Genomic DNA, 54873 nt, shown 5'->3' on the forward strand with positions numbered 1-54873 from the left:
GATTATTATATTCTCTTGCAAAGAAATAATGACTTGCCACATTAGGAAGTATTAGATGAAATTCTATGGTGAGAACAAAGCAGGATGTCGGATTAGACCACTTTGACAGTGGCTGAAACACTTTGAAAATACCTGAAGCAAGATTTTTAATTGAATAAATAAGTTTAAATAAGTAAGGAAAAATGTAAATATAGAATAAGAATAAGAAATAAGAATAAGAATTAAGAAATAAGAATAAAAAATAAGAATTCGGGGTAATGATTAAAATACAACACTTCTCATTATTTAAATGGCAAAAGCTCTACAATTTTTATTTTCTAGGCATTATTTATCTAGATATTGATGAAGGACTAAGCAGTGATTACAAAATAAAAGTGATAGAATGTCACATTTTTGCAATTCTCTCACTTTACAGCACTGGCGTCATTTACTCTTCACTTTCTGCCCTCTTGCCAATTTCCCGGCTCTTCACTCTGAGCTTGTTGACCTGGGACTCTGCAATGTCAGCCCGTTCCTCGGCTTCCTCCAGCTCGTGCTGGATCTTGCGGAACTTGGAGAGGTTGACATTGGAGAGCTCCTCCTGGAGATATGAAGAAACATAAAATAGGCTTTAAAACATTTAATGAAAGTCCTACTGTAACACTGCCCTTAACATGCTGTGGCATTTTCCTTTTTAATAATGAAAAATACCCCTAGGACTATGAGTTAGTATGTAATTCTCTCTAATACTTCTAGAGGAATCCAAGGAAATAGCTTAAATGCTAAATGTTTAGATGGTTAGTAAGACATACCAAGAACCTAGCTCTAAATACGAAGTGTTAGTGCACTATGGAATTTTTGAATTATTATATATAATTGCAGTTATTTCCATTAAATCATTTTCCAGTTATTTACTGCTATAAAATTATATATTACAATTTTTGAAGGTGATTTGTTTTCTGCTAGGCAGAAATATGAAATAAAGAAAATGAAAGGAAGCAGAGCCCTACTCCCACAATGTTGAACATGGTTTGAACAGAAGGGAAAACAACAACACACAATTCCACATCCACCTAGAAAAAAACTGACTTCACACATCAATACTCACAGCCTCTTCAGCTTGTCTCTTGTAGGCTTTCACCTTCATTTGCAGCTTGTCCACCAGATCCTGCAGCCTGAGAACATTCTTCCGGTCTTCCTCAGACTACAGAGAACGGCAAGTAACAGAAAACCTTGTTTACATCATTCTCTAAATTTCATAAATGTGAAACAGAGGGAATAATATAGTTTATGGAACACTGCAGTCCAGAAGGACAGGTGTCAAAATCCAGTTAACTCTGTCATTGTCTGAGGTATAGAAAGAAATCCCTCTGGAAGGCAATGTTCCAACGTTTTGAGACGCTGTTCTACCAGGAAGGCAATGCAAAGAAGCCTCCAGCCTTACCTGGTAGGTGAGTTCCTTCACCCTCCTCTCGTACTTGCGCACACCCTTCACGGCTTCAGCGCTGCGCTTCTGCTCAGCATCAACCTCCCCTTCCAGCTCCCGCACCTGCAATGAGAAGCCCGTCCCTGCAGCTTCCCTGGGGGTGTCTCTCCAAGGGACGGGGTCACTCATGCACCAACACAGCCCTACTCACCCTGGCCTCCAGCTTTTGGATTTGCTTCTTGCCTCCCTTCAGGGCCAACTGCTCGGCCTCATCCAGACGGTGCTGCAGGTCCTTCACCGTCTGGTCCAGGTTCTTCTTCATCCTCTCCAGGTGGGCACTGGTGTCCTGCTCCTTCTTCAGCTCTTCTGCCATCATGGCCGCCTGAGCAGAGCAAAAGGTCAAAGCCCTTGTGGGGCTGGAGACATTTTGGGGAGAATACATCCCCATCAGCAATGAAAGGAGCCCCGACTCACATCTGTGATGGCCTTCTTGGCCTTCTCTTCAGCATTGCGGGCCTCCTGGATCGTATCCTCCATTTCGCTCTGAATCTGAGAAATGTCTGTCTCCAGCTTCTTCTTGGTGTTGATCAAGCTGGTGTTCTGTTGAGCAGCATCAGAGATTTATTTTGTTAGCTCATATTTGAAATCAAGAACATTACAGGATTTTGAATACTTTCAGACATAATTATGTGAAAAATTGATATCAGAGATTTTTCTAGTAAAATTTCTTATCACTAGGGAACAAGGATTTTTTTGTTTTGTTTTTTTTTCCTCCAAGAATTAATTTTATTAATTTGAAAAAGTGTTTAGAAATACAATATATGCCACATCTCAGCTATTGAGGCTAGCTCAGGAAAGTAACAAAAATAGATTGAGACAAGTCAGTGAAATGCCTTCTCTTCAGTGTTAGGGAAGCATAATCTACCCTTAACAACTGAAAAGAGAAAAATTTGGAATGAAGATAGGATGGATCCCTTCCAGAATTTTCTCAGCAGTTGAAACCAGACACTTTCCATAGAGTTCAGCACTTGACCACTCGATGACTGTTATGACATGTAGCTCATGTCAAAGCCTGCTCAATATGGGCTACATTAGAGACAGGAGTTCATCCCCGCTCTCTTGATAGTGAAAAAATACATTTTGGATGTAATATGAGGATTCCTCAGTGCTACATTTCAACTGAAAAGGAATGAATGTTGCTGTGGTCTCAGAATTTCCTGACTGTTTGGAGCATTTGGAATGTCCCTGTGACTAAAGTGTCTCCCCTGAGACTATCTGAGCACACAAGTAAGGCAGAAGCATGGGAGCCATCGTATGCAGCTTGGGAAAAAAATCAGTGCACACACTTTTCCAACAAAGATCTCTTTTAGTAACTTAATGAATACTTCAGAAAACAGGACTCTCTTTCTCGAAGTTGAGCCTCCAGTGGTGACTGAAATAAAGCACACAAGTGTTCTCCCACTTACCAAGAATGCCATTTTTCACCAAAGGACCTCACCTGGGTATGGAGGAGCTGCACGCGTTCACTGGCATCCATCAGTTCCTGCTCAGCCACTTTCCTCGACCGCTCCGTCTGCTCCAGGGCTGCCCGTAGCTCCTCAACTTCAGCCTGCAGCAGGTTTGCTCTGCGCTCCACCATGGCCACCTGCTCCTTCAGGTCATCCTGGGTCCTGAGAGCATCGTCCAAATGGATCTGCGTGTCCTGTAGAGCCATTGAGAGAAATTATAAGCAGATTTAGAGGTGTTGGGGACTGAAATGATCAACCACAATGTTTCTCCCTAAGCAATTTCTGTTTAACATACCTTGAGCACAGCCTGTGTGTTTCTCAGGTTCTTTTGTGCCTCGGCAGCCTGGCGGTTGGCATGGCTGAGCTGGATCTCTATTTCATTCAGGTCTCCCTCCATCTTCTTCTTTAACCTCAGGGCTTCATTCCTGCTCCTGATCTCAGCGTCCAGGGTGCTTTGCATGGACTCCACGACTCGGAGGTGGTTCCTCTTCAGCTGGTCGATCTCCTCATCTTTCTCTGCTATCTTCCTGTCAATCTCAGACTTCACCTGGTTGAGCTCCAGCTGCAGGCGCAGGATCTTCCCCTCTTCATGTTCCAGGGAGGCCTGGACAAAAATAAATCAGAATACTTTTCTTGTGACACATGCTGAACATGAAGCTTTGAGTAAAAAAGAATGCCGTGATTAGATAATATCTCTACTTTTATACAACCTCTTTTCCACTTTTGTCTGGAAAGAGATAAACGAGATAGAAATCCAAGACACGTAAGAGAGCAATAAATAATGCTGTGTACCTCAGCTTCCTCCAGGGAGGCTTGCAGTTCAGATTTCTCCTGCTCAACTTGCTTCTTGACTTTCTCCAGCTCATGAATTGCCTTTCCTCCCTCCGCAATCTGCTCCGTGAGGTCGGAAATCTCCTCTGTGGGAACAAAGACCAATGGCTTGCTCAGGCCCAGAGCAGAATGGGAAGGGCCCTGTGCCACCAGGGTGACAGGCATCTTTGCAGAGCTGCAGGCACGGACCCCGCAGCAATGCTCAGCTGGTGAGAAAGCCCATCCCGGAGCAGAGGGCCAGGGACTTACGCTGCAAGTTCTTGTTCTCCCGCTTCATTGTTTCCAGGTGGTCCAAGGACTCCTCATAGGCATTCTTCATCTTAAACAGCTCCGTGCTGAGGGAGCGAGACTCCTTCTGGGAGGCCTCCAGCTCAGCCTGCGTTTCCTCATACTTCTGCTTCCATTCTGCCAGGATCTGAAGAGAAACGGGGCGTGAGTAGGGATGTGGCCATCCCGGGGGGAGGCTCTGCCCAGGAGTCCCAGGGCTGGAGCCCAAAAGACCTTGTCAAAGTTCTTCTGCTTCTTGTCCAGAGCAGCGCAGGCAGCATTGGATCGCTCCACATCAATCATCAGGTCCTCCACTTCATTCTGCAGCCTCTGCTTTGTCTTTTCCAGGGAGGCACATTTGGCATTGACAGCTTCGACGTGTTCCTCTGCATCCTGCAGGCGCTGTGCCAGCTTCTTCCTGGGAGGAGATGAGCACAGTGGCAGCTTAGAGCTTAGAAGGGAGTCAGTTCTGCACTGCCATGAGAGGGCAGTTGGCCACTTTGGGGGGTTTGAGCTGAGCACTTTTCACAGATCCTATGTCCTTTCTGGGTGCATTAGGCCTGTCTTTGCACTTCTAGCCCTAAAGCCTATGCTTTCCCTTCCAATATACACTTTTTTCCTCCTACCCTCTATCTGCTTTGCACACAAAGACAGTATATCCCTGCCTTCATCCCAGCCCTGTCTCAGCCCACTCAGAGACTCCCATTTCCCTTGACCGCTCTCAGTCTTCTGCAGTCATTTCTCATCCCACTCCCCACGTACTTGGCCTCCTCGAGCTCCTCCGTGCGCTGAATCGCGTCCGTCTCGTATTTGGTTCTCCACTGGGCCACTTCGCTGTTGGCCTTGGACAGGGCGCGCTGCAGCTCCCCCTTGGCTTCCTGCTCCTCCTCATATTGTTCCCGGAGCAAGTCACAGTCGTGGCGAGCGGACTGCAGGGCGTGGGCCAGGGCGTTCTTGGCCTTGGGGAAAAACAGCAGTGTGAGAGTGAATGGAAATATCCTGCAAAATTTCCTCACTGAAATGTTGATGGACATTGATTCTGTTGTGAGTGATGATGAACTACTGAATGAAAATGGAAAATCTGGGAATCTGTGAAAGAATTAATGGATAGACTACAGGGAAGGGGAGCAAAACTACTATGGGAGGACTTGGACTGAATTAGGCAAGTGTTTTTTTCCTTCCTCTCATCTTGTTGATTCTACAATTTCATATGTATCTGAAGCTCCTCCTAGACAGAAGTAGTCCAATGGATAACTCAAATTTGTAAAGCCTTCTCACCTTTATCTCTTCCTCTAGATGCCTTTTGAGTTCCTCAGTCTGTTGGGTGAAAGCCTGTTTGCCTCTTGACAGCTGAGAAATCAGAGCATCTTTCTCCTCCACCTGGCGTAAATATTCACCTGAGAGAGTTCAGATGAGTAAAACAACCTTGTTATGACTTATGTAGAAGTGTTAACCTTGATAATTAAATGCACATATAAAATATTTTGAATAAAACAAAATTTTATTTCTTTCATGTATTCCTAATCACTGATATCTACCCACATCTCTTACTATGCCATAGTATTTCCTTAAAGGCAAGAAATGACCCTGTGTGTAAAATCCGGCTAGTCTTACTCTTTGTTTGCTCTAAGCCCTGTGTTCAAGCGTTGAGCTTACAGATTGAGTACTACAGTGCCATCCAGAGGGCTTATGGCCCATAGTAGTCTCATGAGGTTTAACAAGGCCAAGTGCAAGGTGCTGCACCTGGATTGTGATAACCTCTGGTATCAATCCAGGCTGGGGGATGAACAGATCAAGAGCAGCCCTGTCCTGGCCATGTGTGCTGGGAGCTCAGAAACCAAACATGCCCTGGCCTCATCCCACAGGGTATGCAGCTACTCCGCTCTTTGAAACTCCACCAGGACTACTGCATCCAGCTCTGGGGTAGCCAACACAGGAAGGACATTGACCTCTTGGAGTGAGTCCAGATGAGGCCATGAAGCTTTTTAGTGGGATGGAGCACCTCTGCTATGAGGAAAGGCTGAGAAAATTAGGATTGTTCAGCCTGGAGAAAAGAAGGCTCTGAGGAGACCTTATTGCAACTGTTCAATACTTGAGAAGGCCTATAAGAAAGATGGGGACAAACTTTTTATCAGGGCCTGTTGCGGTAAGACAAGCTGAAGGAGGTTCAATTTAGATTAGATACAAGAAATAAGATTTTTCAAATGAGAGGGGTGGCACGGGTTGCTTAGGGAGGTGGCGGATGCCCCATCATTGAAACATTCAAGGTCAGGTTAGATGGGACGCTGAGCAACCTGATACAGTTGACGTTGTCCCTGCTCACTGCAAGGAGGTTGGACTAGATGACCTCTCTACCTAAACTATTTGATGATTCTACAACGTGGTGTACATGCTCAGGTATATCACTATCCTCTTCTGAATGTCTCCTGGGAAGCAGAAGGTTATGAGATAGATGAATTCTTTGAAACACCAGTCATATAATCATAAAACAGTCCAGGTTGAAAGGGACCCTGAAAGGTCATCTGGTGCAACCTTTGACGGGAAAGGGAGTCTAGATGAGATTATCTAGCATCCTGTCTGGTCGTGTCTTGAAACCCCCTAGTGATCACTTAACCAGCCCCTGGGGAGTTATTCCAGGGACTAGTTGTTCCAGTCCCTTAAACATATTATTGTTCCTGCTCCAGGATGACTGTATCTCTCTGGTTCTGGGGAGCCTAATATTCAGCACAGCAATCCAGGCATGGCCTCACCTGTGCTGAGTAGAGGGAAGGATCACCCTCTGTTAATCTGCTGGCAATACTCCTAATGCAGCTCAGGATTCTCTCAGGGTTCTGTTGGCTGTCTGCATCACAAGAACGCTTTTCTGGCTCGTGTTCAACTTAGTATCTTTCAAGAGCCCAGGTGATTTGGACTCTTTTTTTAAAGGAACCAGGTCATATAACACAAATATTCTCTTAAAAACACAAATATATTACCAGATTCAGTTTGTAACCGAGCTCTCTGAGCACTAATGTCATTAATTGTGCGCTGCTGTTCCTCCTCCTTTGTCTTAATTTCACTGAGTTGGTCTTCTAGGGAGCGACACATCTTCTCCAGGTTTGTCTATTTGCATGAAGAACAGAAGGAAAGATGATTCAACTCAGTCAGAATCTCAAATTGAAGCCAGACAAGGCCCAGAAAGTAAGTAGAATCAAAATATAGGTACAAAATATAAGTATAGGTCAAAATATAGGAATAAACGAAAGCACAAAGAACCTTGCCAAAACTTAGCTAGGATGCACTGCCAGCACTTAGAGATAGAGGAAAGATGGTACTGTACACTAGAAAAATGCTAGAAAAATGCACACACCCCCAACCTAAGTAAGATAAGGGGGCAAAGTGGGGCCTGAGTCCAAGAATCTTGCAAAATACACCATTAAGTCTGCCAAAATCAAGAAAGTTGAAAAGTTCAGCCGAGGATGAGGAGTAAAAATGACCACCAGAGGATGAAGAAACAGGAACGACCCTCCTGAATTCTCCCCAAATTGAAGACCACGCCCCCGACTCCGCCTAGACTCCGCCTATTATGAATATTATAATCAGATGTTACAATTATATGAATATGTATGTAAACATGTTGCAATCACCTGTAAAAATAGTATAAAAACCTGTAAATTCACTGGAGAGTCAGAGCAGTTTTTGTCCAACGCGAGCTGGCTGCTCTCCAATGTTGCTCAATAAATATACCTCGCTGCTTAAAGACTAAAAATTGTCTCTGAGCAGTTCTCTGCGCCTTTTTGGGGGCAAAATTGGCATCAAAATCTTACAAATGAAAAAAGAAATCAATGATTTAGAAGTCAAAATATCTCAGTTAAATTACAGACATTTCTATGAAATTTATGTCCTTGATTCCAACATTTGTATATGCCCTGCCCATTGCGGGGGGATGAAATAAGATGATCACTAAGGTCCTTTCCAACCCAAACCATTCTGTGATTCTGTGATTCTATATTTAATACATATGCAAATTTTTATTAATAATTACTACTGTACTAGTATTATACAATAATCTATTTTCAACAGATAAAAAGGATGACGGGACACTGTAAAATGAGGAAGGAATTTAAAATTCTATATGCTGTTTAAAAATTATGTCACTGAAGTATTTAAGGGAGGAAAAGAAACATAGGAATAAAAAGGAGAGGGTAATTTCCACTCTAGGAGCAATTTCTGTTTTAGGGGAAATTAAAAAGCAATAAGGTCAATGTCTTTCATTTCTGTCATAATATTCTGAACCAAGAAATGAGAACCCACAGATCCTTAGATTAGGTGTTACAGTTTTTTAGATCTCACCCAGAGGATTGAAAAATTATTATAAAAATACAGAAAAATATAAACACAAAGTCAAGCTGCAAAGTGCAATTATTTATTCTAAAGTATGACTTCAATTTCTATGTTAAAATATAAGTACTTCATTATGTTTGAATTAATGAGAAGAAATATTTGTGTACCTTGGCTTTGGAGACAGACTCCATGTTACTGGCCAAGTCATCAATCTCCATCTTGAGCTCGCTCTTCTCCTTCTCCAGCTTCTGCTTGACGCGCTGCAGGTTGTCGATCTGCTCCCCCAGCTCAGCTGTGCTGTCCGCGTGCTTCTTGCGCAGGGCGGCAGCCGTGGCTTCGTGCTGCAGCGTGGCCTCTTCGAGGTCCCGGCGCATCTTCTGGAATTCTGCCTCCCGCTTCTTGTTCATCTCCACCTGAGCTGCCGTCGCCCCTCCTGCTTCTTCCAGGCGCTCGCTGATCTCCTCCAGCTCCCTGGACAGGTCAGCCCGATGCTTCTCTGCTTTAGCGCGAGAGGTTCGCTCGGCCTCGATTTCCTCCTCCAGTTCCTCAATACGGGCCTGGAGAACACGAGGGACCCTTCACACCCGTGCCCTCCTCCTCCCTGAGCCGAGCCTGGGGCAGGCAGGGGAAGGGCAGACGCTTGCCTGCAGCTCCTTGATCTTCTTCTGTAGTTGCATGCCCAGGGCTTGTTCATCCTCGGTTTTGCTCTGGATCTGGCTGATTTCAAAGTCTTTCCTTTGGGCAAAGCAAAGTGGGTTACAGCTCAAAGGAAGAAGACAAGAGCTGCAGCCCAGCACTGAGGTGCCCCAGGGCCACACTCACTTCTTCAGTTTCTCATCCAGCTGCTGCTTATCATTCTCCAGATCCATGATGCTGTCCTGGGCCAGCTTCAGGTCTCCTTCCAGTTTCCTCTTGGCTCTCTCCAGGTCCATGCGCAGTTTCTTCTCTTGCTCCAGGGACCCTTCCAGCTACACAGAACAAGGCTGTCAGTGCTCCACCAGCCAGCTCAAACTCCATACCTGTCTGTTCCTGCTGTGTGTCCGTGGGCTTACATCGTCCACTTGCTGCTCCAGCTTGGTCTTGGCTTTGGTCAATGTATTGACTTTGTCCTCCTCAGCCTGCAGGTCATCCAGGGTCTGCTGATGGGCCTCTTGGAGGGCTTTCTTCTCTTTTGTCAGCTTGGCGATGGTCTCGTCCAGGGCTGCCATCTCCTCTGTGAGGTTTTTCACCTTTAGGAAGAAAGGAGCAAGTGTAAATCGAGGAAGTAGATACAGAAGTCCTGGAAGAGCACGGGGCTCTTTTCTGGAGCGTGGGTGAGATTTTCTGCCTCATACCTTGTTTTCAGTGGCGTGCTTTTCCTTCTCCACCTTGGCCAGTGTTAGCTCAAGGTCATCAATGTCTTTCTTCAGCTCTGAACATTCATCCTCCAGTTTTCTCTTCTTGGCTGTCAGCTCAGCATTGATTTCCTCCTCATCCTCAGCCCTTTCAGTCACCTCTTTAATTTTGGCTTCCAGCTGGATTTTGGTTTTGATGAGCTGGTCACACCTTTCCTCAGCATCAGCCAAACCATCAGCTTCCTACATGATTCATTTAAATGGAACAGTTTTCAAATAATTTATTTTTTTCACTTATTCTCAAAGCAGCTTTACAATCTACTTTGTAGGTAAAACTCAAAACTCTGAGAGTACCTATTTGTTTTACACTACCTCCATCCCCTGAAATGAAGGAAGATATTATCAAACATTTTTGAAGTCTTTAACTGCTCATTCAATGCCAACATTCATTTGAAGATAGAGCCAAAAATCAGGTCTGGGAGTGTGTCCATTGTATCCTTGCATCATTACACTTCTGTTGCGTTTTAGTGGACTGGAAACTGGCAAAGAGCTCCACTGAAGAGAGCCATGTAGGCACATTTTTTAAGTTATGGTGTATAAAAACTGAATGTTAAACCCTCAAACATTGAGAAAATCTTATCGAACTCTTCCCAAAAGATTCTCTGAGCATGAATTAAATTTTTGGTTTTGGCAAAATTTTGTGATAAGATCACTGTTTCACAGGCATGTTTCTAGTACTTGTGGTCAAGAAGAAAAGTTTGGAAGGGCAAAAGATATTTACTTAGGGCAGTTCCAATCACCTGCATTTAGAGGCATTCTAAGATGTAAGTTACTTAGAAGCAGTCTCTGTTTTCTACATACCACCTGTTCTTTTTGTCTTTGCTCTAGTAAAGAGCAGTGATGCCACCCGAGCAGAAGAACTTTTAAAGCTCAGCAAAATAGCTAGGTTGAGTTTTGTGTCCTGCAGATTTAGGTATTTGCCATGATATCAAGTTGCAGTCCATTTAAGTAAAAATTTTTAATTTTTGGATTAATTGTACCATACTCTAAAAGAATGAGTTTCTTGGTGCTGAAGATGAAGAGCACCTGAAGGTACTGGTGAAGATGTTCTTTTAGGCTATAGACATCAAAATGTCATCACATGAATCCAAATCCTAGCTTGTAAATACAGTTTTAAGGGCATTATTGTTGCTACCTTTTTATTTCCAGAAAAAAAAGGAAAAAGTCCACTTTCATCACTGTTTTTCCTGAGGAGGTAAGGACCATAAATGCCAGAGAAATTTCTGACATTTTCAGCCCCTCCTATTCCACCTGAATCCACTTGTGATTCTCCAAATAGAAGGTGTTAACAGGACCTCCAGACTACCTTTATTGGTCAGGTGATAACATACCACAATTGAGTAATATATAAAGTGATAATTTATATATATATGTATATATAGGTATATACATATCTATATATATGTATAGATGTATATATATACATATATATATACAGATGTGATAATATATAAAGATGTGATAATTGCTTCTGTAAGTCACCAAGTACCATTTAAAATGACATCCTGTAAACTGTGCTATTTGCTCATTGGAAATTGATTATTTCTCTCAATTTAAAAGTGTAAGGAAGCAGTTGCAAGAGTTAATTGTAAATTTATTATTATTCTGCAGATTTTCTATGTGGTTTTCCTTCCTATTTTATAAAATACATGTATGTTTCTACAATAAATACTGGTTTTGGATAATGTGTCTGTTACTGAGACAATTGGGATGATTTTGCATAGGTTGCTACAAGACAAAAACATGAGCAATGCTCACAGCCTGCACTTGGAGCTGCAGATCGTTTTTCTCCTGCATTAGAGAAGCCATTTTCTCCTCCAGTTCCTTCCTTTTTGCCTCAGACTTTGCAAGCTCTTCCTTGGTTTTCTCAAACTCCTCCTTCATGTTGGCCATCTCCTTCTCAGACTCTGCACTCTTCAGCAAGGGCTTGATCTTGAAGAACAGCTTCATCCAGGGCCAGTGTTTGACGTTCATGAATGAACGAACGTTGTACTGGATGCAGAAGATGGACTCTCTGAAAGGGAATAACAAAATATATTATGGTACATATTTTAAAATCTATAAAACATATTTAATTGTATATATTAATATGGATAATGTGAAGTTCTACATATAATACTTTATAGTTATCATCCCGTATATATCTCTGCATAAAATATTTATGAAGAATTATTAAATATATATTTCCTTATAATATTTAGTGCACATTTTATATATAATATATATATTTCCACAGAAAACTTTCTAGTGTTATGTAGAGTATCAACTTATATGGACATTTTTGGAGTCCAAGTGTTTGGTTCACTTTCATGGCCAATGAAAAGGAACACCTACAGAATTTTACTCAGGCCCTTCCATGAAAGTTATCAAAGGGAATAGAATACTTTTCTTGTGATAGAAATATATGTTTCTCTTCTTTGATTAAAGCAGTGACCTAAAATAGTTAGCTTACACTAGATATTGAATTTCTGGACATACATACAGTGTAACCACTTACTGAATTCATCAAAAATTAGTACAAAGTGTTAAAAAAAATATTTATTTCCCTAAATTGGGATTTTACACTGTTTCATCTATTTTCAGGATATACATCTGTATTGGTAAACTGAATTAAAGGGAAATAAATAAGATTTGATGTGAAGAAGCTTATTTTCAATTTTATACATGCCATTAGTATCTGATAAGAATCGTCCCAGAAGGCTAAGTATCTACCTCCTCTCCATCATTTTCTTGAACTCCACCCTCATCAGGTAACCCCTGCACATGGCCTGTGTGCGGGTGATGAGCTGTGCCAGCTTCTCATCCCTCATCTCCTCCAGGAGCCCCAGCAGCCCAGCTTTGAAGAACACCTTAGAGAGGGAATGTTGCAGCACATCACTGTTGGGCTGGGCAAAGCACAGGCACAGAGTGAGTGAGGGAATGGGGAGTTTGTACCTTGGTGTGTCCAAATTTGTACTGGGTGTGGTCCACATCGATTGAGCCAAGGAGCTTCTCGGAAGCCTTCTTGCTGTCGATGAACTGTCCCTCTGGGATGGCACTGGCATTAAGCACCTTATACCTATTGCAGGAAATTGAATATGGAGGTCAGATTCCTGAAAGCTCAATTAAACCTGTACCAACAAATGTCATCGTTAAAATTCTCTGAAGGGGGTTCAAGAGTGGGAGAGAGATGAATAAATCCGAACACTTCCATTCTCTAGAAATCACACTTTCATAGCTAAATTTGTTTTTAGGAAAAACTCTGCATTTCCCTTAGTCCAGAGATTTTTTGACACAGAACGGATAATGATTTCTGTGGGTAAATGCTGACATATTTCTCATGTTATCTAATATCTAAATGAGAACTTTTTGCGCAAGAACAAAATACGTGGAGAGGTGAAGAAAAATCTCAATCCTAAATAGTGGCAGCACATGTTATCTGAGTATTTTCCAGCTGGTATAGAACAAGAAGCACGATACTTTCATTTTATTTGGTTTTCCAACAAGTTAGTCTAGAATGACTCGTAGTGTCTTTATTCATATTTCTGTGCTGATGGCTGAAAGTCACCTTACTTTGCTCTCCGGGTGCTTAAGTCTAAAATAGTCAACTTCATTTCTGGATAGTTAGTTAAAAAAAACTTTATCTCATACCAGAATATGAATAAAGGACAGGAATAAATAATTGTCCTTTGAAAATATCTGCTTTTATCATTAGCTATAGAAAGAAACTGAATGACTAACTTGGACAATTAACTTTTGTATACCTAAAGGTAGGTATAAATGAACCCCTCCCATAATCCTCACAGTACTTAGAACAATTAGGAAATGCACATTACTCAGCATTTGGGGATATGGTGGAAGGTGGATGATATTTAGTCTGACCTCTGTTTGAAGTCAGCATAGAGTATTCTGCTGGGGAATCCTTTCCTGCAAATCCTGATCCCTTCCAACACGCCGTTACAGCGCAGCTGATGCAGCACCAGCTCATGTTCCATGGCACCTAATAAATCACAGGATGAATCTGTATTTCATTTTACTGCACAGAGAAGAACAGGTATATCACAACTTTGAATTTTAAAAACTTACCAGGTGTTTTTGTTTCATTAGGAATAAGGCATCGCACAAAATGGGGATGTGTGCTTCGCAAATTGCTCATCAGCTTGTTTAAATTTTCCTTTGGAGCAAGAACAAAGCCACGGGTTTAAAAATGTCACTTACACACTCTCAATATTAGATGGAGTAAAAACACTGCAATAAAACCATGATAAGCATATTTTTTATAGAGCTTTTTGGCAGTTCTGAAAGAATACTTCTAAGGATTCAGTAAGAATCCTTTATTAGAAGCACATGTGTTTATCCTTCTGAACATAAAGATTTTGTATATTAGATCAATCTAAAGCTTTTTTGTATTAAATTTTCTGTATTTTTTTCACAATGTGGTAAATTTAGAATGATTATTCTACAGTACCCGGAAAAGAGCTGAGACGGTCTGGAAAGAAGAACCCTTCTTCTTGCCACCCTTCTTGCCACCACCACCACCACTCTCTAAAAAATAAAATATTTTTTAGAAAGAAATGAACAACAAAAGCACAAAGAATCTGAAAAACCTGGTGTGTTCATCTTAAAAAATCTAGTAAAAGTAATAATATGATCAAAATTAGCAAATGTATACAGTGGTTAAAGTTACAATGGGAGACAATTTTTTTCAGATAGCAGAAGAATGAAAATCAGTGACTTAAAGCCGAAGTTCAGAAAATGCAATCAGGAAACAACATGTAACATTTTGTATAGAACAATATTTAAGAAATCAAATTAATAGCTAGTGAATACACCAAATGCCGTATTCATGTATCTTTACAGCTAAGGGTATGCATATATTCAGCAGCATGCTGATATATTTGATTGTATTCCCTGAAGTATTTGGGAATGGCCCATACTGCATAAATCTGGTTTCTCAGTTAGTCTGGGTAATGTGGTAGTAGAGTTGTCTGGTTTTAAAACCTACAGACCTATTAAGGTCTCTAGGGAATTGTAATATCCTTTGTTATACTGAGTTCCAAAAAGTAGATGAGGTTTTGGGTTTTCAATTTTAGAAATGTAAGTATTATTGTAAAATACTATTACTTTTTCTTTTTCCTATACATTATGGGAAAACTGATTTTAAAGAAATCACCTGCTTCTGCCCCACCAACAGAGGCAAAGAGTAAGGCCAGGGTCTTCAGGGATGATTTCTGATACAGCCCCACCACCGTTTCGTTCAGGGGGTCCTTGTTCTTCTCCAGCCACCCAGTGATGTTGTAGTCCACTGTGCCAGCGTAGTGCACCAGGGAGAAGTGGGCCTCAGCCTTGCCTTTGGCAGGCTTGGGCTTCTGGAAGTTGTTGGACTTGCCCAGGTGCTGGTCATAGAGCTTGTTCTTGAAAGAGGTGTCAGTTGCCTTGGGGAACATGCACTCCTCTTCCAGGATGGAGAAGATGCCCATGGGCTGGGGGAAATAGCAAGATGTGAAGAAAGTGTGTAAGGAAGAAATAGAGGCAACGTATGTAAGAGAGAGGAATGGAAGATAAACATTATACAAAAAAACCCTCCTCAAAATGTGTAATCTTATGTTTCTACAGAAAGGGCATTTTGTTAGTGCATATGCCATCAGTTATACAAAAAAAACCAAGCTCCCCCATAAGGATTGGGGTTGTGATGTGAAATTCGTTATGTACATGTTAGGTGAAAATGGAAAACAAAATAAATGAAAGTAGTAGCATTCAGATGTAGGGAAGAGCTTACACTTCCTAAATGCTCTTTCTTTGAAACAAGACAGAAAACAGAGGTTGCTCAGGGTATTTACTCACTCAGCACTCATTCAAAAAATACACATCTTTGCGTATGAACTTCGGAGTAGTGACTAGGACTGGAATTTTTGTCCCATGTAAATCATATATACAACATGACAGAATCCCATAGGCAGTGAAGTAAGAGACAAATGAAAATGTATATGAAACACTTGGAGTTCAGAAAAAATACTGGTTTGTGCTGCATTAAGTGTGTGTGGTCTAATTGGAGCATAGAAGATTCTTGTTACATTTTATATCTGGAAAACTATTAAGTATGTGAGGGCCAATAACCTTCTCAATGAGCTCAATGCAGGCAGCCAGGTCCATCCCAAAGTCAATGAACTCCCACTCAATTCCCTCCTTCTTGTACTCCTCCTGCTCCAGCACAAACATGTGGTGGTTGAAGAACTGCTGCAGTTTCTCATTGGTGAAGTTGATGCACAGCTGCTCCAGGCTGTTGAACTGCAGAATGCAAAGATTTACTTACTTGTGAATTTCCAGGAACATTTTCCATCTTCCAATAAGTTTTATTTTTAACTCATTAAGGTCTCCATGATTGGGATCTTTAAGTTCCAGTGCTGCTCTAATATGTCTACCCTTTCAGGCCCTTGTACCATCTGAACATATTTATGAGCTCTGAAAAGATTTGCAGAGCTTAATCCAAGTCCAGCTTTTCTTTTGTTTGAACTTTTGTACACCACCAGTCTATTCCCAAGCATTTAGAGGGGATCTGGCTTCACCATTAACAAAATCTTTCTTCAAGAAAGATTTAACTTCCTCAAAATCTCTGCTATTAATTAGCAGTTGTTCAATATCTTCATATCAATTTTCAATGCAATTTTCACTTCTGCGTGCAACAACAGACATCTACAAAAATCTGCAGCCCTGTGGGATACTATATACTATGGAAAACCAGAAGGATGCCATTCCTACAGGAATAGCAGGATTAACTAGTAAATAAAAATAACCCATAATTAAAAAAAAGCACAACCCCAAACCCCAAAATATTCCAATTTCCTAATGCCCGTTCCAGGAAACTTGTAGGAAGATCCTCCTCTTACATCAAAGATCTCGAAGCCAGCAATGTCCAGCACACCAATGAAGTACTGCCTGGGCTGCTTCGTGTCCAGCTGTTGGTTGATGCGAACAACCATCCACAGGAACATCTTCTCAAACACAGACTTTGCCAGGGCACCCACTGAATTGTACACCTAAGAAATTGTGGAAGGAAAGTTACCATCCACAGCAAAAGAAAAAGTTCAAAGTTTTTAATTCAAGTAATTTGTTTTCTATCATCACTTGTGTCTTACCTGCTGGACAGTTTGGCCCTTGGTCACATATTCATTCCCCACCTTGACTCGGGGGTAGCAGAGGGCTTTGAGCAGGTCTGCTGAGTTCAGACCCATCAGGTAGGCAGCCTTGTCAGCAACTAGGGAAACAAGTGTAGAGCAGGATCAGATATTAGCTCTCCAGTGGATGTGTTTTTGAGTAATTAAGAATCATTTCTGCAGAAGCTATATATACATTGTCGTGTTTGCTTATTCTTCTCATTTAATCTATATTATTCATAAAAGTAAAGATTATTCCAATACCTTTATGCTGAAAATGCAGATTTTGAAACAAGTGACTAGACAGACAAAAGGGCTGAGGACCAAGAAAATGGCAGATCAAATAGTCACAATTTCTGAATAAAGAGAATAGGAAAGTGGTTGGTATTGAAATACACTGTACTGAAAATTGTAGTTAGTGAAATTCTACTATCATTGGAGGGAGAGAGACAGATTAGTGAGGTATTATGCCAAAAGTATGAATCTTGTACTACTTTCATAGTGGGACCATATTCGCCCTAAAGATAAATATCACACATGTAAGTGTTTGCCAGTTCTCATTATATCTGCAGTTGGACTAGTAAATACAAGCATCACAGCACTGCATATATTCTGTCACCACTTTCCAATTTGTTGCCTGTCCCATCTCACAGTGAAGCTGATAGTGAGCACCAGTACGATTTACAGAGTTCTTCAACGTGAGGTCAAACCTCATTATATAAGGTATATACACAGATGATAATTTTGATCTCCTTTTATTTCATTTTATGTGTTATTTGCAACTAAGTCTTTAAAGTACATTTTTCAATAGAAAAATTAACGTATGAAAAAAGAACAAAACTGGAAATAATGTTTCGCTTCACTTTTGTAGACCAATTCTTTTATGTGTGTGCATATACATATATATACATATAACTCTTTACTGAGGTTATATTCAAGTAATAATTTGTAGCTTATTCTGTCACAATAGAATAGAGTTGCTCCTGGTTCTGTGTCATGTTTGGGAAGCTGCCATTCAAGACAGCAGCAGAACTTGCTTTATTTCTGCCTAATCTGTCACTCAGTGGAACCGTAGTCACTGGACATAATATTTTGCAATGGTCAAAATAATCTGCAGCTTCCACTGAGTTGTGTTCCTCCAGAGAACAGTGTGTCTGGTTAGGACACACTTCTATTCTACAATACTGGTACTGGGGAAATGCACAGGCTGAATCAAGGATTCTGACCCTGAATTGCTGCCTGTATTTTTGTGAGTGTTTGGTGTCTACAGTGCTTTGGTATATGTTGCGCTGGTACCTTCAGTGCCATCAGGCTCTGCCTGCTCCTCACGCTGCTTCTGCTTGAACTTCAGGTTCCCGTAGTGCATGACGGCCCCTGTCAGCTTGTAGATGGCTGTTTTCTCGTCAGGAGTGAAGCCCAGGATGTCAATGGCACTCTGAAAAAAGTGTCACTAGAGTAAGTACGCCAGCTGTTAAAGGTCAGAGAAATAAAAGTTCACCTAGAAAACTTCTGAACTTACATCCGTGGCCATCAGCTCTTCCTGGTCGTTAATGCTGGGAACAGTGATCTCACCTTGACTCACGTACTGATAGTCATATGGGTTGGTGGTGATCAGTAACATCTCTGAAAATAGGGACAGAACAGACACGGGTCAAATGCAATTGGCACATAAAGGAGTTAAATGCAGTGACCTTTGCCTGGAAGAGTTAGTGATCTTTCCTACCAATCAGCTCTGGCTTCTTGTTGGACATGATCTGATAAAAGATGTGGTAGCTTCTTTCTGCCTTGAGCTGGAAAGTGACTCTGGACTTCTCCAGCAGATCTGGCAAGGATGGCAGGACAGAGTTAAGCACAAGAACTGAGGAAGGCTGGAAGGAAGGGGATCAGGCCAGGAGGGGCTCTTACATGTTTCAATGTCAGCAGAAGCCAGTTTGCCTGTGGCACCAAAGTGGATTCTGATGAATTTACCCTGAAAGCAGCAGAAAAGTCAATCGAGATCTATTTTACCAATCCCGACTGCAAGAATATTTGAGTCGATCTCAACTGTTGTCCCAGGTAACAACTCACAAAGCGCGAGGAGTTGTCGTTCCTCACGGTCTTGGCGTTTCCAAAGGCCTCCAGCAGTGGGTTGGCACTGATGATTTGATCCTCAAGTGTCCCCTAAAATGGAAATCTTCTTGTCATGATTTAGCTCCTAAATAAATTTGATAGTTTCAGGTTCCTACTCCTGCAGGGACCTCACCTGCATTTTGCCTGATGTCTGCTCCTCCTTCTTCTTGTCCCCGCTGGCTGCAATTGTTGCAAAGTACTGGATGACACGCTTTGTGTTCACAGTCTTCCCGGCACCGGATTCTCCGCTGTCAGAGCAAGGAGAGAAGCAGAGAGCGTGTGGTCAGGCAGGAGGGGCCCTGGCCCTGGGCAACCCCTCAGGGACCCGAGCAGGGGGTGTACGTACGTGATCAGGATGGACTGGTTCTCCCGATCTGGGGAAGAGGCAAAATGAGAGCTGTGTTAGCAACTGACCTTCTCAGGGAAACTCTGTGAACACTTTTAAAATGTCTTTTTGATGAAATCACCCTGAGAGCCACTCACCAGTCAGCATGAACTGATAGGCGTTGTCAGAGATGGAGAAGATGTGTGGAGGGGCCTCCTGGCGCTTCTTGCCTCGGTAGGCCAACACCACCTCCGGGTTGTACACGGGCAGCCACTTGTAGGGGTTGACAGTGACGCAGAAGAGACCCGAGTAGGTCTGCGAGGAAGGGACACAGCACGTTGGCTTCCCCTGGGCCTGGCAGAGCAGTTCCTCCCGCTGCCCAAAGGAAGCTGCTGCTGCCACTTACGTAGATCATCCAGGCTGCGTAACGCTCTTTGAGGTTGTACAGCACAGCGGGTTCGTGGAGGTGGGTCATCATGGCCATGTCCTCAATTTTGTCATACTTGGGAGGGTTCATGGAGAAGATTTGATCTTCCTTCACGGTCAGGGTCTGTTAGAGCGCAGCAAGGGACAAGCATGTCAGCTCAGAGCCAGAGTGGGAATAAAAGGCTGTTTACAAATCTTACATGTTACCCACCTCTCCCTTTTCAGTCTTGACGGTGATCTTCCCTGTTTCCCTGCTCTGGATTGTGCTTTTCACATAGGATTCTTTTGCATGTACCACAAAGACGGATGACTTGGCATCGAAAGGCTTGTTCTGGGCCTCAATTCTCTCCTTCTCTGACTTCCGGAGGTAAGGAGCCGCCTCCCCAAAGATGGCCATCTCGGCGTCTGTTGACATGGCTGCTGTTTACTCACTGTCTGTGAGGGTAGAGAACACATTACAATAGTGCCTTATGGAAGAAACACTCCTAGAGCACAGTGGATTGCTCTGCTTTAGGTATTGACTGAATTGCCACTCTTTTTTTTCTGCTGCTTCAGAATTCTGTTAGGAAATTTTATTTCTTTTCTTTTTTTTGTGTAGTCAGATCTTTAAGCCTACTGGGCAATTGTATTTACAGAGGAATGGTTTCTGTGTTTTGTATTTGATTTTGGTTTGGAATTTTTTTTAATTTGTTGTCATCATCATCATGGCTAGGCTTCGCGAATGAAGATTTGGTAAGGGCTTTACCCACGTTTGTTACAAGTGCGCTGGTGGTTAAAAAGGCCAATACGAGACAGGCACGTTCGGTTGCAAAAGGCACAGCAGAAAGACTCCTTAGGTGGTATATCCAGCAAGACACGATTCTTTCTGCGTTGTCTTTTCTCCTCAAGGGTGATCCTGCGTGTGTTCTCAAAGGAAGCAGCAGCGTTATAGATGGTGTGTCTCCAGACCTCCCGGTTGGAGGCCAGAGTAGACCAGTTATGTTGATCAATATGGCCAAGGCTGAGATGTTGTTTCAGGGAGTTCTTGTATCTTCTCTTCGGGGCTCCTCTCATGTGGCAGCCAGTGGCAAGTTCACCATACAGCAAGGTCTTAGGGAGGCGGTGATCTTTCATCCTGGACATGTGCCCTGCCCAGCGCAGCTGTGTTCTCAGCAACATGGCCTCAATGCTTGTGACTGCTGCTTGTTCTAGAACAGAAGTATTAGTCACATAATCTGACCAGTGGATGTTTAGGATTGTACGAAGGCAGTGTTGATGGAAGCCTTCTAGGAGTCACAGGTGGTGGAGGCAGATGACCCATGATTCAGATCCATATAAAAGAGCCGACAGCACAATGGCTTTGTAAACACTGATCTTGGTACTTTTCTTCAAGTGTTTATTTTGCCAAACTCTTTTATGAAGCTTTCTGAAGGCACTGTATGCCTTTGCTAACCTGTTGTCTATCTCTTCGTCAATCTTACCATCCAAGGAGATGAGACTGCCTAGGTAATTAAACTGCTGGACTGATTTGAGCTCTGATTTACCAATGGTGATATGGGGATGATGGAAGACTTCCTGAGGTGCCGGTTGATAGAGAACTTCTGTCTTCTTTAAGCTGACTTCCAGCCCAAAGAGCTCAGCAGCCTCAGCAAAGCAGGATGTTAAACGCTGCAGAGCTGCTTCTGTGTGGGCAACAAGGGCGGTGTCATCAGCATAAAGCAGCTCCCGGACAAGATTTTTTAGGGTCTTGGTGTGGGCCTTCATTCACCTTAGGTTGAAAAGGCTTCCATCAGTACGATCTCAAATGTAGATACCGTCCTGATCATCGAGGTCTGCTGTGGCTCTTTGGAGCATCCTGCTGAAAAAGACTGTGAATATGGTTGGTGTGAGAACGCAGCCTTGTTTCACACTATTGGTTATTAGAAAGGGCTCAGAAAGTGCATTGCCATATCTGATTTGGCGGTGTTGATCCTCATGGAGTGAGATGATCATTTTAAGGAACTTGGGGGGACAACCTAAGTGTTCCAAAATCTACCATAGACCTTTTCTGCTCGCAGTATCGAAAGCCTTGGTGAGATCAACAAAGGTTACATAGAGACCTTTGTTTTGTTCCCTACACTTCTCTTGCAGTTGTCTGAGAACAAATACCATGTCTGTGGTACTCCTGTTGGCTCTGAAACCACACTGGCTTTCAGGTAGAATTCTTGTCAGGATTTTGCCAGCAATGGAGAGCAGAGTAATACCACAGTAATTTGAACAGTCTGATTTAACTCCTTTCTTCTTGTACAATGTGATGATGACTGCATCACCAAGGTCTGATGGTAGTTCGCCTAGTTCCCAACAGCACACCACAAACTCGTGAAATTTAGCATGGAGTGCAAGGCCCCCATGTTTCCAGACTTCGGGTGGAATTCCATCAACCCCAGCTGCCTTGCCGATTTTCACCTGCTGTATGGCCTTAAGGGTTTCTCCTAAAAGTGGGGGCAGTATCCAATTCATACTTCACCGGTTGTTGTGTGATGGACTGAGTAGCTGAGTCTTGGACTACACAGCTAGTACTGAAAAGAGTCTGAAAGTGTTCAGACCATCGATTCAGAATGGAGGTTTTATCTCTCAGAAGTGTTTGACCATCAGTGCTGAGTAGAGGACTTTGGGCTTGGTATGTAGGCCTGTATGCGGTTTCAGGGCTTCATAGAATCCTCTGTGATCACCCGTGTCTGCGCATAATTGTGTTTTTTTCAGCAAGATTGATCCACCACTTGTTCTGGATGTCACGGAGTTTCTGTTGGAGCTTGCTGCATGCAAGGCGAAAGGCTGCTTTTCTTATGTGCCACGATGGCAGTGCAAGGTGTGCTTGTGGGCGGTTCTCTTCTTCCTCAGCAAGTCCTGGATCTCTTGATTGTTTTCATTGAACCAGTCCTTGTTCTTCTTGAGGGAGAACCCTAAAAATTCTTCAGAGGACTGCAGGATGCTGTTTTTAATATGGTGCCAAAGTGTTTTAGGAGAGGTATCTGTAGAATCCATGGAATGGTTTTTGAGCCTAGTTTGAAGATTAGTCTGGAATTTGTTTCTCACTGTGGCTGATTGGAGATTGTTAACTTGGAGTCTCCTCCTTGGGATACTGCCCCTTTTAGGTTTGAATTTAAGATTGAGGTTAAGTTTGTAGTGCACCAGCCGATGGTCTGTTTGGCATTCTGCACTGGGTATCACACGGGTGTGGTGGACTTCGCGGACATCCCTCCGACGCACCAAGACATAATTGACGAGGTGCCAATGTTTGGATCTGGGATGCATCCAGGTTGTCTTCAGACTATTTTTCTGCTGAAAGATAGTGTTAGTGATGGTGAGCTGTTGCTCCGCACAGAATTCTAGCAGAAGTCGACCATTATCATTGCAGTTTCCAACACCACGCTTGCCTAATATTCCTTTCCAGGCTTCAAAATTCTTTCCTACTCTGGCGTTGAAATCACCAAGGATAATGATCTTATCATCTGCAGGAACCTCCTGGGTAAGGCGGTGCAGGTCGCTGTAAAATTTATCTTTTTCGGCAGGGTCAGCTTGGAGAGTTGGGGCGTATATACTAAAGAGGACAACGTGTTGCTTGTTGTGTAGTGGAAGATGTAGGGAGATAATTTGGTCAGAATGACCTGTTGGCAGATTTTCGAGTTTAGGAACAATAGAGTTTTTGATCATGAAGATGACTCCTGAGAGATGCCTTTCGGTTCTGGGCTTACCTGACCGAAAGAGTGTGTAACCGGCACCATGTTCTCTGAGGCTGCCTTCCTCGTGAAGGCGAACTTCGCTAAGAGCAGCAATGTCGATGTTGAGACGTGACAGTTCATGGGCAGTTAGGGCAGAGCGACGCTCAGGACATCTGCTATCCGCCGAATCGAGCATGGTTCTGATGTTCCAGCATGCTAGAGTTAATTTGGGTACACCTTTGGAGGCAGGTGTATGCCTTTGTTTTTTGATCTTTGTGTGACTGCATTTGTAGAAGATGCCGCTACAGGGCTTTGCAAATGCGGGTAAGGCCTTCGAGCCTGCGCAATGGATTTTTAGGTGAGATGCAGTATGTGCGGAACTGAACCCACTCTTTAATCCTGAGGTTCATCTGCCAGGGCCGAGCGAGCTTGGAGGGTGGCAGCGAGGTCCTCAGAACATAGGTTTAATTAGAGTGACCTTCTCTTAGATGGATGGCCTTACAGGGCTAAGCGAGCTCCATCTGCCCGGGTTTAGAGTTGTCCTTCTCCTCTGTGTGCTCTGAGGCTCCCCTTCTCATCTCCCATGAGGGCACAGTCCGCGCCGGCGAAGCTCCCCTTCTCTCTCTCCTTTCCGCACCTGGGGCCGGGCCGCGCGGCGCGCCCACGTGCCAGGTCGGGCCAAGAGCCGTCATTTGTTGTATTAACAGGATAGAGAGATCCTTCCCAAGGTTCCAAACCCTGCACTCAATAGATACTCCCGATTTTGTAATTGTGAAAGCCTTCTCATATAATTTTTGTTTATCACCTTTCAGAGAATGTGATTTGTTTACAATAAAACACTGTAAGAGGCACAATACAGTGAATATGTACAGAGAAAGTATTATTAGCACTTCTTATTAAGGACATTCCTTTTGGATAAAATAGTCCAAGTTGTAAAATATTTCAATTATTTCACACATCCAGCAAACAAAGCTGATTATTCTATTTCGTAATAAAAAAGCTTGAGTTCATTCACTACTTTAAAAAAACCCAGCCAATTAGTATCTGTTTGTTATTGCCCAATAATTGTCTTGACTGTATTGTCTTGACTTTCACACAATTGTGAAGCTGGAATTTAGGTTTATAGCAGTCAACATGCTGGAGGGAAGAGAGGCCATCCAGAGGGACTTTGACATGCTGGACAGGTGAGCCTGTACAAATATCATGAAGTTCAACAAGGCCAAGAGCGAGGTCCTGAACCTGGGTCAGGGAAACCCCCGGTATCCAACTAGGCTTGGAGATGACCAGATGGAAGCACCCCTGGGGAGAAGGACTTGGGGGTGCTCATGGGTGAGAGGCTTGACATGCCCCAGCCGTGTGTGGTGGGACCCAGAAACCAACGGTGTGCTGGGCTGATCCCACAGCATGGGCAGCAGGGGAGTGGGGGACTCTGCCCCTCTGCTCCACTCCTGAACCTGAAGTTCTGCCTCCAGCTCTGGGGTCCACAACATCAGAAGGACATGGACCTACTGCAGTGAGTCCAGAGGAAGCCAGGGAGATGCTCTGAGAGCTGGAGCCCCTCTGCTCTGGAGTCAGGCTGGGAGAGCTGGGGGTGTTCAGTCTGGAGACGAGAAGGCTCCAAGGAGACCTTAGAGCCCCTTCCAGTGCCTAAAGGGGCTCCAAGAGAGCTGGAGAGAGACTTTGGCCAAGGGCCTGGAGTGACAGGACAAGGGGGAATGGCTTCCAACTGAAATAGGATGCATTTAGATTAGATATGAGGAAGAATTTCTTTACAACAAGGGTGGTGAGGCCCTGGCACAGGCTGCCCAAAGAAGCTGTGCCTGCCTCATCCTTGGAAGTGTTCAAGGCCAGGTTGGATGGGACCCTGAGTAACCTCGTCTAGTGGAAGGTGTTCCTGCCCACAGCAGAGGGTTGGAACTAGGTGGTCTTTAGGGTCCCTTCAACCCAAACCACTCTATGATTCTGGTCCAAATGATTTGGGTTTTTTTTAGTCTAATGTTATGTGTGTTCATCACCTACAATTTGGATTTTGAATAAATCAAGAAGTTGACTTCTTTATCAATACTTTCACCTATGGCAGATGTCTAGGTGAAAATCAAGTGATTGGTTAACTTTTCCTTGAGAAACATTTTCACTTTGATTGCAGAAAGGATATTATGGACTTAGAATATTTTTTAAACTTTTTTCTGGACCCTTTACCATTTAGTAACCTCATTATTGCAGTATGGCCAGCCTAACAGAAACAAGTTTAACAATGATCACAGTATTTTTGTACAAAATTAAATTTGTATAAAATTCATTCTACTCAATGTTCCCCTGCTTACATGTAAAAAAAAATTGCTTTGCCTTCTGTGCCAGCAGAGACTTCACGACACAAATAGGTGCTATCAATTCAAACGAATGGTACAATTTCCTGACATGGCTTTGTTTTTAACTACATGTTTTTCCACTTGATTAATGTGTTATAACTCAAATGAGACCATTTCACAAAATAATTACATATAGTTGAAAAATGGTCCTAGTTTTTTGACTGCAATTTTAATATTGCCTATAATACCTATAATACTCCCATTTTCTTACAAGATTCCTAACAGGAATCATATAACTATTCCTAAGACGAATAACATTACCATATTACAGATATTAGTATATACTATGTCAGCATATATTGTGTTATTATATATTGTATTATATTAGTTTATATTATGTATATTGCATACATATTGTACATTGTGTTATTTTATAGACACTGTAAGCTTTTATCACAATACATCCTTATGGTATTATTAAAAAGTATAATATATATAGTAGGTCAGTATACATTATGTGAGCATATAATATATGTATGCAATCTGTGAGTATATTGACTTTTTAAATAATTAAACTATTTTCTTTTGACTGTTTTGAGTTTTCCTGAAATCAGTGCTATGCTAACTCTCCTCCACTTATTCAAAGCATGCTAGTTATATTCCTTACACATGATTGCTTGTTGGCATTTTATAATTTTGGGGGATATATTCTAATGACAATATTTGACAAAATTAATATAAATTAATGTAAAAAATAAATTGTGAGCAGTTTATTTTCCTGGGTGCAAATCTTTAAAACTTCAAATTTAGTTGCTATCCCATCTCTCTTTTTCCAGTTATCCCAGTAGGTATCATCCTTTCTTCAGTTCCCTGTGATTACAAATATTTACCTATATAATTATGTCACAATTATGCAACATATTCATAGGCAGAAACAAGCCTATAAGGAAGCTCAGGATGAAATGCTTGCTTTAATCACTTTGATGTTTTGATATGCAAAATTCTAACCCTGTTCCTCCAACTTCCATGTGAAAAAAGAAAATATTAACATTATTTAAATATGTATGTCTTTTCCTGTTGCTTCACAGCCAGTGCCAGTTACCCTTGATGTTTGAGGTAAATGCAAAAAACCTCACAAAGTAATTGGAAACTGCTTTCTGATGGGGTATTTCTTCTTAGGACAGTTTCTCCAGGAAACTGGTCTCTACTGGAGATTCTTGGGGAGAATGTAGGCAATGCAGCAGTGATCAGTACTTTTAAGATCACTGTCTTTAAGAATCTTGTGATAAAGATATCAGCAATCCAGCCCAGTTCTCGTACTGTATTTATACAGTGGACATAAACATATTGAATACAGGGATTACCAGCATACCTCCATAGAATCCTTGCCTTAGAGCAACTCTGCCTGCCCCTATAGAGTGAATAAATCAAGATCTTACCTTTTGTGAGACAAGTTGAATGGGTTGTAGATTGGAAGCTGGTCAGTTTTAAAAAAGAGAATTAGTAACTTCCTTCTTACTGCTGCACCGCAGACAACATTTATAGACTGAAAACATATGGATGCCTTGAAACCAGATTGAAAATCCCAGCTGACACTGACAGACCCCCACTGAATAAATGTGAGCATCTATAGGAATGCACTGGTGCTTGTGGAATGCAGGGCCAGTTTTCCTTCATCCCCCACTTCCCCAGTCCCAAGTCCCTGAAACTCTTACCTTAGAGGTTTTTGAGGAAGGACACGACACACTGATCCCAGAGTACTTTTATAGAATCTGATCTGCATATGTAGCCACCACCTCTTCTTTCTTAGGTCAAAACATTTTTGGCAATCTTAACTCCTAGCAAAATTGCCATTTATATTAGAAGTGAATGGATATAATTAGACATAGCAGGTCTGTGAATCAATGTCCTATAAATAATTTGACAAGAGAGCCTGAGAAGGGGGGGAAGTGGGAGGGTGTGCTAAAAGAGATGAAAGGGGCTACATTGGTTCTGTAATCCATCGGATGCTGACTCAAGCAAAGAAAGTGAAGAGTAAGAGACAGTGTGTTCTAGTAGGAAACCTGTAAGGATGGAGACATGAAGGCACAGGCTTCTGTCTGCTGCAAATGCTCAGAGTCCTCAATGTGGAAAAACATAAGGGGTCCTACTGAGAGGCAGGGTCATTGCTAGAGGAAGAAAATCCCAGTGCAGGAGGAAGCATCTGAAAAGGAACAGAAGTCACAGGAATGAGAATCAGAGGATGATAAGAATGACTGAGGAGTAAAATGGATCAAAGCCAAAGCAAGGGAAGGGGGGAAGAATGAGTCTGAAAGTAGTGATAAGGATATGTGAATAAGGAAGAGGAAGTAAATAGGGGTTTGATTCCAATGGAATAACAGCAAGTCACCATGGACACAAGGAACAATAAAAGAGCAGAAAAAGTTTACCTTGAGTTAAAGATAAAAGCTCCAAAGACTGAAGTCACTGAGTTAGGTGCCAGAGGAAAGACACAGAAATCCAATTGTGATTTTTGGAGCTGAAGAGTTTCAAAGATCACATGAACGGGACTACGGAACCGTTATATTGAACTTAAGACCTATATCCCATTGCAATAGGGAGAGATAGGTGCTGTCTCAACATAGGGTAGTCATTCATCACTACTTTTTCCGCATAAGTGTACCAGATGGAGGGAAAGGTTTAATAAATTTACATTCTCTAGAACAGAAAGAGTCATGTACTATGTTGGTCTGAAAGAGAGGCAGTTATTGTTAGAGGGAGCTGAACCCCATTCTAGTTTGTGTAAAAATCCAATGTACTGTGCTGATCCTTGGTCGTTGCCCACCCAGATTAAGGAAGGGGTTATACATCTTCCATATTCACAAGATCAGAGTGGTGAAGAGAGCAGTGAAATCCTTTGCTTTACTGAGAAACAATTTCATCCCTATGCAACAGATCTTGATTTGTTGGGTTTGTTTGTTTGTGGTTTTGTTTGTTTTTCTTCTGTTTTCTTTTTTTTTTTTTTTTTTTTTTTTTTATGTTCTGGTCTTCACCTTCCAAATTACAGTTCCGACCACAAAGAAGTTTGAAGTGAATCACATCTCAGCAGCTTCATCTGGTCCCACAGTGTTTTGCCTCCCCAGCTACAGTACCAGTTGTGCTCCTCTCTCAGCATCTCCTACTCAGAGGTCTGGATAAGAAAGTGAGGAAATTCCTTCCTCCTCTTCTCTCAGCTGACTGTGTCTCTGTGATGGCACTATAATCCTGGGGGTGGGGAGATTAACAGACATCGGCTTCACATTTGGAGTAGATTCCCACTGTAGAGTAAGACTGAGTCCTATGATTTAACCCTGACAACTAAATCCTTACCTGAGTATAAAGCAGCATTTCTTTCATGTGTTTAATGCAGTTATGTTGTCTGAGAACTGGAATTCAGTATGAGTTTCAAGTATTTCAATGACTCTGTATGTTGTCTCATTTTGCTGGTGCATACAGTCTTTGACCTGGATTAAAATTGGCTACAAAGAAGAAAAAAAAAAAAAAGGAAAACCTCATGGTTTTCCCACAATCATATATAATACTGACATAAAGCTGATGGCTGCCTAAAAGCCTTGATTTGTAAGATTTTTTCAAATAGAAAAAAAATAACCCATAAAGGTTTGAAGGTTCAAAAGAAAATAGTTTTCCAAAGGATTTTTCAAAATTACATGGAATTGAAAACTTCCACAACCTGTAACATATTGCTTGATCTGTTTTCACTTATATTTTCCCTTTCTTTATTTACCTTTATAGTCCCAGTCAATATAACAGAATACAAAGTGAGCATTTTTTTCTATCTGTATGTATTTTTGATACTGTTTTTCCTTTCTGTCATTTTAAGAGGGAAGCTTTCTTAATTTGGAAAAAACTTTGTAGCTGACAAAGAAAAATTGAAACTGTAACTTTCTAAATTAGACAAACTTGGACAAACTGCAGATATGTAAAAGCTGAAGGTCAAGAAAAAATGAGCGTATGTGTGCATGTGTATCTGGGGGATTAAGTTTTGTATAAAATTAATTTTACTACCTTTGCTAGTAAAAGAAAAAAGTGAAAATTAAACTAGGCAAATTGTGATAGCTCTTAAAACTGCAGTATTTTTCTCCTCAAAAATGTCAGGAAATCCTTTGGTTTAATATAACAGTTTTGTTTCAATCAAGCAGATTGAAAGTGGCCACAACTTTTCAGAGTCTTTCACAAAAGGCATTTTAGCTTTTTTTCTGCCAGCTATAATATTCTCTCAGGGTTTCCTCTTGTCTACCAAATCCAGTGCAGCTCCCTCCCTATGACCTGCACAAGTATAGCCCTCCTGCTGTATATATGCATTCCCTATTTGATCAAGTCTTCCATCATCAACAGCCCTTCACACACACCATATGCATATGTTCCTACCTGGGATCCAGGTGTTGTAGATCCTGCTGGCATCAGAGCTCAAGTTAATAAAAACTGGAGAATGACCCAGTTGTCCTAATGTGGTTGTCTACCTTAGAGTGACCCAAAACATGTGCTTGATTCTAATAGTATTATCTATCAGGAGCTTAAACATTCAGCTCACTTACCTACAGATTCATTTGGGCATGAAGATGACTAAAAGTAGGTATTTGAGTTGGAGTTGAATCGCACCCACACATGTAACAAACCCAAACCTAGTACTGAGCCTCTATCCATCACCGAAATTCCTCTCTCCCTGTGTCCAGTTCCTACTGATTTTGCCTCTTCTGTCGTTCTGAGGGTGTCCACAACGGCAACAGTTACGGAAGCTAAAATTGGTGCACGTCTGCTTGAGAAAGGGGAGGCAGCAGTTGTCTGAGCACAGAGGAACCTATAAATCCTTCTAGAGCGGCTGAGAGAAGTGGCAACCTGAGCAGCCTCTTCAGTCAGCTTTCAGACCCGTTGAAAGGTGGTGGCTTCTTCAAAAGGAAAATGTTTAAGGCACCTAAAATAGAAAAACTTTGCTTATTGAACATAATGGCAAAAATTATGCCAGTAAAATTTTCTCCTCTGTATTATAAATAGTTCATACTTTACAGTGTTTTCAGTTTGGGTTAACAATGCAGCTTTCCAAGAAGTCAACAATGATAAATTGTTGGTAAACACCAGCCAGAAAGCAATTGCAACTGATTGCTGAGGACGTTCATTAAACAAACTACTGTAAACTGAAAGGACATAAAGACTAATGATACATTTTTTAAAAAAAGGGGTAAAAAAGTATAAAGAGAATAAAATAAATTATTTCACATTTTAGGTATATTCTAGAAGTCGTCTGGGTCTCTACTGATTCACTGATACCTTCCTATCTGCCATCACAGTGCTACATAGGCAATGCCATTTCTCATTGGCAGAAGGAAGGACTAAACAAGTATCATGCCCCAGTATTGTTCTCCATCTACCACCTCTGCCAGGCTCACCCCATGCTCCCCTCCCTCCTCGTGCTGTCCTGACACAGAGGGTGCAGCCAGTCTGGATGGGCACCACGTCTGAGCAGAGCACCTCGGGGGGCAGGGGGTCGTCTGTGGGTCCCAGCGGTGTGGTCAGCAGTGCAGCACAGCCACAAGGACAGCCCTGCCATAGGGTCAACCCTGGCACAGGGACAGCCCTGGCACAGGGACAGCCTTGGCACAGTGGACAGCCCTGCCAGAGGGTCAGCCCTGGCACCGGCGGGGCCTCGGGCCCTCAGCCCGCCCTGGCCTGCAACAGCTGTGCCGCGGGTGAGGCGACCCAGCCAGAGCTCAGGAAGGTGTCGAGGCAAAGCAGGGGGTGACCGAGGCTGAAAAATAGGGAAAAGAGAAAGGGAACTCTGAAATTCCCAGAGAGAGGGACGGACCATCGAAGGAGCTTTTAAAACCAGCTCACGGCTGGTATTCACTCGCGTGCCTTCCCGCACTGCCCCCGCCAGGGCCCCTGCCCTGGGGCGCCGGCCAGGGGCGCCCATCGCTGCACGGAAGGGCTGGCGCGGGCACTGAGGGAGCCTCCCGTCCCTCCAGCTTTGCCCGACCGCTCCCGGCGTCCTCTGCTCCCCTCCCGGCCCCTTCCGCTCCCCTCCCGGCCCCCCTCCGCGCCTTCCCGGCCACCTCTGCTCCCTCTCGGCTCCCTCTGCTCCCCTCCCATCCCCTGCTTTTGCGGTGGAGAAGCTGGATGTAGGTGAGCAGCTACATGGGGAAATAAAAATGATCTATCTCATGATGCACAGCCAAACGGGTAAGTGTATTAGCAGAACAAAGTTCTGCCTCTTCTGCCTTGTCGGCAGAGGGTCCCTTTGGTTACTGCAGCTCCTGAAGCTGGCTCCAGGTGCATTTCCCTCTGGATTATGGCCTGTGTGGTAGGCAGGAGTGTTGTGGTGCCCCAATTCCAGCCGAGATCTGTCCCCACAGGGTTTCTGGCTCAGCACGAAACCCTTGGATGGCAGGGGAGATGAAATGTACTAAAAGAGCAGAAAAGAGGCTTTTCCTGCTCAGCTCAGTTCAGTTCCCTTGTTCACCCTGCCCCCTTTCTGAAATGTGATTGATACCAAAAACTGTGATGTGTTCCTGGAGGTCTCTGATGAGCCCTTGGAATAGCAGGGCACATGGTAGTACAGTGACACATCCTGAGATGGGCCATGAAGTGGGGTTGTGTTTAGTGTTATCAGTCACAGGGAAGATGGGTGCTGCTCATACAAATAACCCAAAGGGTTCAAGGGAGCACCAAAAGCCTCAGAGATGCTCAGCTATGGTGGATCCTGAACTGTGGTTTCTAAAATGGGTGGAGTAGTGTCCCTTCCTAACTTCAGCTGTCTTCTGCTGCTCAAATATTATTTACATGTTTTATTAAGAACCCTTAGCATTTTAAAGCAGTGGTTTTACGGCACTTGAAGGATTAGAAAAGCTATCCAAAAGGGACACATGAAGGTCAGCTACGGATTGACAATTCTGGTGGGATGGTCGAAGATGTTTAGCACATGCTTTAAATAAACAGCAAGTTTGAGGTAGCTGCTAAAGCTTGACCATATGCCAAAAATACCAACCAAGTCAGTCTCACACTGTGTCTTGGCAAAAACAAATTTATCAGTAATAGGAGTCCCTATTCAGCTTCACTTCTAATTTACCAGGCACTTAGACACACTGAATGTGTTCCAAAGCGTGATCAGTAGTTAGGGACCTTACCTAACCAGGGCTGTACTTTATGTTACATTTTCAATCAACATGTAATTGTTGAATGTCTAGTTCAGCTTAATGCAAATATTATATTCTAGGCTGTTCTTAGGAAAATGAACAGGCCCAGTATGTTGAAAATGGCAATAAACAGGCAGAAGAGTCAGGCTGTGGACAGAGTGGAAGGGGTGAGCCTAGAAAGGCAAGGGAGGGCTTGACTCAAATTATAAACAGAATCTACAGCCTTACCTATTTTTTCCTCCATAGTCTTTTAACTGTGGATTCTCATTACTTATCCCACATGTGAATGTGTATGATTTGTGCTATGCATGAAACAAAATAACTTCAGAGAAAGTGAGTGAGGATATCTCTTCATGCCTCTGCCTCACCACATTGGTTGGACTGCTTGTCAATGCTTGGAGTGAAATTTGAGTTTCCCATACCATTAAACCTAACCAAATAAGTTTTTCAATTAATAAAAATGATATATATATATATACACACATATTTTAATATATATATGTGTGTGTGTGTGTGTGTGTGTGTATGTTAAATGCTTCAGGAATATTTTTCCTTTTATTTTATTTTTTTTCCGAAAGTATTGATCAAAATAACTTGGAAGAATGTAGTCTTAGTCCATCAAAGAAGTGCATACTTCTCATTGCAAGAGGAATAATAAATCTATATAATCGTTACTATTTTTCATGCACTTTTAAAGTGCAGATGTAAAAATGTAATGCTCTTTGACATACTTTTAAATGTAATGAATGCTAGAATAAATAAAGCATGCACTGTTCATATGCAAAGGTCTCTACTGTATTTATTACCTACACATAAATGATAATTACAGAAGAAAGCAACACAGAGGTTTACATTTTATGCATGCCTCAGGTCACTTTTTAGCTTTGGGAACCTCATTCCTCCTCTGCTACCTTCTTATGAAACTCCCGGCTCTTCACTCGGAGCTTGTTGACCTGGGACTCTGCAATGTCAGCCCGTTCCTCGGCTTCCTCCAGCTCATGCTGGATCTTGCGGAACTTAGAGAGGTTGACATTGGAGAGCTCCTCCTGTGTGGGGAGAGGGAGTTGTGAAAACAACAGACAGCATGTGGACATTTAATATCTGAAAACTGGGCAAAGAAAAATTCAAATGCCACAGCTGGACTAGCAGAGCAGGTTCACAACCAAGACAAGAAGCTGTTCAGAGTGTTAAGTATGTCGGAAGAGAAAAGAATATTGCAATGTCAAAAAGACCGTGGCGACATTACACACAGCATGGTCTAGGCAGAGTTCATGTCAGAGTCCTCAATAGGCAGACTGGCAGCTGCCTCTGACGCCCAGAGTAGGGTGTGAAGGAAGAAACAGAGTGGGAAATGAGGCATAGAGCAAAACAGAATTGGAGAAGGATAGTTCTTCCCAAACCCAGAAAGTCTTACTCTCACATTCCGTGTTGTGTCAAAACGTCATCATGTTGCATGAAAACAGTCAAGGTTTCAAAAAGATGAACAGAAGAAAATATCAACACAGAATTTGACAAGAAGGAAGTCTGGTTTGCTCAAATTGGTACTTACAGCCTCCTCAGCCTGCCTCTTGTAGGACTTCACTTTCATTTGCAGCTTGTCCACCAGATCCTGCAGCCTGAGAACATTCTTCCGGTCTTCCTCAGACTACAGAGAACGGCAAGTAACAGAAAACCTTGTTTACATCATTCTCTAAATTTCATAAATGTGAAACAGAGGGAATAATATAGTTTATGGAACACTGCAGTCCAGAAGGACAGGTGTCAAAATCCAGTTAACTCTGTCATTGTCTGAGGTATAGAAAGAAATCCCTCTGGAAGGCAATGTTCCAACGTTTTGAGACGCTGTTCTACCAGGAAGGCAATGCAAAGAAGCCTCCAGCCTTACCTGGTAGGTGAGTTCCTTCACCCTCCTCTCGTACTTGCGCACACCCTTCACGGCTTCAGCGCTGCGCTTCTGCTCAGCATCAACCTCCCCTTCCAGCTCCCGCACCTGCAATGAGAAGCCCGTCCCTGCAGCTTCCCTGGGGGTGTCTCTCCAAGGGACGGGGTCACTCATGCACCAACACAGCCCTACTCACCCTGGCCTCCAGCTTTTGGATTTGCTTCTTGCCTCCCTTCAGGGCCAACTGCTCGGCCTCATCCAGACGGTGCTGCAGGTCCTTCACCGTCTGGTCCAGGTTCTTCTTCATCCTCTCCAGGTGGGCACTGGTGTCCTGCTCCTTCTTCAGCTCTTCTGCCATCATGGCCGCCTGAGCAGAGCAAAAGGTCAAGGCCCTTGTGTGGCTGGAGATATTTTGGGGAGAATACATCCCCATCAGCAATGAAAGGAGCCCCGACTCACATCTGTGATGGCCTTCTTGGCCTTCTCTTCAGCATTGCGGGCCTCCTGGATCGTATCCTCCATTTCGCTCTGAATCTGAGAAATGTCTGTCTCCAGCTTCTTCTTGGTGTTGATCAAGCTGGTGTTCTGTTGAAGGGCATGAACATCACAGTTTTGGTTTTTTTAGCTTGCTTGATATAGAATCATATCAAGCAATTTGCATAACTTTTCTAATATAGGTTGTGCCATCAGGTCACATTCTATTATAATGGAGCTGCTGCAGTAGCTGTCAGTATCTTAGATATGATGTGCTTCAGTATTTCATGAATGTCGTTCATAAAGTCTTTCCTAACAGTTTCTTAGGTAACAGAGAAGAAATTTAGACTGAAAAATTAAAAAAAGACATGATTTTTCCTTACCATTTTCAATCTAGTGATCATAAAACTTTGAAATGGTTCTATTGAATACTTATAACGACATTGTTAAACTTAATGACAAATGTTAGTGTATTGCTGTTGTGTTATTGGTCGGCCGATGCTTGCCTTTAAAGTCTCAAATGGAAATGTGAAAGGTGTTGAACTCAAGTAAGTAATAGAGTAAGAACATCAGATATCTCTCTGAAATTGTTACTTTTAAGGTATCTACGCTGTAGTCTACTGAAATTCATATTATATCTATGTTTGAAAAGACAGTCTTAATATTATCTGTTACCTATTACTTCTTATTTACTGTGAAATTACTTCATTTTACAAAATACTGTTACAGTTCAGCCAGTCTTCAGTGGCTGGATATCTAATTTATATGTATGGAGCAAAAGTATAAATACTATATATATTTATATACTAACCTGGCTATGTAGGAGCTGAACTCTCTCACTTGCATCGAGGAGCTCCTGCTCAGCCACTTTCCTCGACCGCTCCGTCTGCTCCAGGGCTGCCCGTAGCTCCTCAACTTCAGCCTGCAGCAGGTTTGCTCTGCGCTCCACCATGGCCACCTGCTCCTTCAGGTCCTCTTGTGCCCTGACAGCATCATCCAGGTGTATCTGGGTATCCTGGAAAGAGAGTCAAGACAGATTGTGAGGTGTGTATTTTCTATTTTCCTATTTTCTGTTTTCCCATCAATATAGAACTGACAGAATTGCACAACAGGAAAAAAATTTAGTTGTGTCAGAAACCAGTCATCGCATGTTTAATTACGTCATACCTTCAGCACTGCTTGTGCATTTCTCAGGTTCTTTTGTGCCTCGGCAGCCTGGCGGTTGGCATGGCTGAGCTGGATCTCCATTTCATTCAGGTCTCCCTCCATCTTCTTCTTCAGCCTCAGGGCTTCATTCCTGCTCCTGATCTCAGCGTCCAGGGTGCTTTGCATGGACTCCACGACACGGAGGTGGTTTCTCTTCAGCTGGTCGATCTCCTCATCTTTCTCTGCTATCTTCCTGTCAATCTCAGACTTCACCTGGTTGAGCTCCAGCTGCAGGCGCAGGATCTTCCCCTCTTCATGTTCCAGGGAAGCCTGAAAAAAGTATAAAAACCAATTAATTTAAAAAAAACCCCAATGTCAACAAGTTTACATGAAATATTATCATAAAGAATAGTGTACAACAAGAGGTCTGAGACTGCAGGAAAGGAAAAGTATACCCGTAGATCCAAAGATTTTAATGGTGTGCAAAATCTCTGCTTCCTGTGCCAGGAGTTAATTCTCAGTGTATATAATTTCATAAATGTCACCTAAAGTCACCTAACTGTGTTGTAACTAAACAATTAACAACAGAAGACTGTACCTCAGCTTCCTCTAGGGAGGCTTGCAGTTCAGATTTCTCCTGCTCAACTTGCTTCTTGACTTTCTCCAGCTCATGAATTGCCTTTCCTCCCTCCGCAATCTGCTCCGTGAGGTCGGAAATCTCCTCTGTGGGAACAAAGAAAAAAGGCTTGCTCAGGCCCAGAGCAGAATGGGAAGGGCCCTGTGCCACCAGGGTGACAGGCATCTTTGCAGAGCTGCAGGCACGGACCCCGCAGCAATGCTCAGCTGGTGAGAAAGCCCATCCCGGAGCAGAGGGCCAGGGACTTACGCTGCAAGTTCTTGTTCTCCCGCTTCATTGTTTCCAGGTGGTCCAAGGACTCCTCATAGGCATTCTTCATCTTAAACAGCTCCGTGCTGAGGGAGCGAGACTCCTTCTGGGAGGCCTCCAGCTCAGCCTGCGTTTCCTCATACTTCTGCTTCCATTCTGCCAGGATCTGAAGAGAAACGGGGCGTGAGTAGGGATGTGGCCATCCCGGGGGGAGGCTCTGCCCAGGAGTCCCAGGGCTGGAGCCCAAAAGACCTTGTCAAAGTTCTTCTGCTTCTTGTCCAGAGCAGCGCAGGCAGCATTGGATCGCTCCACATCAATCATCAGGTCCTCCACTTCATTCTGCAGCCTCTGCTTTGTCTTTTCCAGGGAGGCACATTTGGCATTGACAGCTTCGACGTGTTCCTCTGCATCCTGCAGGCGCTGTGCCAGCTTCTTCCTGGGAGGAGATGAGCACAGTGGCAGCTTAGAGCTTAGAAGGGAGTCAGTTCTGCACTGCCATGAGAGGGCAGTTGGCCACTTTGGGGGGTTTGAGCTGAGCACTTTTCACAGATCCTAAAGGATCTGTCCTTTCTGGGTGCATTAGGCCTGTCTTTGCACTTCTAGCCCTAAAGCCTATGCTTTCCCTTCCAATATACACTTTTTTCCTCCTACCCTCTATCTGCTTTGCACACAAAGACAGTATATCCCTGCCTTCATCCCAGCCCTGTCTCAGCCCACTCAGAGACTCCCATTTCCCTTGACCGCTCTCAGTCTTCTGCAGTCATTTCTCATCCCACTCCCCACGTACTTGGCCTCCTCGAGCTCCTCCGTGCGCTGAATCGCGTCCGTCTCGTATTTGGTTCTCCACTGGGCCACTTCGCTGTTGGCCTTGGACAGGGCGCGCTGCAGCTCCCCCTTGGCTTCCTGCTCCTCCTCATATTGTTCCCGGAGCAAGTCACAGTCGTGGCGAGCGGACTGCAGGGCGTGGGCCAGGGCGTTCTTGGCCTGCAGCAACAAGAGTATTGAGTCACGGACCAGAAATATCCTGGGAAATCGGACTGAGTATTAATTGGACACTGTATTATTCTTCCGTGCAAAATGACAATGGGGAAAGAAGCTGGGACTGACAAAGAGAATAATGGATAAATTCTAGGGAGAAGCTAACATGAGAAGAGAAGCACTAAATTACCTAAACGTTTTTTTTCCCTGTCTCATCATGATAGCTCAGTAGTCCCATAAGTATCTGAACTGCCTCTTAGAGAGGAGGGATCTGATGGACAGAACAAAGTATGGAAAGCCCTCTCACCTTTATCTCTTCCTCTAGGTGTCTCTTGAGTTCCTCAATCTGTTGGGTGAAAGCCTGTTTGCCTCTTGACAGCTGAGAAACCAGAGCATCCTTCTCCTCCACCTGGCGTGAATATTCACCTGGGAAAGGTTGCGGATGCACAAAACTTTTATTGCCATTGATGACGCTACTGTGGACATTTGGGGCTGTAAAACCAAACTGATAGCAGTCCTTGCTGAAACTTATGATCCCATTTCAAGCATTTCTTATTAGAGGGGAGACAAAGAATGTTGGAAAGAACATGTGACCAGAAGAGTAATTTTTGCAATAACTCTCTGAGATTACTGATCTGCAAATGTAGATGTGTGTTTCTCACCTGCTTCTGTCTGCAGACGAGCTCTTTGAGCATTGAGGTCATTGATCATGCGCTGATGCTCTTCTTCCTTTGTCTTAATCTCACTCAGCTGGTCTTCCAGGGTGCGGCACATCTTCTCCAGGTTTGCCTGTGGAGGTCACAGAGAATGAAAGAAGATTAGGATCTAGACGCCTTCTTCTTCGGAAGAGCAGGACTCTAAGCAGAAAAACATGAACAGACTTGCAAGCTCTGGACTGTTCCTTGGTGTTAGAAGGTAAGAAACACAGCTCCATAGAGAGACAGGGAGTTAGATGGTAACCAGGCCATAATTTGAAAAGACGTATTTCAATGGAATTAATTTCCAAGTGGTTTTCAGTCTATTTTTCCATACCTTGGCTTTGGAGACAGACTCCATGTTACTGGCCAAGTCATCAATCTCCATCTTGAGCTCGCTCTTCTCCTTCTCCAGCTTCTGCTTGACGCGCTGCAGGTTGTCGATCTGCTCCCCCAGCTCAGCTGTGCTGTCCGCGTGCTTCTTGCGCAGGGCGGCAGCCGTGGCTTCGTGCTGCAGCGTGGCCTCTTCGAGGTCCCGGCGCATCTTCTGGAATTCTGCCTCCCGCTTCTTGTTCATCTCCACCTGAGCTGCCGTCGCCCCTCCTGCTTCTTCCAGGCGCTCGCTGATCTCCTCCAGCTCCCTGGACAGGTCAGCCCGATGCTTCTCTGCTTTAGCGCGAGAGGTTCGCTCGGCCTCGATTTCCTCCTCCAGTTCCTCAATACGGGCCTGGAGAACACGAGGGACCCTTCACACCCGTGCCCTCCTCCTCCCTGAGCCGAGCCTGGGGCAGGCAGGGGAAGGGCAGACGCTTGCCTGCAGCTCCTTGATCTTCTTCTGTAGTTGCATGCCCAGGGCTTGTTCATCCTCGGTTTTGCTCTGGATCTGGCTGATTTCAAAGTCTTTCCTTTGGGCAAAGCAAAGTGGGTTACAGCTCAAAGGAAGAAGACAAGAGCTGCAGCCCAGCACTGAGGTGCCCCAGGGCCACACTCACTTCTTCAGTTTCTCATCCAGCTGCTGCTTATCATTCTCCAGATCCATGATGCTGTCCTGGGCCAGCTTCAGGTCTCCTTCCAGTTTCCTCTTGGCTCTCTCCAGGTCCATGCGCAGTTTCTTCTCTTGCTCCAGGGACCCTTCCAGCTACACAGAACAAGGCCGTCAGTGCTCCACCAGCCAGCTCAAACTCCATACCTGTCTGTTCCTGCTGTGTGTCCGTGGGCTTACATCGTCCACTTGCTGCTCCAGCTTGGTCTTGGCTTTGGTCAGTGTATTGACTTTGTCCTCCTCTGCCTGCAGGTCATCCAGGGTCTGCTGATGGGCCTCTTGGAGGGCTTTCTTCTCTTTTGTCAGCTTGGCGATGGTCTCGTCCAGGGCTGCCATCTCCTCTGTGAGGTTTTTCACCTTTAGGAAGAAGGGAGCAAGTGTAAATCGAGGACGTAGATACAGAAGTCCTGGAAGAGCACGGGGCTCTTTTCTGGAGCGTGGGTGAGATTTTCTGCCTCATACCTTGTTTTCAGTGGCGTGCTTTTCCTTCTCCACCTTGGCCAGTGTTAGCTCAAGGTCATCAATGTCTTTCTTCAGCTCTGAACATTCATCCTCCAGTTTTCTCTTCTTGGCTGTCAGCTCAGCATTGATTTCCTCCTCATCCTCAGCCCTTTCAGTCACCTCTTTAATTTTGGCTTCCAGCTGGATTTTGGTTTTGATGAGCTGGTCACACCTTTCCTCAGCATCAGCCAAAGCATCAGCTTCCTATTAGGGAAACATAGTTTCATTCGCTAGTCTCAGGTATTTGCAGCTTGGTGTGTCCAGCAGAGGAAAAGAAATATGGAATTACTCTTTTTTTACACAGTATCAGAGTACGTTTTTATTCTGATTATTTTTTTTGCTTTCATTAATTATTCTCTCTTGCTGTTGTTAAAGATAAGATGATAGTATCCAGTATTACTTTTTCCTAAGGGATTTGATTACTTTCTCTGGAAATTAAGAGCTGAGTATAATTGTGTACTGATTTGGGGGTTGTTTTTTTTTTATCTCCCTAAAATCCTTCTTTGGCAATACTGACTTTGAATAATTTTTTTGTGCCAGATATATTGTCTAGATGCAATTCATTGTTTCAATTTGAACCTGACTTTTTTTTGAATCTGTGAAGACACAAGAATAATGTTTACATATTGCCCAATCTTTTGATGACAGAATCACAGAATGAGCCGAATTGGAAGGGACCCACAAGGACCATCAAGTGCAACCTCTAGCCGTGCACAGGACCATCCCCAAGAGTCACAGCATTTGATCTTCCAATGGAAATTGGAGGCACACATAGGCCTGCCAGAATGCCGGGGGGAGTTTTGTGTCTTGCTGGAATAGTGGTTGCAGAAAGACAGGTGACATTACATGTATCATAAGAAATGACATAAAGCATATTTGGGCAACTGATTGAAACCAAAGTTGTCAGAGAATTGCTCTACAGACTCTGTTAACTGTATATACTAAATCTCCAGTGATTACAGTTGGACCTTATATTGTGAGCTTTTATGGAGAAACAGACTTATGGGCTTACCATGCTTCAAAAGTCCTTCCCAAGCTGGAACATCATATTATAATGTTGACACTGAGTGGTCTGAATTTTACCTTTAGTGATTCATATTAAAATATTTTCTAAGAAAATTTATTGTGTAGCATGAGAGTTATGTACTGTGAGAATACCTGGAAGAAACACAAATAATACTTACAGATTGCACTTGGAGCTGCAGATCATTTTTTTCTTGCATTAGAGAAGCCATTTTCTCCTCCAGCTCCTTCCGCTTTGCCTCAGACTTTGCAAGCTCTTCCTTGGTTTTCTCAAACTCTCCCTTCATGTTGGCCATCTCCTTCTCAGACTCTGCACTCTTCAGCAAGGGCTTGATCTTGAAGAACAGCTTCATCCAGGGCCAGTGTTTGACATTCATGAAGGAACGAACGTTGTACTGGATGCAGAAGATGGACTCTCTGGAGCATAATTCACATGTACAATGAATATTTTCAGTCTGGAAAGTGTCAACACTTTCCCTCAAGCACAGTGAGTTTAACTGAAGACGAGGAATGCGTACCTTCTCTCCACCATTCTCCGGTACTCCACCCTCATCAGGTAACCCCTGCACACGGCCTGTGTGCGGGTGATGAGCTGTGCCAGCTTCTCATCCCTCATCTCCTCCAGGAGCCCCAGCAGCCCAGCTTTGAAGAACACCTTAGAGAGGGAATGTTGCAGCACATCACTGTCGGGCCGGGCAAAGCACAGGCACAGAGTGAGTGAGGGAATGGGGGGTTTGTACCTTTGTGTGTCCAAATTTGTACTGGGTGTGGTCCACATCGATTGAGCCAAGGAGCTTCTCGGAAGCCTTCTTGCTGTCGATGAACTGTCCCTCTGGGATGGCACTGGCATTAAGCACCTTGTATCTGTGGAATTAGAGGTAATGTGAAAGAAGGCAATGTCAAGTCATAAGGTTATAATGTTTATTGAAACCAACATCAGTGTTGCAGCAGAATCAGACTGAGGAAGTTGGAATTTCTTCCCTTGTTTAGAGATACCCTTATCATGAGGGTAACAAAATCAAGGAAACTTTTCCGGTCACAGATGAAAAGAGGACGCCGATCTCCAGTCACTTCCATCCATATCTTTTTTACTTAAACTATGCTGTAGAAAATTGCTGCAGAGGAACATTGTCACTATGTGTATAGGCGGAAAGCCTTGTCCCCTGAAACTTGCAGCTGATACAATGACCAAAGAACTCTGAGAGTGTTTCTAATTTTTACCTGAGAACATATTGAAACCACATCCCAACCTGCTGGTTTTAATCTTGTAATCAGTGACTTGTGTCGCTCTACTGTGCTTCCGTACTCAGAGACCCTGGCAAAGCTCAGTTGCGTGACGGACAGTGGTCGGTGAGGACACCTGACACTCTTAATTTCTCAACAATTTCTCTTTTGCTAACCATGCATGTTGCCTTTGGTTATGCATTCCAACTTCTCCCTTTCTTTCGGTTGTAATTGGAAGGAGTTTGCATTAAAAAATATCCAGAAGTGTTAAAATATTTAAGACGTAAAACTTCTTCAACAAAGATAGATCGGGAAGCAGAAAGGAGACTGACCTCTGTTTGAAGTCAGCATAGAGGATTCTGCTCGGGAATCCTTTTCTGCAAATCCTGATCCCTTCTAACACGCCGTTACAGCGCAGCTGGTGCAGCACCAGCTCGTGCTCCATGGCACCTGAGCAAATAAGAAAACCATTTGATACTTCATGATAAAGCATAGAGAATAATGGCTTTATCAGACTATTTCTTCTCTGAACTTGGGGTTCTTACCAGGTGTTTTAGATTCATTGGGGATGATACAGCGCACAAAATGGGGGTGAGTGCTCCGCAGATTGGTCATCAGCTTGTTCAGGTTTTCCTGTGGGTTTATGAGCAAAGATTTTTCATTTAGAAATGATACTTCTTTAGTTATACTTCCAGATGTGAGTAAAGTCTTGGAAGGTGTTAATGGGTTTGTAATTCCCAACTAAAGCCATCTGAATTTTTCTTCTGCCTTTCACTCTTGAGCATGAGAGAAAGTCGTGTTTTTATGAGACAGAGGGATACATGCACTGAGACAGGACATCTATGGAGAATGGTGACTTGTTGTTCATAGCAAAAAGCATAATTTTGAGTAAAAGATGATTCTTTGTAATCTCCAGATCCTTACTCTGTGGAAGACACTATTGATGTGATCAGAAAAAAACAAAAAGAGAAGAGGGACAAGGACCGTGTTTGCAGAGAAGGCTGGGAAAGGGAAGCTTAACGGCCTTAGATGCTACTTGTGAAGATACATTTGACAAAGATTGAGCAGGACATGACAGGAAAGATTCCCTGTTCAGTGAGAATGGGGGTCAGAAATCGTAGAACAAAGGTATGAGTGGCAGGCCTTGCAGCACCCCTTTGTAGAAGTGCTTTTAAAAGCAAATCCAGGAACTATGTCTGACTTTAGCTATCAGTTTTACTAACTAGGTCCTAGCACATCTCAGTTTAGCCCTGGTTTGGAGCAAGGGCAAAGCTGTTCAGGCAAACACCTCTTTCACAGTGTGACAAACTGTTCAGGGTGCCACATACTAGTTACATATCACAAGTGCAGAAACAAGAGTATTTCAGTCTACCTTAAGCTCTACCCATTGGTAGAAAGGTAATTGGCTTTGGCATTTCTCTATTGCCTTGTCTTCATATGTAGAATCGTGTGAAAGCAATGTGTTAGGTATTATGTCATATATTATCATGTGCAAATGCACATACATTTGCATGTGCGATCAAGACTTAAGATTCCCTGAGGCAGGTACCCAGATCGACCATTGTCCTCATATGGCAAAGGGAGAGGATGAAGAGCTTGATCCTGCCAACGAGTGTACTTGTAAATAAATAAAACTGTAGCCTGAATTAAGTACTTTTTCCAGCAATTGAAGAAAAGCAAGATCAAGATGTATCTTCCTCAGCTGGCCTCAGCTGACTTCCTGTCAGCTCTTTTATGAATAACCAGAGATGTTCTTGATGCAAAAAAATTTTAGCAGGTGCAGTGCAATGGCTTTGTTGCCAAAAAACCAAAACCAACCAAACAAAAAAACTCAGGAAAAAGTAGAGAGAATGACTTTTGTACTCACCCTGAACAGAGCTGACACTGTCTGGAAAGAAGAACCCTTCTTCTTGCCTCCCTTCTTGCCACCACCACCACCACCACTAGCCTCTGAAGAACACCAAAAAAAAAAGATGATTTTACAACTTTTATAGAACAAGTTTGTTCATATATACCAGTCATGATAAAAATGGAACCTAGAAAGCAATAGAGTCAACACTCAATCTGAAGGAACACAGGACCAAAGGTATGTGATAATCCAAGGGACTATAATGGCTGAGTGGAAGGCCTGAAATACATTGGATCTTTTTCTTTATTAATAAATTCAAGCAAGGGGAGGCTCTGCACAACGTGCAGTTTCTTTAGAACACTAACTGATATTCATGGCTCTGGTCATCCTGGCCAGTCTTCACGAACAAAGATTTGGGAAAGGTCATTACCCTTCGAGCCTGCGCAGTGGATTTTTTTAGGTGAGACACAGTGTGCGCTGAACTGAGCCCACCCTTTAATCCTAAGGTTCATCTGCCGGGGCTGAGCGAGCTCGGATGGTGGCAGCGAGGTCCTCAGGACATAGGTTTGTTTAGAGTGACCTTCTCTTAGATGGATGGCTTTACAGGGCTGACGAGCTCCATCTGCCCGGAGGAGTTCCCTGACCGGGAGAGTGCCGCGTCCTAACCACTAGACCACCAGGGGGCCCCTATGGCTCTGGTAGAGTCATTAAATAAATATGAAAATATGAATTTCGGAGAACTGACCTGCCTCTCCTCCAGCAGAGGCAAAGAGTAGGGCTAGGGTCTTCAGGGATGATTTCTGATACAACCCCACCACCGTTTCATTCAGAGGGTCCTTGTTCTTGTCAAGCCACCCAGTGATGTTGTAGTCCACTGTGCCAGCGTAGTGCACCAGGGAGAAGTGGGCCTCAGCCTTGCCTTTGCCAGGCTTGGGCTTCTGGAAGTTGTTGGACTTGCCCAGGTGCTGGTCATAGAGCTTGTTCTTGAAAGAGGTGTCAGTTGCCTTGGGGAACATGCACTCCTCTTCCAGGATGGAGAAGATGCCCATGGGCTGGAAGAAGCACAAGGAAGAAGGAAGATGTGAAAAGGCAGAAAGACTGACAGATGAAATAAATTCCTGAGTGGGACAATGTTACTGCTCTCAGGGATTGTTCTTCCACTCATCAAATTGTAAAATAATCTAAACTTATGTGTTTGCAGTATTTACCCTTTCCATCTACATCTATAAATATTGATAAAATTAATGCATTTCTGAAAATACTTCACATTGTGAATTACGGAAATACCTTCTCAATGAGCTCAATACAGGCAGCCAGGTCCATCCCAAAGTCAATAAACTCCCATTCAATTCCCTCCTTCTTGTACTCCTCCTGCTCTAGCACGAACATGTGATGGTTGAAGAACTGTTGCAGTTTTTCATTGGTGAAGTTGATGCACAGCTGCTCCAGGCTGTTGAACTGCACAGTTACAAATAGAGATTACTATTAATGTAAATAGAGTAATAAAGAACAGTGCTGGCTTTTTGTACCAAACACAAGAGGATCTGCCCGTGTTCCTTCTTTACTCATCCAGGAGTTTGGAACTTCTGCTAGTGTGTCTCTTTGCTCAAGCTAAACTTTCTCCATATATTTATGACCCTAGAAGTTTAGGTCATCTCAATGATTAAAATTTATGAGTTTTGATATCTACTGGACTGAGTTAATTCAGTTACAGGGTCGTCCACAGCACAACAGTGTATCCAACATTTTCAAATGCTGATATCAAAGCACGTCCTGAGCCTTCTAAGCACAATTTTTTTCTGTGGAACTAAGTGTCTCATTATTAGGTACCAAATGCCATCTTAGTCTACTGCTTGTAATAGGTTGAAAAATTGCCCTTAGAGATTTCCACTGGCGTATGTGCAACACAAAAATCTATTCCCAATTAAAAACCTGTTGGAATCATGATGCTTTAGATAGAATATGAAAGGATCAAACCATTTATGAAAAAAAAAGGTAAGTACTTCAGCACATAATAGAGTTACTTCAAAAATCACAGTGATAAACCCCTATTCCTTACGTCAAAGATCTCGAAGCCAGCAATGTCCAGCACACCAATGAAGTACTGCCTGGGCTGCTTCGTGTCCAGCTGTTGGTTGATGCGAACAACCATCCACAGGAACATCTTCTCAAACACAGCCTTTGCCAGGGCACCCACTGAATTGTACACCTAAATGTAAAACAGAAGGCTTGTAGGCTTCATGCAGCATAGAAGAGAAAGTCTAGAGGATTTGTCAACAGAACGGGGGTTTTGTTACCTGCTGGACAGTTTGGCCCTTGGTCACATATTCATTCCCCACCTTGACTCGGGGGTAGCAGAGGGCCTTGAGCAGGTCTGCTGAATTCAGACCCATCAGGTAGGCAGCCTTGTCAGCAACTAAAGCCCCAAAAGTCAATTGTTAGTGTAAAAGTAGACCTTAGTGTTTCTTAAAAAAATTATCAAAAGGAAATTCGAGTAAATATCAAATTATTAGTAAAGATAAAAAACATATTAATGGAAACATTCTTTAGTAGTCACTGGACTTAATATTTTGCAATGGTCAAAATAATCTGCAGCTTCCACTGAGTTGTGTTCCTCCAGAGAACAGTGTGTCTGGTTAGGACACACTTCTACTCTACAGTACTGGCACTGAGGAAAGGCTGAGTCAAGGATTCTGACCCTGAATTGCTGCCTGTATTTTTCATGAGTGTTTGGTGTCTACAGTGCTTTGGTATATGTTGCGCTGGTACCTTCAGTGCCATCAGGCTCTGCCTGCTCCTCACGCTGCTTCTGCTTGAACTTCAGGTTCCCGTAGTGCATGACGGCCCCTGTCAGCTTGTAGATGGCTGTTTTCTCGTCAGGAGTGAAGCCCAGGATGTCAATGGCACTCTGAAAAAAGTGTCACTAGAGTAAGTACGCCAGCTGTTAAAGGTCAGAGAAATAAAAGTTCACCTAGAAAACTTCTGAACTTACATCCGTGGCCATCAGCTCTTCCTGGTCGTTAATGCTGGGAACAGTGATCTCACCTTGACTCACGTACTGATAGTCATATGGGTTGGTGGTGATCAGTAACATCTCTGAAAATAGGGACAGAACAGACACGGGTCAAATGCAATTGGCACATAAAGGAGTTAAATGCAGTGACCTTTGCCTGGAAGAGTTAGTGATCTTTCCTACCAATCAGCTCTGGCTTCTTGTTGGACATGATCTGATAAAAGATGTGGTAGCTTCTTTCTGCCTTGAGCTGGAAAGTGACTCTGGACTTCTCCAGCAGATCTGGCAAGGATGGCAGGACAGAGTTAAGCACAAGAACTGAGGAAGGCTGGAAGGAAGGGGATCAGGCCAGGAGGGGCTCTTACATGTTTCAATGTCAGCAGAAGCCAGTTTGCCTGTGGCACCAAAGTGGATTCTGATGAATTTACCCTGAAAGCAGCAGAAAAGTCAATCGAGATCTATTTTACCAATCCCGACTGCAAGAATATTTGAGTCGATCTCAACTGTTGTCCCAGGTAACAACTCACAAAGCGCGAGGAGTTGTCGTTCCTCACGGTCTTGGCGTTTCCAAAGGCCTCCAGCAGTGGGTTGGCACTGATGATTTGATCCTCAAGTGTCCCCTAAAATGGAAATCTTCTTGTCATGATTTAGCTCCTAAATAAATTTGATAGTTTCAGGTTCCTACTCCTGCAGGGACCTCACCTGCATTTTGCCTGATGTCTGCTCCTCCTTCTTCTTGTCCCCGCTGGCTGCAATTGTTGCAAAGTACTGGATGACACGCTTTGTGTTCACAGTCTTCCCGGCACCGGATTCTCCGCTGTCAGAGCAAGGAGAGAAGCAGAGAGCGTGTGGTCAGGCAGGAGGGGCCCTGGCCCTGGGCAGCCCCTCAGGGACCCGAGCAGGGGGTGTACGTACGTGATCAGGATGGACTGGTTCTCCCGATCTGGGGAAGAGGCAGAAAAAATAGGCTTTATAAGCAAAGAACACAAAAATACTGAAAATTACAATGATAAGAAAAAAGAAGTTGCTTTTTTTATTTATTTATTTACTCCTAGGGAGATTTTTTTCAATTTCAATTCCTTGCAAAGTTATTTGCACCACTGTCTTACCTGTGAACATATACTCAGTGTTCATGATCTGAAATTAGAGAGGTATGGATTTGATGGGTGAACTGTTACATGGATAAGGAGTTGGCTGGAAGGCTGCATCCAGAGGGTTACGGTCAAGAGTTCCATGTCCAAAACTTTAATGAGTGATGTCCTCCAAGGATTTGCACTGGGACCAATATTGTTTAATACCTGCATACATAGTGGGACTGAGCACACCCTCAGCAAATTTGCAGACCACACCAAGTTGAGTGGTTTAGTTTATAAACCTGTGGTAAAGGATACCATCCAGGTGGACCTTGCCAGGATTGCGAAGGTGGCCCATGTAAACATCATGAAGTTCAACAAGGCCAAATGCAAGGTGATGCACCGAGGTTGGAGCAGTCTCCAATATCAGCCTAGACTGAGGGGTAACTGGCTTGAGAGCAACCTGACAAAGAAGGTTTGGGGGTACTGAAGGATGAAAAATTGGACATGAACTGGCAATGGGCACTTGGAGTCAGAAAGCCAATCCGATCCTGGGCTGCATGAAAAGAAATGTGGCCAACAGGGCAAGGTAGGTGATTCTACCCCTCTCCTCTACTCTTGTGAGATGCCTCGTAGAATAATCTGTCCAGATCTGGGGTTGCCAGTGCAGTACAGACACAGACCTGTTAGGGTGGGTCCAGAGGACACTATGAAAATGATCTGTGATCTGGAACATCTCTCTTATGGAGGCAGGCTGAGAGAGTTGGGATTGTTCAGCCTGGGTAGAGAAGGCTCCAGGGATGTCTTATTGCAGCCTTTCAGTCCTTAAAGAGGGCTTATAAGAAAGACAACAACTTTTTACCAAAGTTGTAGTGACAGAACAAGGGGTAACAGTTTTATAGACTCAAAGAGAGTAGATTTTATGATGATGGATGTGAACCGCAGTAACAGGTTGCCCAAAGATGTTGGCAATATCCTATCATTGGAAGTGCTCCAGGACATGGTGGACAGAGCTTTGAGCAATGTAATCTAGTGGAAGATGTCTCTACAAATGTCATAGGGAAGGACTATGTGATTTTTAAAGATCCCTTCCAGCACAGACCATTCTGTAATTCTATAATGCTGTTCCATGGACATTGAAGACCCTTGAAGAGCCACATGTTACTTCTCTGTACCACTCTATGGTCTTTTTTTCCCCTGCATACAGTAAATTGTTTTAATTTTCTGCTGCACAGACTGGTTTTAGAGCAGTAGAGAAGGGGAGAGTAAGGACCCATGACAAAGGAATCCTGATGATGGGTAATACTTCTGAACTCAATAGCACAGAGAAAGAAATGAAAAGGTGGAAACAATACATAACCTTATTTCATTTTTCATTACGTGGTTTTGTCAAGACAAATCTGAACAGTTCAATTATTGATGTTTCCTGTGGCCCTTCGATGAATTAGATCATTGGACAGAATTTTCACATATTTCTATGTATATGGATTTCATATCCTGTTCACTTTCACTGCTTCATTACAGACCTAATTATATTCCTTGCTCCACCTAGTCCATTGTTTGTCTTATTGTTTTTCCTGACACAGTATCAGGGGTACTGTACATCCCTTTTAGAAATACTGATGTGAAAAAAATCCTGTTTAAATTAGAAGTTAATAATGCCATGGCTGAAATAAACCTTAATGACCTACTTAGATATTATCATCAGATTTATCAGGGAAACTCTGTGAACACTTTTAGAATGTCTTTTTGATGAAATCACCCTGAGAGCCACTCACCAGTCAGCATGAACTGATAGGCGTTGTCAGAGATGGAGAAGATGTGTGGAGGGGCCTCCTGGCGCTTCTTGCCTCGGTAGGCCAACACCACCTCCGGGTTGTACACGGGCAGCCACTTGTAGGGGTTGACAGTGACGCAGAAGAGACCCGAGTAGGTCTGCGAGGAAGGGACACAGCACGTTGGCTTCCCCTGGGCCTGGCAGAGCAGTTCCTCCCGCTGCCCAAAGGAAGCTGCTGCTGCCACTTACGTAGATCATCCAGGCTGCGTAACGCTCTTTGAGGTTGTACAACACAGCGGGTTCGTGGAGGTGGGTCATCATGGCCATGTCCTCAATTTTGTCGTACTTGGGAGGGTTCATGGAGAAGATTTGATCTTCCTTCACGGTCAGGGTCTGTCAGAGGGCAGGAAGGGACAAGCATGTCAGCTCAGAGCCAGAGTGGGAATGAAATGCTGTTTGTAAATCTTACATGTTACCCACCTCTCCCTTTTCAGTCTTGACAGTGACCTTCCCTGATTCCCTGCTTTGGATTGTGCTTTTCACATAGGATTCTTTTGCATGTACCACAAAGACGGATGACTTGGCATCGAAAGGCTTGTTCTGGGCCTCGATTCTCTCCTTCTCTGACTTCCGGAGGTAAGGAGCCGCCTCCCCAAAGATGGCCATCTCGGCGTCTGTCGACATGGCTGTGGTTTATGACATGCAGCAAGGCACTGCGCTGGAGTGGAGGCAGAGTGCTGAAGGAAGGAAGAAAGTCCTTTGTACCAGAGACCTGAGTCTTGGTAGTTTTCTGCTCTGCCTATTCTTACAGTCTGCCTCTCTGTCCTACCTGCTTTTCACCCTAGATGTCTTTTAATTTACTTAGGTCTTAAAGAAGAAAGATTTCTTTGATTAAGGTTAAATTTTTTCTCTCTTATTGCAGTTTATGTGTTCAGTTCAGATCTCGTGGTGTTTCAGTAAGCTATACAGAAAAGTTGGTCTTGATGGCAGAGTCAAGACTATTCAAAGATGCAGCAGAGATACCAAGCAGAAGCAGAAGAAATACCAAGAGAAGTCATCTTATCGAAATTATGAAAGCCCACTTGTATTGTTTCTGTCTTGCCCATTTTAGACCATGTAATTTTTATCAACTATAGAGATGGAGCAACATAAGGAAGAAGATGTGGAGTAAGCAGAAGCAGAGTTATGAGTTGTCCATGCAAACGTTTTTCCTCAGTTATAAATCAGACTTTGTCTCCTCCAATTGTTCTGCCTTTTTCAGTTCAAGCTAATCTTTTAAGATTAACTTGTACCAAAAGAGGAAAATAAAAAAAAATTAATAAAAAAACATTCAGAGGGATTTGACAAAATCTTAACTTAAAATGTGCTGGTCTTTCACCTTCTCTTTCCTGGATTTTGTTTGCATTCAGTCTGCTTTTAAGAGTTCTGTGCGTAAGAGGTCAGTTATTTCCCAGCAGATACCAAACAAATGTGTCCAACCCAGTTATGAAAGGAAATTTGCTCTTTTAGACAGCACAGGTTAGGTAGAATTGCACTGCATTAGTGTGCATAGATGTAAAGGGGTATGGAAAGTGGCCTTACAGGTGCATAAAAAAAGCCTACTTGGAGTCTATTCCTATAGAGCAGGTAAATCAGTCTTACCTCTTGTGACACCAGCTGACTCTCAGGCTGGAAGATGGTCAATACTGAAAAAGAGAAATGCAACTTGCCTCTTATCTTTGCACAGACTCCAAAGGATAAGTCATAGGGGAAAAATATGCTGGTGACTTGAATGCAGAATCAAAATGTCTATTGATACAGACAGTTCTTTAAGGAAAGCAGTTCTACAAGCAGTAGGAATGCAGTGAGATTCTGCCAGCACCCAGTCCTCCATACTCTTACCTTTAATCTTTCCACAGAGACAGAACAGACTTGTCCTATGAGCACTTTTATAGGTTCTGGTTTGCTCATTCAACTCCCTCCTCCTCTTTCGTAGGTCAAAAAATTTTTGGCAAAGCATTGTTTGGCAAAGTAGACTGAGTGCATGATTCCCATTCGGGCTCGTGGATATATTTAGAAATATCTGAAGTGTTCCTAGCTATGTGAATAAAAGTCCTATAAATATTTTGACTTGGAATCTGGAAGGAAGAAATGCTGTCCAGCAAATAGAACAGTAGGACTGGGTCTTGGAATTGTTGGCTTCTCTTCTTCTTACTATGAATTCCTGTTTGACATATAAGATTTGTGTGTCTCAGGACTCAGCAGCAGTGAGAAGGATTATTATTACAAGAGCTTTGGAGAGATTCTCTTCAGAAATATTCTGGAAAGAAGGAATAGGAACAATCCAGTATGGTCTAATTCTAATACTGGACAACCATATCATGCTTGTGTTACTGCATCTATTTACAGCTCCTTAGTTTTTTGCTGGGTACTTTCAAAAGATCAGATTATCCCCCTTGCTTCATACATTTATTTACATCGTTTACATTCTTCTGAAGTATTGCCTATTGGCTCTGATTTGAAATTCAATTTTAAAGGTATTATTTTACTGCTCTCCATGCTTGGCTGTGCTGGTTTACTCAAATGTGTGTCCAGCAGAAATTTCGTAGTGTCACATGAGCAGGAATTCCTTAGGATGCATTTTACATCCTTCAGCCTTTAGGTGTATCGGGAGCTTTAACTTGGCAATCTGCTGCTATTGTAGAGATCTTGGACTGCGGCTATAGTTTCCAAATGAAAGAATGGGATTTAGGTCACAAACACACCTTCTCCAGCCTTCCCAAGCACAAACACAGACTCCACAGAAATGTAGAGAACTCCTGGGAGGATTTTCATTTCCTTTGCAAAGAGGTACATAGGATCTGCTATTCTAAGTTCTTCCATGGAGCTTGGATGAGGTGCTGTGATTCTGTACCATCTTCTGAAGACTCATGTTTTCCCTCAAACATCAGGGAGTTGAAGCACTGTAAGAAGAGTCAGAGAGAGTGACCAGTCTTCTCAACTCATTGCTCTAAAAAACTTTTGTGTGCTTCCAACACTGCATGTATGACTGAGACATCTGAGATCAAGAATTCTTTTGAGGCTGCCAATGTCCTTCTGCAAAATAAATGTAGAGATTTTATAATTTCTTTTTCAAAGGTAATATTGTGTGTCTGTAGAATTTTCTTTGAAGAAAACATCATCCTTTAGCATGCAAAACAGGATAAAGGGAGAGAAAGAGAGATTTTCCTTTCCTCTTTCCTCTTCTACTGCATTATGTAATTGCTTAACAAAGAATAGACTTGGTTGTTCTTTATATATCACATGAAATTAACTCCAAGATGGATCTGCAATTTTTTGATAAACATGATTGTTGACATTATGTGTTCCAAGTTGTGTGGGAACTGAAAGCTTAGCAGCTGAAATCCACATAGCTGAAAGAAACTTCCCATCCAATATCCACTTTTACCGTTATTGCTGTGTTTATGGATCTAGTTGCAGCTGCAAAATGATTGTTTACATTTCGGTTTCCCTCCTGGGTCCTCTGCACATGTTAATTAAAGAGCATGACATGGATGCCAGTACACCGGTTCAAAGATCACACTTGCAGTATATCATTCTCTCTGTCAGTTTGGCATCTTGTATTTTATTTCACCTCCTAGAGTAATGGAAATCAAGTGGGAAGGCAACAAATTCAAGAAGTTGTAACAGATAACTTGTTCTTCTGTTTCTTTCTGTGCTAGAAACTCGATAATGCTTGGGTTTTGTCTGCCTAGTTCAGGAAATAGCACTTTGCATGTATTCTTCCCACAGTGAGAACACCATCAGGTCCCAAAGCCATTCTAGGGCTCTGAGTTTTGTTATGCCTTGCCTCTTCATGTTCTGTGAATTTTCTGAGTATTTTTCTGTCTTCTTGACATCTCATGAGCCCGTTAAACTCCAGACTTTTTACAGAATTTGTTAAACTGGGATGGGATACCGTCAACTTGTGCTTAAACCACTTTCTTGGGTTTTCAAATTTTGGAAAAGATTGCATAAAATTTTTTCACTTGTGGATGGAAAAAAGATTCATACCTACAAAGGGGTGAAGGTTCTGTTTGTCCTGTGATTAGTTATGAAGGTGGACTTCATGCTACTGGACAAATCATTGACCTCAGTCGTCAACTCACCTTTCTCCTTTGCCAGCTTCTGCTTGATGCTTTGAGGGTTTTTGATCCCCAAATTCACCAGTCTGCAGTAGAAAAAGAATAATAACCCCATAGGACCACAGAAGTGTCAGTGATAAAGGACCTCTAGGGGTCCCTACTCATGTTTTCAAGTCACAAAATCATCTCATCTCTCTCAGAAATTTGTTGCCATAGTGCACTATCCACTTACTGAGAAAAATTTCAAAGTGAAAAGAATTTTAAAATTATAAATGAAAACTACTTTTAGTCTAGTCAATACTTTGCATTGTGTTTAATGTTGTTTAGTTCA

At 43.1% G+C, this 54873-nt stretch overlaps 2 protein-coding genes and 1 long non-coding RNA gene across 3 annotated transcripts; all 3 read right to left on the bottom strand.

Moving 5' to 3' along the window:
• Positions 1-284: 284 nt before the first annotated feature.
• Positions 285-20413, bottom strand: LOC114002583 (myosin-1B). The gene is made up of 38 exons (XM_027748630.2): positions 19933-20413; positions 19702-19845; positions 19454-19610; positions 19317-19344; positions 19104-19218; positions 18929-19021; positions 18767-18830; positions 18585-18683; positions 18381-18484; positions 18158-18296; positions 16844-16962; positions 16595-16744; positions 15825-15995; positions 14881-15190; positions 14176-14252; positions 13794-13881; positions 13590-13707; positions 12663-12786; positions 12441-12577; positions 11487-11742; positions 9669-9911; positions 9387-9563; positions 9157-9302; positions 8979-9069; positions 8502-8891; positions 6987-7113; positions 5290-5408; positions 4774-4970; positions 4246-4429; positions 3994-4159; positions 3706-3830; positions 3209-3517; positions 2904-3107; positions 1880-2005; positions 1617-1787; positions 1424-1528; positions 1088-1183; positions 285-580 (listed from the first exon to the last, which is right to left on the bottom strand). Exons 1-38 carry the CDS (start codon positions 20134-20136, stop codon positions 428-430), a joined length of 5826 nt encoding a protein of 1941 aa, XP_027604431.1. The 5' UTR covers positions 20137-20413; the 3' UTR covers positions 285-427.
• Positions 20414-28794: 8381 nt separating this feature from the next.
• On the bottom strand, positions 28795-30611 carry LOC114002587. Its single transcript, XR_003545915.2, has 3 exons — positions 30285-30611; positions 29059-29207; positions 28795-28953 (listed from the first exon to the last, which is right to left on the bottom strand). It is a non-coding gene; the product is annotated as an uncharacterized LOC114002587 (long non-coding RNA).
• Positions 30612-33730: 3119 nt separating this feature from the next.
• On the bottom strand, positions 33731-51123 carry LOC114002581 (myosin-1B-like). Its single transcript, XM_027748628.2, has 38 exons — positions 50920-51123; positions 50689-50832; positions 50441-50597; positions 48505-48532; positions 48292-48406; positions 48117-48209; positions 47955-48018; positions 47773-47871; positions 47569-47672; positions 47346-47484; positions 46874-46992; positions 46636-46785; positions 45864-46034; positions 45322-45628; positions 44595-44677; positions 43273-43360; positions 43060-43177; positions 42244-42367; positions 42022-42158; positions 41665-41920; positions 40442-40684; positions 40160-40336; positions 39930-40075; positions 39752-39842; positions 39275-39664; positions 38905-39031; positions 38550-38668; positions 38052-38248; positions 37517-37700; positions 37265-37430; positions 36977-37101; positions 36400-36708; positions 36044-36247; positions 35218-35343; positions 34955-35125; positions 34762-34866; positions 34426-34521; positions 33731-33922 (listed from the first exon to the last, which is right to left on the bottom strand). Exons 1-38 carry the CDS (start codon positions 51121-51123, stop codon positions 33770-33772), a joined length of 5829 nt encoding a protein of 1942 aa, XP_027604429.1. The 3' UTR covers positions 33731-33769.
• Positions 51124-54873: the final 3750 nt, after the last annotated feature.

This window comes from Pipra filicauda, unplaced genomic scaffold (assembly GCF_003945595.2).
Source record: "Pipra filicauda isolate LSUMZ 115617 unplaced genomic scaffold, ASM394559v2 scaffold401_size638136_pilon, whole genome shotgun sequence".
Lineage (NCBI taxonomy): Eukaryota > Metazoa > Chordata > Aves > Passeriformes > Pipridae > Pipra > Pipra filicauda.

Coding starts and splice junctions, on each gene's coding strand:
- LOC114002583 (XM_027748630.2), bottom strand. CDS start 20,136: ATGTCAACAGACGCCGAGATGGCCATCTTTGGGGAGGCGGCTCCTTAC. Junction 13,708..13,793: donor TAATGAAACAAAAACACCTG/GTAAGTTTTTAA, acceptor GTGATTTATTAG/GTGCCATGGAACATGAGCTG. Junction 12,578..12,662: donor ACAAATTTGGACACACCAAG/GTACAAACTCCC, acceptor TCCCTCTCTAAG/GTGTTCTTCAAAGCTGGGCT.
- LOC114002581 (XM_027748628.2), bottom strand. CDS start 51,123: ATGTCGACAGACGCCGAGATGGCCATCTTTGGGGAGGCGGCTCCTTAC. Junction 47,872..47,954: donor TTCTGCTGACATTGAAACAT/GTAAGAGCCCCT, acceptor CATCCTTGCCAG/ATCTGCTGGAGAAGTCCAGA. Junction 47,485..47,568: donor AAGAGCTGATGGCCACGGAT/GTAAGTTCAGAA, acceptor CACTTTTTTCAG/AGTGCCATTGACATCCTGGG.